Genomic DNA, 72,089 nt, shown 5'->3' with positions numbered 1-72,089 from the left:
GCAGATATCACTCTTGGATTACTACCTGGGATATTAGGTGCAAGGCTCTATTATTAGTTCGAATTCTGAGAGCATCAGCAAACAACTCGAGGTTGTGTGGAGCAACATGCTGTTTTAATGAGCGCCTGAGTGCAGACTGGCCCCAAGTGAGGGTGAGGCAGGGTTTTCTAGTCTCCTGTAAATGGGGTGTTCCAGTCTGACATAACTCTATGTGGGACCTAGAGGGCCTCTCTCCTGGTCTTCAGGGGGTACTTATCTTCTGGCCTGTCCTCTTCTGTCTTCTGCTCGCTTGCTAACTGATGCTGCAGGTGCAAGTGGTCTAGTACCTTGGGACTGGGACTGAGGAGGGAGGAGTTAACCACCCAAGTTTGCAGGCCCTGGGGAGAAGCTTTCATTATGGAGAGCAGGCTGGCTGATTCTTCTTTGTTAGACACAACTTGGTTTTGCAGTGCAGTGGGGTGCCTCAAGCCGAAGGCTTGACTCATAGTACATGTCAGACCCCACATGGCATTCCTGTGACTGCCAGGCCACTTTGAGGCTGAGAGAGACAGTTTTGTCAGGCCTCTGTCCTGCACATGTTTACAGATGCCTTCTCTGTGTTGGCAGATCTGGGGGTCCACCAGATAGGATCCCGTGAAGAGATCTCAAAGGTCTTTAGTCCAATGTGTTTATCAAATCATTTACGCAATCAAAGGTGAACAAAATATAAAGGTTTATTTCATGATAAGGTTGATGGTGCACCTGTGCTAGGCAGTGTTTTAGTTCCTTGAGACACCAAGGAGTTGAGACAATCCTTTGCCTTAGAATTTTGCACCTGTAAGTCCTGCTATCGAGAACTGTGTGCGTTAAAAATGTCTGATATGGTCAGGCGGATCTGCGCTGTCTGTAAGCTTAGGTAAGGGGAGGCTGGTGTCCAGCAAGTATCCAGTGCCCCCTCAACATCCCAGTTCTTCTCCACCAATCTTCCAATTCTAAGACTGATGCGGAGGCCTTCAGAGTGACCTAAGAGGGAAAGCAGTCAGTGTGCTCTGTGGCTAGCTTGTTTGGAAGTGTACATTGTAAATCCTCGGCCGACAAAATGTTGGAAACAAGTAGTGTTTCAGCTTGAGTTTCTCGTAAAGGGCTTGCAGTCGTATAAACCAGAGCGGGTATGCCACAGGGCAACATGAGGGTTCCTCTACCACCCTGTCTCCCAGGGGCCTAGGTGGGCATCTAACCAGAACAATGTGTGCAGCCTCACTGTGTGAAAGTCCAGTGCTTTGTGCTTGGGGTATCATCAGGGAAAGGCCCCTTACTTGGAAGGTTGCCGAGCTGCTGTGGAGGGAAGGAGGGGGAGTGTGGTACTGCTGGGTCTGCCTCTCGCTCTCTAATAGGAGGCACGAGATAGCCTTGGTCTTATGAAGACCTCGGGTGCCCCAGCTCACTTCAGCCCTGATCAGCCTGATGCAGATGCTGGGCCCTGGTTCTGGAGGTGAGAACACACCCTGGGCTTCCATTGCATGGCTGGCACAGTGGGCATTCGGGTGCCTATTTGGGGACTGTTATGGAGCCCTGTGCCCGATGCAGTGGTGCTCAGCTGGGAGCCAAGGGTCCCTGCTTTAGCTGGAGAATCTGGGCAGATGTAAAGGGTTAAGGTTAGGGGTAAGGGTAGGGGTTAAGTTTAGGGTTGGTGTTGAGGTTTGGGGGTTGGGGTCAAGAGTTAAGGGTTGGCTAAAGAGTAGGATGAAGGATTGGGGTAGGGGTAGGGTCAGGGTCACGGGGTTAGGGTTTAGGGTTAGAGGTTAAGGTGGGGGTAAAAGTGGGGGTGCAGGTGAGGGTAATAAGCAGATTACTAAAAGCAATTCTGCTTCTCTTCAACAACAACCTTCTTTAACTCATTTTGTCTCAACAAACTTATTTTTCCAGCAGAAGAATCCCAGGCTTCTTAAAGCACCCAGTGACTTTTCACACCTTAAATTTGTGAAATCCTGTTTTCTTCTGCTGTATGCATAGTGCAAACATAAAAGATGAGGTAAAGCCAGATGCATTCCTGAAGGGACCCAAGAAATTCCTCTTTCTCTCTCTGGAACAAAATGAGTTCTCTAGACCATCAGTACTAACCTTCAAAACCCAAACCTGTTTGTGAGATCTCCTTTAAAGCTACTGTAGACCCCAGTGTTTATATGATCTTAATTTAGTATTTCTATTAATATAAGGGAGAATGTTTCAGTCTGTCCATGCCACATGTGCCTCTGGCTTATTGCCCAGTTAATTGTCGCCTCAGGCTCAACTTTGGTTTCTGTCTCTAATTCTTGTCGGAATGAATAGAACTGATCTCAAAACATCTGCTTTTATTTTAGGGACTCGTGCTGCCATCTCCATTCCTCCCTCTTTTCTTGCAATCTGTGTGGAAGCTCTTTAATGTGAACATTTTGACCACCTTCACGCTCCCATGTCCACTGTCAGCACATTCAGACTTATCCAACCAAGGCTGGGTCATCTTAGGCCAGGGAGTTTTTAGGAATCTTTATTTTGCTGTGATATTTGGCACTCCTTTGACTCACTGTATCACCCCAGTGTTCTTTTCATTTTAGGAGCCCAAGAGGGCAGAGAAAGAAGTAGGGGAGCAATTAAACCCTCTGAGTCAGGAGAGTGTCCCATTGTGTAAAGCAACGTTGCAGAGCATCGTATGTAGGAATCTAGCAGATGAGCCACGTGGCTGCTGAGCACACGTGCCCGCTTGCTGTTGTGAGCTCAGATTCCCTCATCATTAGTCTTCTCTATCTCTGGAGGGAATTATAAGGGCCACTTATCAACCTGTTAGTCATAGAGAGTTAAAGGTGTTTCCCCAAAACACTGAGCACAGAATGAAAGGTGAGGAGTGTTAGCCACAGGTCAGAAGTGCAGGAAAGTCTCTCAATGTAGGTTGCTGGAGAAATGCAGGTCCCTTTTCTTTTGAAAGTCTCCCTAGAATGGGGTGAAGGACTCTGCCCATTCTAGGATGAATAATAGGTATATTAGACACCCTCGGATATTTATCCCAAGCCTTCATTTAGGGTTCTTAATGAGTTTGTTCAGCCATCACAGTCTCAGATGCTAAGTAGAACATTGGAATCTCTCCACAGTCCAAATTAGCACTGTCTTTTACCGTTGAGTTTCTCATTATTCTCACCTGATGTTCCTTATTATCCCACACTTACGCTAATTATTCTCACCAGACGTACCATACGTATCCTGCACTCATGCTAATAACACCTCATGATCACTGTTATCTTTGCAACAAGACTTGAATTTTACTCAGCCTCACATGTCTTTCACATGTCCAGATTCAGTCCTGACTCATTCTTCAGCCCTGCATCAGTCAGTGGGGGCTCGGTTAAACCACGGTGACAAACAACCTCCACATTTCAGTGGCTCTTCTTCCTCATTCATTTGCATCTCATCATGGGTCAGGTGAGAGTTCGCTCTGTGCTGTGTCGTCCTAACACAGGAATCGAGGCTGAAGGAGGTACCATCAGTAAGATCCCAATTGCTATAGAAAAGACAATAAGCCTCCTGGATAGAACTCTGTTTCTGTGAGATTTCTCCTGAAAAAGTCACATGTTATTTCTTCCCACCTCCAATGGCAAAAAAAAAAAGTCACGTGGCCATGCAAAAATGTAAGTAGGTGGGATTGAACAGTCAGAATGCATTCAGAAAAAATGAACTGAAAATATGTAGAGAACGTGCCAATGACTATTGCGAATGCCAGCATGCATTCCTGCCAACCCAGTGCTGTTACCCTCCACACTTCTTCTGTCTCACAAGTATTAGAACTTCTTATCTTAAGCCATAGCACTCAGGGGGTCTGCAGAATGCATAATGACATCTCCTTTAGGATGTCCTTAGAGAATTCAAGGAAAAGAAGTTAAATAATCCAGAAGTGCTTTGGGTACATCTGTTTAGCACTAGAGGGTAAGATTAGAGATAGATTGTAATGATAATAGGGTTAGGGTTAGGGTCAGGGCCAGGGTCAGGGCTGGAAGTATGGTTACAGGGTCATGGTCAGGGTCAAGATCAAAGTCAGGGTCAAAGGGTCAGAATGAGGTACCAGGTATTCACCAGGGTTTAGGGTCAGAGTCAAAGTCTAGGGACAAGGTTAGGGTTAGAACCAGACCTTTTCTCCTCAGGACCCACCCGAGGAGAGGCCATGGCTTTGGAGCATCTAGTAGCGTGTCCGCAGGGAAGACCAGAGTTTCGTTCTCCTCAAGTCTGACCTGGGGAGACCTGGCTGCAGGCTGTGTGAGGGAGGTGAGGCAGAAGCTTCCTGTCTGCTCCCGTGTGCAGAGGAAGGAACTCCGACCCTGGCTTTACTTCACACATTATATTCTACAAGTCTTGTTTCAGAAGCAGCCCTTGCTTGAGGCTTCGGCTGCTCATTGTCGTAGTGTGCCCTAACATATTGTAAGATTTGGGTTTGTTTCTGGAGTTTGATCTTCATATAGAGAAAGGGGAAACACTTAGAGCCACCATCAGGACAGCTGGGATGAAAGCTGGGGATGGGCAGGTGTCTTTCAAATCACCCCAAGCTTGAGGCTGGAGGAAACATGTCCACCCCCTGTAAACACTTTTATTCATGTTTTAATTGCTCATTTTTCCTACAGTTTTAAAGTAGTCAAAACTCTATTAACAAATGAAAAGTAAGCATGTTACAACTTGCAACATTATTTAAGTTTAAATATATTATTTGTACCTCATCAACATTTTTAATTTTGTGGAGAAAGTCTAAGGTTAATTGGCAGTATAGTTGTAATAGTAGATAGAATAGTGTCTGTTTTACAAACATTAACATCCGACGTTACATGTATGAACCCCGAAAATCTGAGACAGGTCTCAGATTTTTTAGGGAGTTTATTTTGCCAAGTTTGAGGATGCCCACACCCGTGATGTATCCTCAGGAGGTCCCAACAACATGTGCCCCAGGTGGTAGGAGCACAGCTTGCTTTTATACATTTTAGAGAGACAGGAGACACCAATCAATATGCGTAAGATGTACAGTCGTTTGGTTCAGTCAGGTGGAACAACTAGAAGTAGGGTGTGGGGCTGCCTCTAGGTCAGAAGCAGATAAAACAAAAGGTCCCGTTCTTTTGAATCCTTGATCAGCCTTCCACTGAATACAATTAAGTCTGGTTCAGTGAATCTGCATTTTTACATATAGGGTAGGGCAAAGCAATGGCGTGATCTTGGCCCACCACACCCTCCACCTCCCGGGTTCAAGCGATTGTCTTGCCTCAGCTTCCCTAGTAGCTGAGATTTCAGGCATGCACCACCATGCCTGGGTAATTTTTGTATTATTAGTAGAGATGGGCATCCACCATGCCCAGCCTACTATTGGCATATTTGCTGTGGTTGAGTATCTGTTCAGATATTTACCCAGTTTTAAAATCACGTATGTATTTTGTAAATATCTTCCCACGTCTGTCTTGTCTTTTTATTCTCTGAATACAGTTTTTCACAGTAGAATACTTAGATTATAAAGTCTGTTATCAATATTTTCATGAACTGGCATTTGATGTTGTGTGTTAAAACTCAACACCAATCCCAATGTCGCACAGATTTTCTTTTAGATTTTTTATAGTTTTGCATTTCAAATTACAGTCTCTGGACTATTTTGAGAAGGTTTTTGTTTTTCCTGTTTTCTGTATATATTCATTTCATTCTGCATGGCTTCCAAAGTCTTCCATTACCATGTTTGGGAAGGATATGGCTACAGTTGGCTTCATTTTGGTTTTAATTTCCAAAATTATTACATCGAATAAACTGAATATTGAATTTTATAGGTATTTCAGGACAGCAAGGCGCAGGCGCACGTCCGCCGAGAAACTGAGCAAGAGCGTCTGTGCTGAGCTCTGGTGCCACCAGAGGGCGCGCGAACCCACCCCTGACCAACTTCCCTCGGAGGTGCCAGAAGCAGCGAGGAGCTTAGACTTCCTGAGGGCAGCACGAGGGTCATGTCAGCTTGGTGTCGTTCATTGGTGAGCAAAAAGCTTCCTTTCCACGGCCCTGAGTGCAGAGAAGAGAGTCTTTAGAGTACTCAGCAAAGGAAGAAATTCATCTAGAAAAATGAAATCCTCAAATCCCATCGTTACGACTACACCCTGATGCCATTGTCAACATCCCAGACACAGTGGCTGCTGAGATGTGTTCTCGCAGTGGCCTTTAATATAATAATCACACCGTGCGCTTGACATTACTATGATGTCCATACTGTGCCCTAACACCAATGTAATATCCACACCATACCCTAACGCTAGGCTGAGGTCCACATCGTTGCTTCTAATACCAATGTAATAATATCCACACGGTGCCCTACCTAATGCTAATGTCATATCTGCACTGTTCTCCATCACCAATGTAATATCCACACCATACCCTAACGCTAGGCTGAGGTCCACATCGTTGCTTCTAATACCAATGTAAAAATATCCACACGGTGCCCTAATGCTAATGTCATATCTGCACTGTTCTCCATCACCAATGTAATATCCACACCATACCCTAACGCTAGGCTGACGTCCACACCGTTGTTTCCAATACCAATGTAATAATATCCACACGGTGCCCTAATGCTAATGTGATATCTGCACTGTTCTCCATCACCAATGTAATATCCACACCATACCCTAACGCTAGGCTGACATCCACACCGTTGTTTCCAATACCAATGTAATATTATCCACATGGTGCCCTAATGCTAATGTGATATCTGCACTGTTCTCCATCACCAATGTAATATCCACACCATACCCTAACGCTAGGCTGAATCCACACCGTTGCTTTTAATACCAATGTAATAATATCCACACGGTGCCCTACCTAATGCTAATGTGATATCTGCACTGTTCTCCATCACCAATATAATATCCACACCATACCTCAACGCTAGGCTGACGTCCACACCATTGTTTCCAATACCAATGTAAAAATATCCACACGGTGCCCTAATGCTAATGTGATATCTGCACTGTTCTCCATCACCAATGTAATATCCACACCATACCCTAATGCTAGGCTGACGTCCACACCATTGTTTCCAATACCAATGTAACATTATCCACACGGTGCCCTAATGCTAATGTGATATCTGCACTGTTCTCCATCACCAATGTAATATCCACACCATACCCTAACACTAGGCTGACGTCCACACCGTTGTTTCCAATACCAATGTAATATTATCCACATGGTGCCCTAATGCTAATGTGATATCTGCACTGTTCTCCATCACCAATATAATATGTACACCATGCCCTAACACTAATATCTACACTGTGCCATAACACTAATGTATCCACACAGTAGCCTCTAATACTAATAAATATAATAATATCTACTAAGTGGAGTCTGCTGACATTTAGGCTTTTATAAGCGTTCACAGCTTTGAATGAAGCGTAGCCTCTGTAGTGGATTTTGGTGATGTCTCTGCTTTTCTGGCATATGGTTGTTTTAAAAAGTAATTTACTTTTTAATAATGTCATACTTCTAGGAAGCTTCCAGTAGCAGTGCGAAATATAACCTGTTTCTTTTCTTAGAGTCCCGGCAGTTATTGCTGTACCAGATTTGCGGCACCCCACAAAATACTCCGGCATATTTTACCCAAATCACGGACACTCTCCAGGTAAGCACCACATAACCCCTAGATCAGGAAATCAGCACAGTTCCTACGTGATAATCAGTTCACAAGCTCATTTCACTTTTACCTCCTGCCCCACCTACGAGTATAATGTGTCTTTCATTCTGATCCGGTTTTCCTGACACTGTTCCCAAGACTTTCCTGCACATTTATGATCTTGACACATTTAAAGAGCATACAAGTTTTTGTTTGAACACCGGGTTTCAGGTCTTTGGGGTATGTACCTAGGAATGGAATCACTGAGGCATACGGTAAATCTATTTGTAATCATTTGAAGAAACTCCAAATCATTTGACACACGCTGCACCGTTTCATATTGTCACAGCCGTGTTTAGTAGTTCAAGTTTCTGCACATCTTTGTCAACACTTGTTTGTTTTTAGTGTAACTCTTCTAGTGTGAGTTAAGGGGTATCTCTTTCTGGTTTTAATTATCACTAATGATGCTGAGCATCTCTCAAGTGCTTGCTGGTGAAGTGTGTATTAAAATGCTTCATTAGTTTTTAGATTGGATTGTCTCTGTTGTTGAATTGTAAAAGTTATTTATATATTCTGGATAACAGACACCTATGAAGAGTCTACTGTGCAGATTTTTTTTTTGCATTCTGTGGGTTACAGGAACATAATAAGAGTTTATGTCTGGTCTCTGCCCCAGTGTCTTGAGACAGAATGCTAAGCCTTTGGAATGTGTGAAGTGATGTGTCTTTGTATGCTAACGAGATGACTAATGGCTGGGGGCACCTGGACAGCTTCAGTGGGGCTGGTTGCCAAAGGAACCAACCTTGTCATTAGAGGATTTGAAATTTCAGCCTCCCTCCCATCTCTGAAAGTTAGAGGTGGTGATGGTTGAGATGAATACCTAAAGGCCTGTTGGAGACATGCTAACACAGTGGTCCGCAAGCTTTTGGGCACCAGGGACTGGTTTTCTGGAAGGCAGTTTTTCTATGGCCTAGGGTGGGGTGCATGGATTTAGGGATTCAAAACATTACATTTATTGTACATTTATTATTATTACACTGTAGTATGTAATGAAATAATGATTTCAGATTGTCTTCCTGCAACTGGACAGTCCCATCTGGGGGTGATGGGAGACAGTGACAGATCATCAGACATTAGATTCTTATAAGGAGCATTCAGTCCAGATCTCTCGCATGCGCAGTTCACAACAGGGTTCATGCTTCTGTGAGAATCTAATGCCACTGATGATCTGTCAGGAGGCAGAGTTCAAGCGACGATGCATGTGATGGGGAGTGGCTATAAACACAGGTGACACAATGCTTGCCTGTCCTCCTCTCACCTCCTGCTGCATGGTCCAGTTTTTGAGAGGCTGCAGACTGGTACCAGTCTGTGAGCTGGGGTTTGGGGACTCCTGCTCTAGCAGACCAGGTCCTTGTCCTCATGCAGAAAGCCCAGATAATAAGCATGGCAACATTTTGGTCAAGCTAGAAAAAAGCATCATTGCAAGCCGGGCATGGTGACTCATGCCTGTCATCCCAGCACTTTGGGAGGCCGAGGTGGGTGGATCATGAGGTCAGGAGTTCAAGACCAGCCTGGCCAACGTGGTAAAACTCTGTGTCTACTAAAATACAAGTATTAGCCAGGTGTGATAGCGTTTTAATCCCAGCTATAATTCCAGCTACTCAGGAGGCTGAGGCAAGAGAATCACTTGAACCCGGGAGGCAGAGGTTGCAGTAAGCCAAGATTATGACACTGCACTCCAGCCTGGTCTACAGAGTGAGATTCCACCTCAGAAAAAAAAAAAGAAAGGAAAAAAGACAATAGCATCATTGCAAGCATTATTGCATGAAGAGACTCTCCAAACTCAAGTTACCTGGGCTTGCCCCTCCACCCCATTCTTTTGTCACCCCACAGACCAAGATACCCTCCCCCTTGTTGTACTGAAGAACCTGGGCAATCTGTGTACTTGAAAAACACTAACCTAGTGGTAAAAAGCCTAGCCGATGGCATTGGACTGCCCAGGTCCAAATCCCGGCCCCAGCACTGACTAGCTGGTTGATTCTACAAGTAGATTATCTCAGTCTCCGTGTTTCCATCTGCAAAATGGGCATATCAATCATCACAGCAGCTGATTGTGAGAATGGATTGAATGGATCTGGGCTGAGCCATGAGAGTTTTGATTTTAGAAAGTCTTTCAGGAGATTCTAACTATGTGTTAAGGATCAAGAACCACTAATCTAAGTACGCTTGTCACAGTGAAATAATTATTATTGATTATAATGGTTATAATTATTATAGTTATATAATTAAAAGTAAATATATAATATATATTCTAATAAGTATTTACAATTATTTGAGACGGAGTCTTGCTCTGTCTTCCAGGCTGGAGTGCAGTGGGTGGCACAATCTCGGCTCACTGCAACCTCCCAGGTTCAAGCAATTCTCCTGCCTTAGCCTCTAGAGTAGCTGTGATTACAGGCATCTGCCACCACACCTGGCTAATTTTCATACTTTTTGGTAGAGATGGAGTTTTGCCATGTTGGCTAGGCTGGTCTGAAACTCCTGACCTCAAGTGATCCACCTACCTTGGCTTCCCAAAGAACTATAATTACAGGCATGAGAAACTGCGACCGGCCACAGTGAAATTAATAACACCCCCTTCACTCTCTGGGAAGTCTGGGATTAGATGATAATTCATATCAGATGTTCATTAACTTTTTCATAAATGACCAGATTGTGCATATTTTAGGCTACTGGGCCAGTTTCTGTCACAACTTCTCAAAACAAGAAATATAGAAATGAATGGATTTAGCTGTGTTCCAATAAAACTTTATTGATAAGAGTAGGCAGTAGGCAGGATTTGGTCTCTGGGCCATGGTTTGCCTTCCCCTGGGTTATGAGCCATGGGACATGGAAAGAACAAGACACCTGCAGGGTCACACACAAGCCAGTGAGTAGCAGGACGGTTTGCTCAGTGGGACAGATTTCCTGCTGCACCTTCTGCCTCCAGCCTCTCCAATGCAGAGGCTGGCCAGGTCAGGGGGCTTCTTAAACTGGCCTCTTGTGCCCTGCAGCTACCAGGAATGATTGCATCATGATACATGGTGTTACCTTTCCCTGGTCCCAGGAAAGCCCTCCCTGCCTCTGCAGGTACAGAATGACACCCATGGAAACTAGCCTCATGTTTTTAGGGAGAAGCTGCATGGGGCTCCTGCCAACTTCCACCTGAGGAGTGATGCAGGTTTCCAGCCTGGGATGGGAGGGTGGGTTAGGTTGGGCTGGGGCTTTGCCAGGAAGGTTCCCAAGATGCGCCTGTACCTCCTGCAGGTGGAGACCTGTACAGCATAGACCTGTACCTCCTGCATATGGGAACCAGGGCTTCTGAATGTTTCCCATAAGGGAGAGACACCCCTCTGCTCCCAGGCTGGCCAAGACATTGCCAAGTTGGGGCTGGCTGAGGAGCTCCACGGTTCAGCCTCATCAGCTTTGCTCACTTTTGTGCCACATGTATCAGTCCCAGATCATTATCATCTACAGCCCCCAACTCCATGGCTTGGTCTTTGTGGCCAAAAATCTCAGCCAACCCTGAAACTCTGTAAGAAGGGAGAGAATATGTCCTGGGCAGTATTTGTTTTGGTTGTCATTCACTCACTTCATTGATGGAGAGCTTGCTTTGGGCCATGCTCTGTTCTAGGTACTGGGGACTGGGTGAAAGAAACAGACAAGGGCCCAGCTCTCTTGGGATGACGTGCTGATAGAGGTGAGGCCCAAACATGAAGTCAGGGCAGGGAGACAGAGCACGATGGCATGCCTAGTGAGGGAAGGCTTGGCATTCAAGCTGAGAGCATAAGGAAAGATAATGAGCCATGGAGGTGTCTGGCAGAAGAATTTTTTTTTTTGAAACAGTGTCTTCTCAGGGTCTCCTACAGGCAGCCTCACAGGACATTGGCCATTCTCATTTGGCTCAGAATAAATCTCTTCAAATATTTTACTGAGTTTGACTCTTTTCATTGACATACAAAAATGACTAGAACTAAGAGTGAAGGTACCAAGGCTGACGATACACACAACAGCTGTTTCTATAAACTTGTAATGAACAATTGGAAATTTACATTTAAATATCATTTATAAAGGCATCAAAAGATGGAACATTTTGAGAAATATTTAACAAATAAATATTTTTAAGATTTGTAAAAGGAAAACTAGAAAATATTGCTAAGTTTTAAAAGACTTAAACAGAGAAAAACCATGTTCATGAATCAGATGACTATATTTGTATGGTGTCTCTCTCCTTAAATTAATCTATTCTAAGCAATCCCAATCAAATCTCAGTAGGTATTCTGTAGTAATTCACATTAATTTTCAGCTGCTTCTAAAATTCATAGAAAATAGCCAAGAGGCTGAACAAAATTGGAAGGCTTCTCCCATCTGATTTCAAGACCTCCTCTAAAGGACGAGTCGCATTTGGCACTGCGGTATTGGCTTCAGACAGACATTCAGATCAAAGGGACAGAACAGAGCTCAGAAATAAGCCATAGGTCCCACAGGTATAGCACTGACCTCAGCTGGGACGCCAGTGCCTCATAAGAGCATGCATGTGTGTGTTTTGTTTTTGCTCCTGTGACATTTCCTTTATTTTCTCTAAGCCTGGAAATGAGAAACGCAATCATAATATCATTAATCTATAGCAGGAAGCTTCTTAGAATATCTTGTCTAAAGATGCAGAAATCTATATGGTTACTCATTCCCAAGTGTCTACAGAGCTCTGGGCATTCAGCCAGGTGCTTTGCATGCATCTTCTGTTGACTCCTTTCAACAATTTTATGAGCATGGTTCTGCAATCAGTTCTTTTACGGGAGTCCAGAGACCAGAGCAGCTCCTTCTCCATCACAACCAAACGTGTATCAGAGCTGAGAGCTGGTGTCAGGCCTGTGACCCCTCAGTAGCCCCACATGGACTCATTTCAATGATTGACAAGTTCAAAAAATCCCAGACAGGAGATCAGCTACTAGAATCTGGACAATCAACACCTCACCTGTGTGCTTCATTGAGATGTGAATAGCCTTGCAGTAAAGCTGTGCAGGAAGGCAGGGCTGGGCAAGTTTTCAGTGAAGAGAGAGAGGAGTGGGTTTTCTGGGGCAGACAGGGAGAACTCAAGTTATTTGGTGACTGAACCCCAGTAAGAATTGTTATCTATGGAGTTAAATGGGCAAGTTACAAACCACATAGTGTGTACTGGCTTTTATAAAGTAACTGCTGTTTTCTATAGCAACTTTTGCCACTGGAGAGTTATGGTCTAAAACATGCATGTACACACAGGCAGTAGCACCCACGTGTATGTGTATGCCTGCACATGCATGTACACACATGCACACAGGAGTGTGTAGCTCCAGGAGGGCAGTGCTCAGCCTTGCTTGTTCCCTCAGTGTCCTCCTGATGTAGACCCAGGGCTTGTCTGTCATGCGTGGGTCTCCAGCCTCAGGAGAGCAGATTGCAGGTGCACCAGTGAAGGAGGGGGAGTGATGGTGAGAGGGGCGAATGCCAGCCAGCAGAAGCGAGGCCCTCATGCCTGAGGCACTTGGTCAGGAGGACTGGACACAGGAGGAGCCTCTGGAGGGAGGGACCCTCCATCCCCATGGCCCAGCCGGGCTTCCAGGCTGCTCCTCTGCCTGGATCCTAGTGGCTCCTTAAGGAACGCTGCCTACTTTATACTAACCCAGGAAAAAATGGAAGCACTAAGACAGCAATAACGGTGTGTCTAATGCCATGGCATGAAATGTATTTCTTATAGTACTGCTTGCTTTTAACAGAAAAATGAAATGATGTCTAAAAATAAAGCTTTAGGGAGACACAAAAAGTTAATAGAAAAGATAAAGTTGACAACTGCAATCACAATGAAATGAGAAAAATAAATCCCATGAGAAATAACAATTGTACAGAAGGAGGATAGAATCAATCACAACCCTTTGCAGCCAAGGAGAGGATGTAAACAATCTATCATGGTTTCAGCTTAATTTTGTGTGACTACATAGTAAGTTTTACAGATTGTATTCCTTTATCAGATATTTTGTAGATCTGAGATTCAAACATCAAATAAAACAGATTAAATCCAATTATACCTTTTGAATAAAAATGTCTAACACTTATAAAAGTTAACTATATTTTGCATATGAGAAATCTGCAATATTAAAATGCTATTAGAGAACAATGGCTTGTCCAGGTGCCGCATCTCATGCCTGTAATCCCAGCACTTTGGGAGGCCAAGGCAGGAGGATCACTTGAGCCCAGATGTTTCAGACCAGCCTGGGCAACATGGTGAAATCCAGTCTCTGCTAAAAAAACAAAGACAAAAAATTATCCAGGCATGGTGGCATGCACCTGTATTTCCAACTACTCAGGAAGCTGAGGTGGGAGGATAATTTGATCCTGGGAAGTGGAGGCTGCAGTGAGCCATCATTGTGCCACTGCCCTCCAGCCTGGGTGACAGAGTGAGACCTTGTCTCCAAAAAATGCAAACAAAAAAACAAAACAATGGTTCCTTACTTTTTTGACCAAAAAAATACACTTACATACAAGGGATGAAAATGACCATTTCTTCATGTAATTAAATTAATTTGTGAAGTAATATTTTGGAAATTCTTAGTTCTTAAAAGGCCTCACATTTTCAAGAATAAGTAGGTGCCAATTTTTTGGAAAATGGAGAGTCAGCAGATGATTCTGAAAGTGAAAAAGGCCATTTTGGCTTCAAAATACATGCGGTCAGGGTTTTCTTCAAAACCTATAGTATTTTGTGAGCATGTTCCTGCCTATTTTTCTTATTATATCATAATTTTAATGCTGTACATTTAAAAACTTATTAAAGGACAATTCTGCATCTTATCATTGCAAAACATATGAAATGTCTCATTTGCAATTTGAGGCTGGACAGTGACACCTATGTGAACTGGCCATTTTTCTGAGGTCCAGAAGCAGCTCAGGGTTAGCCTGGGACGGCTCCTTCTGCTGCCGGGTCATTTCTGCCGAGATCTTCCCATCGGGAACTACAATGTCGCGCATCACTTCAAGAGACGTGGATAATCGCAAGGCATCTAAACCAACAGTGCCTGATTTTCTCATCTCAAGTTCTCACTTCTCAGAAAAGAACTTCTGTGAGCATATTATTACTTCTCAGACAGCACTTTAAAAACAAATGCATAAGTGATGTGGACAAACATGGAAGGTGTCTTTAAGTCCTCTGATGAGCAGATGCTGAGATGAAGTCAGGAGAGGAGAGAAAGCAAAGGTCAGGCTGAGGCCCAGGCTGGAGGTTGGACAAGGGAAGCCTCACATAACAGTGCAGACAGCAGGTGCACAGCAGGTGCAGAAGACAGCAGGTGTAGATGTGTCAGGTGCAGATGTAGCAGGTGTGGATGTGATGGGCCCCGAGGGAACCCAGGCTGGGGCCCCAGTGCAGGGAGCCCTGGGGAAGCCCTCCAGAGCCCCATTGCTGGCTGGCTGCTGGAAGAGTGTGGCCCTGTGGCAGGGGCTGCGGGCTCACTGGCCACCTTACGGCCAGCAAATACCTTTATGTTTAAATAGGTACAAAATGGGCATTGAAATAAGGAAATACATATTGGCTGTAAGTGCAAATCATTACAGCAAATGAGTCATTTATTTTTAGTGGTAAAATTTAAATTAATTTTAACTAAGATGTCTTCAGTAAAGGTCAATTATCTAGTATTTTTCAAAAACTGGTAACTAAATTTACTAATATAATTATGTTATTACTTCTTGTATTTGTATATATAAATGGACATTTGAAGTTCAGCTAAGTTAGAGCACTCTTTAAAGTTATTGACATCTCATATTCTCTTAGTATATGCAGTTTAATATAACAATGTTGCTTCAGGTATAATGTTTATTTTTATTTATTTATTTTTGAGATGGAGTTTCACTCTTGTTCCCAGGCTGGAGTGCAATGGCATAATCTCGGCTCACCGCAACCGCCGCCTCCTGGGTTCAGGCAATTCTCCTGCCTCAGCCTCCCGAGTAGCTGGGATTACAGGCATGCGCCACCATGCCCAGCTAATTTTTTGTATTTTTAGTAGAGACAGTGTTTCACCATGTTGATCAGGATGGTCTTGATCTCTTGACCTTGTGATCCACCTGCCTCGGCCTCCCAAAGTGCTGGGATTACAGGCATGAGCCACCATGCCCAGCCCCTAAAGTTTATTTAAACAGATGTTGCTTATTAATACAACTAGTCATATTTTTACCATATGACATAGTAGGAAGCAAAAAAGGGGTTCCTTTAGCATATAGTATCGCTTACGCTTTCATTTTTTTGAAAGCTATAAGAGGAATTTAGAAAAAAATTCTTTTGCAGGGTATGAATACATTTACATAATCTGTTTGTTTCAATGGTGATCATTTTTTACTTCAAATATTCAAGAAGATGGAGCCATCTCTCTGGCAATTAAATTGGTTATAAAACTAATAGACATTGGTTTAAGAGAGATCAAACTCAACTATTCTCAAAACAGAGAAAGATCCTATGGTTCTTAACTAATATTTACTACTTACACACTTCCAGATAGATGGTATTCTTTCTCATTATATGTTGTTTAGGGTAGATACTAAAATAGAATGCAGATATGAGTGATAAGAGTTCTGTTTACTATTTCTAACTCTTAAATCACTACCATTAAAATAGAGTAGTAGAAAATTTAGTAAAATATTATTTAACTATATATTTATAGCTACTAAATTTGTGTTGTTTCTTAAGAATCGGTGCTTAGACTCAAATTTATTTATAACACCTAAATTTAATTTTTAAACGATCTATTGCTATATAATAGCTGTGCATATTTTGTGGCTACATGTGGTATTTTGATAGCTGTATAGAAGGTGTAACGAAGCAATCAGGGTAACTGGAATATCCATCATCTCAAACATTTATCTTTTTGTGTTTGTGTGGAATATTAATATTACAATTCTTTTTTAGCTATTTTGAAATACACAATAATTATTGTTCGCTGTAATTTTCCTACAGTACTATTAAATACTGAAACTTATTCCTTCTGTATTTCTGTGTCCCTTAACCAACTTCTCTTCATCCCCCTCTTCCCTTCCCAGCCTCTGGTAACCACATTTCACTCTGTCCCCATAATATTTACTTTGTGAGTTCCTGTGTATGAGTGAGACTTTGTGATGCCTAAATTTAAATATTATGCTGAAAAGAAAATATTTGCATAGACTCCTCCAACTTATGCCGGTGCTCATGCAGGTATTTTCCCTTGAGGGATATTTATCAGCCATCACTCTTGCCTTGGCCCTTATCTTCCCTGAGAGCTAAATCCAGGTAAATGAACTGAAGTGAAAGAAGGGAGCGCAGTGTAATGGGCAAAATGGGGAATAATAGGCAGCAATGGAACCAAAATGAAAATGGTTCTGTGAACTGAGGAGGTGGAGGCTTTTGGCCTCCATCAGTGAGCTCAGATAAGTGAAAGCATCTTCTCTGGAGAGACTGGCAAGGGTGCTGGGTCAGTTTCTGCAGGGGAAGAGAAGGCAGAGACCACGATGGTGTGTTGCAGGGAGAGGTAGGGCCTTGTGAGCTCACAGTGGGGCACGGGCTGTTAACGGCAATATAGCCTTAGAGCTATGAGAGCAATACAGCAGTAAAGACTCATGAACATTGTTCCCTTCCTGTTTCCCCCCCTAAGCCCCAGAAATGTTAGGGGACAAGAAGGACAGAAAAGCCTCTGCTGCATATTTTCCAGGCACCAAACAGCATAAAAGGGCAGTATGATACTAAAAAATTTGGCTAATAAAACAAACTGACACAATTAAATGACTACTGAAAATAAACACTGGTTTCAAAAATTTATTGATGATCTAGGGTGAAGTTTTCATATTATGCACTGTCTTAATGTGGGACGATTCCCTTTCTTTTTGTTTATTTAATAAGTATTTGTTAAGCACCTGTATCCACTAGGCACTATTTTAGGTGCTGGTGCTTCAGTGGTAGACAGAGCCCCTGCACTCATACAGTTCTCACTTTATGGGCCAGGATGTGGACAGCAAATCAGTAAACAGACACAAATACATGACACAATTTCAAATGCCAGGTGTTTAAAGCATTCCGCCTGATTTTTCTGAAGGAGGGGGCAAATAACTTTCTGCTGGCTTAGATCTGTGCTGACTAGGACACAGATCTACACAGATCTTACAAACTATGATTTGTAAGAAACTATGGTTACTCAGAAATATACAGGACTATTTATATCTTTATTATACATATACAATCGATAAGGGCCCTGGGCATTTGATTTTTATTTTATTTCAGTGATAAAATGGGTCTAGTAATGTTAGTTGTCATAGTTAGTAGTGCTGATTTAATGTTAGTGAATTTACTTCACATTTAGCATAGGAAAAGTATGGATTTATTATTTGTAAATTAGAAACAGAATAAAACCTAATTAAATTACTTGTCCTGGTATAAGAATCAGCATATGCAAATTATTTTTGCATTTGCTGAAGTATAATGAAGTTCTTAACAAAATGAGAGGTATTAAAGGCCCTCGGCAATGGTTCTTAAACTTCACCATGTACTTAGGGATTACCCATGAACACTGATAAAAGGCAGATTGTAGGGCTCAGACATAGCACATTCTGATTCTTTTATGTGTTGACTATTGCCCAGGAATCTGGGTTTTCAATAAGCATCCTGAGTGATTCTAATAAAGATGGTCCTAGAACCCCACGGAGACCCACTCTCCTGTTGGATTATATCAGATATACATGAGTTGAGTTTTTTCTTTTATTTTTCAGTGACACTCAAGCAACTGCAGGGAACAATTTTAAGTACTCTCCAACATAAGTATCTAGGAACCAGTAGTGGAATATATTTTACACAAAAGTAATAGAGTAGTTTTATGCCATAAGACCAAAGTTCCTGGCTGCTGTCCTAGAATAATGTAGTATTGTTTAATTGATTAACAGGTGGACGCTAACCTAAAAAAGATAAATATGTATAGAATTAGAGAAATACTGTACAGAAGGATGGAGTCTAATGGTGCCTGGAATTTTTAAAATCATCAATCAGAGTAATAATTTTAAATGTGCCACAAAGTAATACCATAATCCAAATAAGTTATACATTCATTTGCTTAACTTTCATCCATAAAATCTTTATATAATTACTGCTTGCTCTTTTGAAATCCTTTCCTACCATGTAGTTTGTAAAAGCTCAAAATAGATCAAAACTAGCTGTTACCCTATTTACTTCTGTAAACACAAAACTCTGTTAAGGCTTTTAGGTGAAGTAAGCTTAAATATGGGCTATGTTCTGTCAGGTATGACTAAAATAAAAACTCAGCCTAAGGAAACTCCTTCTGTAGACATTATTGAAACTACAAAAAGTACAAAAGTTAGCTGGGCATTGTGGTGCACAGAGACTGTCTCTCCATGCTGCCTACTCTAGGTTGCAGTATGTTCCCAACACACATCTTTAATGGTTTAAAATGGGATTTCAATTTTTCCTTCAGTTTGTATGCTCTGCCAGCTGTATGCTTCTCTGCATGTTTCCAAAGTGAAGAAAATGAAAAAATTGTTTTTTCTAATACTGTATTAATAGAGAAATCTATATTTTTGGATTAATATTCTTTAATAAGAACCTAACTCAAAAGGTTGCTCTCTAATTGATTACAATTCCCACTGGAACACTTCCCCAGGTTGACTGAAGGTCCAGGTTTTTTTCTTATTCTTCCTTCCATCCTCTATTCAGTTTCAGTTGAGAATCCACCAAACTAAGATTACATCGACCACTCAATTTTAGGCTGAAAGGGACTGCATTGATTAGTTCAACTGCCTCCTTTTCAAAGAAACTAAAGCCCACTGACCGATTTTCCAAAGTGGGTGTATTCTTATCTGTGCTGTCCTATTGTTCAGGATCCCGGACTAGTCATAAAGCAAATGGTAGCTGATGGGAACTTCTGGAATGGGTTTAGGTGTGAGGAAGACAAAGGTCTAGTGGCAAGGTCAGCTCTGGAGGTAGGTTACTTGGATTCCAATCTACTTCGTTGTGTGTTCTTGGGCAAATTACATAACTTTTCTGTGCCTCAATTTATTTGAACGATGGTGTATAATAGTATCTATCTCACAGTGTAATTGTGAGGATTATTGAGCTATTCTACCAAAAGTATTAAAACCTGCGGTTAAACTCCCAGTAAACGATATTTTTACCCGAATCACAAACTGCCAAACCCTTAAGTCTTGAGCTCCCGAGGGGAATTAGGAACCCTCCTGTGGCATTCCTCTTCTAAACGTCTGCTGAACAAAAGTTGATGTTGCATTTTCAAAGAGCTGAAATAAATTACTTTTATAAAGTTTGGGGCAAATGAATTACACACATATATATATGACCCTCCCTCAACACCCAGGATGTATGCAGACACGCAGAATTCAAAAGTCTGAGGGTGACTGTGCTCATGGGGTGAAGGGATGCTTAGAAACCCCTCTTTGAGGAGGAAGGCAGGACGTTCAATAAGAGCGGGTGGCGACCAAAGAACTAAACTTTAAGGCAACAAAGGTGAGTCTGTCTCCCTGCGACCACAGGCATCCAACCCAGGAACACCTCGCTCCGCCTGGATGGCCCAGGTGCAGCTGGAGGGGGACTGAAAGGGTCAGACCACGGGATTGTTCTCAACTTTGGGCCTTTACACAATTCAGCTAGGTTTGGTTCACCGTCCCCTTCCTGCCAGGCCCAAGCTTGGTCCCCAATATCCCCAGCAATGCTTGGGACGTCCCTCACTTCGCTCCTTTTTTTGGGGGGGCCACTGCCCACCCCTAGGTTGCCTGCTGTCCCTCTTAGAGAGAGGTGGATGACCGTGACATTCCAGGGAAAACAAAGGGGGGGGGGTGAAGAAGCAACGAAGCCCTGCTAAAGTTTCACCCCGGAAAGGCATCCCACTCCGCCCGCGAGGTGCCCTCAGGCTACAGCCTTCGTGGGAGCCTCCTCCCTTCGCCCCGTCCCTTGGCACGGAGGAGGGGCGCTGTGTGGCCGGCGCTCTCTGATTGGCTGCCGCGTCAGGGTTCCACGCGGCGATTGTGCCGTGGGCGGCCGTCGGCCCCTGCGTGCGCAAAGTGGGGAACCGGCGTTGGGAGTTGCGGGAAGTCGGGGGGCGGGGGAACAGTCGCTCGCAGTGAGCGCGGGCGGCGCTGCGGGCTAAGTAGAGAGCAGTCCCTAGTCTAAGCCTTTCCGTCGCCCTCCGGCACCGCCAGTACCACGGACTCCACCCTGCCGCGGCCCCTCGGAGATGCGGTGCAGCTGCCACTCGACCAGGTGGGTTCAGGTACCGCGAGGCACCCAGGCGTCGGGCACGCGTCCTCTCCGCCCTTTGAGGCCGTGGTGCGGCCAGACCGTGGGCCTGGGAGAGGGCTGGGGACGGGGTCCCGCCGCTGCTGGAAGGGAGGGAAAGACAAGCCTGTCCCGGTGACCTCTCGCTCCCGCCGGCCTCCTCCCTGCCTCCGCGGCGTGCGCCCCAGACCCGCATCCGCCGCCCAGGGCCGGGGTGGTCCCGACGTCGGTGCCGGCGACAGCCCCACGGAGGGTCTTCATGTAGACTTAAGGGTGTGCGTGCTGGTCCCTGCCGTCTGCCGCAGCGGGGCTGGGACTCAGCCGTTGGGTGCCTTCGGGTGCACAGGCTGGGGTGTAGACTTAGCGGAAGGCTGTGCTCCGGGAGGCCGGCGTGGTGGTGCCTGCCCGGTGGTGGCTCTGAACGACCCCCGGAAAGGCTGAGGCTTGGGTCTAGGTGTGAACGGTGCATTAGAGATGGCGTCCAAGGGTGCCAGGGGCACAGAGAAGCTGAAGTGCTACCGCACTAAGGGGACAGTTTGCATTGGACTGTGGTTTAAGGGAGACAGAGGCAACAGTTTCGGGGAAGGCCGAGGTTATGAAGAAGAGCGAGAGGGAGTTACCCCCAGGATTCTAGCTGAGAAAGATGCAGCCTTGTAGATAGAAGCAGCCACCCTTACCTCCTGGCCCGACCCTCAGAAAAGCACTTGGCAGTGTTCCGGGAAGGGCGGCATTTAAATGAGGCCAATTGAGTTTGATGGTTAAAGGGCCTAAGGATTACTGAGAACACAACAATAATGTGACAGGAAAAGCAGCGCCATTTTTATTCAGCAAAGAAAGCTTGGAAGTATTTTGTTGGGAGAATTCAGCATAAGATTTTATTTTTTTTTTATTTTTATTTTTTAGACGGAGTTTCGCGCTTCTTACCCAGGCTGGAGTGCAATGGGGCGATCTCGGCTCACGGCAACCTCCGCCTCCTGGGTTCAGGCAATTCTCCTGCCTCAGTCTCCTGAGTAGTTGGGATTACAGGCACACGCCACCATGCCCAGCTAATTTTTTGTATTTTTAGTAGAGACAGGGTTTCACCATGTTGACCAGGTCTCGATCTCCTGACCTCGTGATCCACCCGCCTCGGCCTCCCAAAGTGCTGGGATTACAGGCTTGAGCCACCGCCCCGCCAGCATAAGATTTAAGGAAGTTGTTGACGCCGGGTGTGGGAGGTAGAATTAGGTGATTGCTGTAGCCCCAAGCTAAAGGTAGTTGACTTTGGAAATTTCGCTTACAATTGTTTGTACTTAACCTAGAAGTAAGTGTTTGCACTTTACAAGGGATACTGGTTCGCTGCCCTTAGCTGGAATGTGCTCATGTTGTTTAGTCTTAGCGGTTTTCATTTATAACACAGATCCTCTCTTATCCAGTCTGCTTTTCCTAGCAGCGAGATGGAAACCTGACATTAGGGTACAGGCTGCCTTGCGCTTTACTCTTTTAAATAAACTTATGTAGAACGAGTGTCAAATACAAAATAATTAAATAGAAAAAAATAAATAATTCTGCCTTCTGTTGAAATCTCTTATTGAGGTCATGCCCACCTATCTTTAACAGCACTTATAATGTGTATCCTGCGAATAAAGTATTGGTAGTGAAATTAATCGTGTATTTGAAGAAAATATTGTTCTCTGTTTATTAATAAATTGATCAGAATTTTGTGTTTTTCATCTTCTCAGCCCTGTGGAAAATCATCGCTGTTTTCCACCATGATGTGCAGTGTAGCATGTCACGCTCCTGATTTAAACAGGTTGCTGCCAGTGTATCAGCAAATGCAGGGTAGGTGTCTGTTAAAAAGACGTATTGCTGATGAGGAGCAAGGGAGATAGCCATATACATTTACATTTCTTTTAGGGATACCGGCATGTGTTCACAGTCTCTCTTTCTCTTCCCCCTTTCTTTCCTTTCTCCCCTCCCTCCCATGCCGAAATATTTTCGTTGTTATTCTAATAATACCTTTTTCATAGTAATGAACTCATTTAAACATCTCAGCAACCAGAGAAAATTCTTTTCAGTACTGAAATAATCAGGAGAATCATGGGAAGGAGACAGGACTTAAAACTTTTTGACATGTCTTTCTTTGTTTAGCTGAGTTTGTATCTTGGGACTACTATAAATTTGTACAGCCACGTGTAGCCCTAATTTGTGTATTACAGTTATGTGCTGCATAGTGCCAGTGAGGTCATCAGACCTCATATATGATTTTGGTCCCACGGATTATAAGGGAGCTCAAAACTTCCCATATCCTAGTGAAGCTGTAGTATTCATAATTTCTTAGTTGCTCATGTTTTTGTGGTGATGCTGGTGTAAACAAGTTTACTGTGCAGCCAGTCCCTGTAGAAGTGTAGCATATGCAGTTATGTACAGTACATAATACTTGATAATGTTATATACATTATTGCTTTGTGTATTTTCTACCCATCTTATCATTGTTTTAGTGTGTACTTCTGTTGATTTCAAAGAAAAGTTAACTATAGAACAGCCTGAGGCGGGTCTTTCAGGAAATTTTCCAGAAGAAGGCACTGTCATAATAGCAGGTGACAGCTACATGCGTGTTGTTGCCCCTGAAAACCTTTCAGTACAATGAGATTGGAGGTGGGAGACAGTGATGTGCATGATCTGGACCCTGTGTAGGCCTAGGCTAGTGGGTGTTTGTGTCTTAGTTTTTAAGAAAAAGTTTCAAAATTAAAAATAGAACAAAGCTTATAGAATTAGGATATAAGGAAAGAATGCTTTGTAAGGATGTACAATGTGTGTTTTAAGCTAAGTGCAATTATAGAAGAGTTTAAAATTTGTAAAATAAAAAAAGTTACAGTAAGCCAAGGTTAACGGAAGAAAGAAGAACTTTTCAGTGTAGCCTAAGTGTAAAGTCTTTATAAAGTCAATAGTGGTGTAGAGCAATGTCTTAGACCTTAACATTCGTTCACCACCCACTTCCCCACAACAACTTTTAGTCCCGCAGTCTCCATTCATGGGGAGTGCCCTATATAGGTATACCATTTTTTATCTTTTATGCTGTATTTTTACAGTACCTTTTCTATGTTTAGATACACACATACTATAGTATTCATTGCAGTAAGCTGCTATATAGGTGTGTAACCTAGGAGTAATAGACTGTACCATTTAGGTGCATGTGTAGTAGGCTAGACTGTCTAGGTTTGTGTAAGTCCACTGTGACATCCACAGTGAATTGCCTAATGATGCATTTTTAAGAATGTATCCCCATTATTAAGCAACATGTGAGTATATTTACAGTTGTTTTCTATTTGAGCTAATCTTGAGAATATTTGATTAATGCCACATAAGCCTTAACTTTTCATACTGATCATTGTTTCTTTGAAGCACCTAAGAATTGACTTGCTTGTTGATGAAGTTCTTAAAATAACTAGAAATTCATATTGTAAAATTGGATGAATAAAATCATTTAGCTTTCATTTTAAAATTGAGCATTTTAGAGAACATGGGACATTTTTATAATGTAAATAGTCCAGGTTGAGAAAAAGCTTAGGAATTCATTGTAATCAAATATTGTGTGTTGGGAGGAAAAAGGCAAATCAGGAAATAAAAAGTGCAAATATACAACGTAGAAGTATATTGATTTGGTGTGTGCAAATTAACAGTGTTTTGAAAAATTAGAAAATTATAGAAGTAGTTGTTTAATGTCAGATGAAGAAAAGGACTTTAGTATAACAAAAACAGTTAACTTTTTACTACAGTAAGTATAGAATTTATGAGATAGAAATTATTGGTCCATATGGAATGTAAGAACATGCCTGTGGGGCCAGGTAGCAGAAGGCAGGGAGTGTTTTGCAATAAGGCTGAGGCCAGGGAAGGAAAAGGAGCAAAAGATCTTGCCATTGACTCCTCCTGTGTTGTTTAATCATTACTGAGAATTCCAGAGTGACCTTGAGGTAGCCATAGTATTTGTTCAGGAGGCCTTAAATCTTAGTAGATCTATTATCAAGTGAGGTGACACCATGCTGTAAGATAGAAAGTATCTAGAATCTGAGGTTTGCCTTTGTAGGCCTTGCTTTCCAGATGATTTTATTTCTAGGGTAATGTTTAGTAGGTGATTTTGATTAAAGGAAAATATATAGAGAAGGTTTTGAGGAAGGAATTGGACTAAAGGAGAGCTGTGCCATGAAAAGAGCCAGATGTGTGATTTAGAAGACATCAGATATCATTGGGCATGTTTGTGTTCTTTGTTAGTTTCTGATGTGCTAATGTTCAGTTCATCTGTAACTTGAAAAGTAAGGTGGGCTGGGCTAGGTGGCTCACGCCTGTAATCCCAGCACTTTGGGTGGCTGGGGGAGGTGAATCACCTGAGGTCAGGAGTTTAAGATCAGCCTGACCAAAATGGTGAAACCCCGTCTTTACTAGAAATACAAAAATTAGCCGGGCATGGTGGTGCATGCCTGTAATTTCAGCTACTCAGGAGGCTGAGGCAGGAGAATTGCCTGAACCCAGGAGGCAGAGGTTGCAGTAAGCAGATTGCATTCCAGCCTGGGCAACAGGAGTGAAACTCTGTCTCGTGATGGGGAGGGTGGGGAAGTAAGGCAGAATGAATCAAGTATTTTGTAACGTTTTTGCTGTTCGTGAGCGGATTATTTTTTTTTAATAATGTAAATATGTTTGACATTTTTGCATTTTCAATTTCATTTGTGTTTACACTAGTGTATTATGTATGCTAACGGGGAACTGAATTTTTTTCATCTGATTTAGAAAGTAGTACATGTTTGTGGTATAAAATTTATAAAAGAAAAATGTATAACTATGAAAGTTTAAAAATCACTCATTTTTTTTCACTCCAGGGAAAAGTTCTGTTGATTTTTCTAGAATGTGTGTGTATATTGAAACAGAATTAGAGTCACACTGAATATAAACTTTTTCTAACACAGCCACCATATCATGAGGAATCTCGGGGCACATAAAGATGTCTCGTGTTGGTGCTTGAACCTACAGGCCCAGCTAAAGTCTCAGGTGACAGCCAGCATTCACCATCTGACATGTGAGTGAGTGAGCCTTTAGATAATACCAGTCACTGGCTACTGGCAAAGAGAAAAGGAATGAAGTGTCCATGCTGATACATGTCCGAATTGCAGATTCCAGAGCAAATGAAATGTTAGTGTTTTCAGCCACCAAATTCAAGCATGCTTTTTAGGTCATTAGAGTATCCATTTGACAATCATATATTTTAAAACAGTTGTAATGGATGTATAACATATATAGAGAAATGCATAGATCTTAAGTGTGCAGTTTAATCAATTTTGACTATGTGTACATGTATGTAACTCATACTGTGTAACCCTTGTAAAGCTGAACATGGTACACCAGAGTAAACAAGGTGTAAGTATTAGATGACGAGTAAAAGAGATTGGGAGGCCTTTGGTTTAAGAAAAATATAGGAAGCCATCGAATTTGTAGAAATATACTTTGTGTTTTAGAAGAGTTTTAAACTTATAGAAAGTTGTGGAAATAGTAGAGTTTTCAAATAACTTACATCCAGTTTTCATATTGTTAAACTGTTAACATTAGTGTGGTCATTTGTCACATTTAGTGAAGTAATATTGATACATTATTATTGACTAAATTCTACACATGATTGATTTATTTTTTTTTTGTTTTTGTTTTGAGACAGAGTTTCACTGTTGTTACCCAGGCTGGAGTGCAATGGCGCGATGTCGGCTCACCACAACCTCCACCTCCTGGGTTCAGGCAATTCTCCTGCCTCAGCCTCCTGAGTAGCTGGGATTACAGGCGTGTGCCACCATGCCCAGCTAATTTTTTGTATTTTTAATAGAGACGGGGTTTCACCATGTTGACCAGGATGGTCTCGATCTCTTGACCTTGTGATCCACCTGAAAGTGCTGGGATTACAGGCGTGAGCCACCGCGCCCAGTTTAAAATTTTTTTGTTGTTGTTGTTAATCAATGAGAGCATGTAACGTTGCTCAGGTCGGCCTTAAACTCATGGCCTCGCCTCCTCAAGCTCCAGGACAACTGGCCAGAGCCACCGTGGCCCCACATGATTGATTTCTTTAGTTTTTACTTAAGGTCTCTATCAGTTAGCTGCCATAACAAAATTCCATAGACTGAGTGGATTAAACAAAAGAAATTTGTTTTCACAGATCTGGAGGTGAAAAGTCTGAGATTGGGTGCCAGGATGGTTGGGTTCCAGTGAGGAGTCTCTTCCTCACTTGCACACAGCACAGTCCCCTTTCCTAGGTGTGTTCTCACCAGAAGAGAGAAAGAACAAGCTCTCTGTGTTCTCTTTATAAGAACACTAATCCCATCAGACAAGGGCCCTGCCCTCATGACTTCATCTAATGCTGATTACCTCCCAAACACCCTAGCTCCAGATACTATTACATTCGAGGTTAAAGCTTCAACATATGAGTATTCTGGGCAGGCCACAAACATTCAGTTTATAACAAGGTTCTTTTTGTGTTCCTGGATCTTATGCAGGTTACCATGCTACATTTAGTCTTTGTGTCTCCTTAGCTTCCTTTAGACTGTGGCAGTTTCTCAGACTTTCCTTTCTTTTTTTGTGACCTTGTCAGGTTTGAGGACTACTGGTCACATATTTTGTAGAATGTCTCTCAAGTGGGATTTATCACGTGTGTTTCTCATAATACATCTGGGTTTATGGATGCCTGGGAGGAAGACCGAAAAGATGAAGTGTCCTTTTCATCACAACATACGAAGGAAAGGGTGTGTACTTTAATGTGACTGATCACTCTTGATGTTGATTTGGTCACCTGACTGAGATAGTGAAGGAGGATAATTTCCCTGAACGTTTTGCTGGCGGGAACTGGGGTGTGGATGCTGGAAGCAGCACTTAGGCACTGGCAGGGGCAGACTCCACTCACTAGAACCCCCTGTGCTCAACCCATCGTGGGAGGGAACATGCAGGTAAGCGTGTGCAGGAGCTGGGGTGAGTGCTTTTGGGTGCTGGGAGGAGCAAAACTCTGTGCAGGCCCTGAGGCCCCAGAAGAAGTGTTACAATCAGTGCTCTTTTAGCTTCAGTGCCCATGGTCAGTTTAAGTGTTAACAGCTCAGTGGAAGGTAAGTGTGACAGCCTTTGACACCAGCCTGGAAGAGAAATGGCTGTTGGAATATGAGAAGGGGTGGATATGAATGATACTCCTTTCAACTGTGTTAAGTTTCAGATGCTGGCTAGCCTTTGAAGTAGAAATGTGAACATTGAAGATGTGAATCTGAAGTTCAGGGAATAGGGCAGGACTCAAGATTCTATTTGGACATTACACATTTTATCTTTAAAGAATTCCATTGTATTTTTCAGAGTAAGAATCTCATTTGATAAAATAAAGAGCCTATGGTACTTTGAGTAGAATGATGAGAAAAATTTTAATCAGAAATTTTTTTTTTCTGAAAGCATTGTGAATAAAAATAAGAGTAAAATATAGGTGATTTTCAGTCAGCCTCAGTGACCTGTCTATATCTGACCTGAGTCCCAGCTGATACAGCCAGTTGACAACAGAAAATTTAGAATTTGATTTGCATGTTTTAAAGCTATTGAGAAGAAGAATTAGACATTTTAATTTCTCCCCCCACCCCATAAGGAACCATGTGGGTATATTTTTGACCCTTACTGTTTTTTCTTCTTAGCGGGAAACCAGTCAGAAGTGGGAGGCCTTGCAACAAACTGTATACTGTGTAGCCACCAGCTGCTTCTTTCTTGAGGCAGAACACTGGCCCTCAGTGCCTCTTTCTGCTTCTTCTTGTTCAGACAACTGAGGACTGCCCCTGTCCTGTCTGACTCCTCCTGTTGTGGTGAGCAATATAGAAAGGCTGAGGGATTGATATTTTTTGTCTCCATATTTTAGAAAGATATTTGGTAGTTACATAAAGTACATCTAGTTTGTCCAGTACCACATATAACTTTAAATTGTTATACAGAAGTTGATCTTTTATTATTTAGCGAATATAATTTAAAGTTAATAATACTGAGAGAATTCATGATTCTTTCCTTTTGCCTTCCCTGTTCTTTAGTTCTTTATTTATTTTCACAGCTTTTGTACTGGCTCATCTTCCCTTTCCTGGGGAGTTGATTCTAAAAATTAGATTTGCAGGAGCTTATCCTTTTAGAGGATGATGCAAACCACTTGTACTTGAACTCAAGAAAAATTTTTTCTTAAGTTCCCTGTGTACCCTTTGCAGATCACATCCCAGAGAGGAGAGACTTCTGCAATATTGTGTTAACCATTTTCTTTCTTTCTTCAAGTGTTATCCACAAATGTATATATGTATGTGGTAATAAGCATGAAATTTGCCAACTTAAGCATCTTTCAGTGGGTAGTTCAGTAGTGATGAGTGTATTCACAACATTGAATACTAGATCTCCACATTTTCGTCTTACAGAAATGAAACTGTATATTAATTAATTAACTCTCTCTCTATTTCCCCCAGGCCAAGCAGCTGGCCTTTTGTTTCTATGGATTTGACTATTCTAGATACTTCATATAATTGGAAACTTACAGCATCTGTCTTTTTGTGAGTGGCATATCTGAGTTAGCATGTCTTCAGGGTTCATCGTGTTGTCACACATATGTTATATGACTCATAAAAGCCAGAATTTCTTTTCTTTTGAAAAGCTGAATAATGTTCCATTTATAAAGTTCTTAATCTTCATGTGGCTGAAGTTATAACATTCATATTTGCAGTGTTTTTATATCTAGTTTAGGAAATTCTTCTGTATCCTGAGATCATAAACATAGCCTCCTATATTTTTAAGAAATACTTTTTCTTTGTTTTAAAACAAGATTAAATTTACAGGAGGGTTATCAGCACAATTCAGATACATTTGCTTTTCCCTGAAACATTTGCTAATCAGTTGCTGACTTGACCTATTGCTTCCAAATATTTTAGTGGCATTTCCTAAAGACATTCTTCTGTGTAATATCAAAATGACCATCACAATTAGAAAATTAATACATTTCTATCATCACATCTTCAACTTTATTCAAGCTATGAATGTAAATACCAAGTCCAAATTCTAGAATAACAACACTCAGCCAGACACCAGTAGCCATGGCTGGTGTTGTTGGGGGGATCAGCTTTCACAGTCCTATCTGGCCCTTTTGACATGTGCATACCCCCAGCCCAGATGAAACATGGGATGGGGGCCCCCTGCTCTGTGCATAGCCCCTGCCCAGATGAAGCATGGGAGGGGGGGCCCTCTGCTCTGCATAGCCCCTGCTCAGATGAAGCATGGGAGGGGGCCCCCTGCTCTGTGCATACCTTCTGCCCAGATGAAGCATGGGAGAGGGGCCCCCTACTCTGTGCATAGCCCCTGCCCAGATGAAGCATGGGAATAGGGCTCCCTGCTCTGCCACCTGAGGGAAAAGTGTTCTATGCCAACTGTTTCATTTTTGCATTTGGTTTTTTTCTATATACTTCTGTGATTTAAGGGAAAGGACTTTGCAATATGACTAAATAAGAACTATGTCTGGCTTTCAGCTAAGACCATAGATTTCAAACACTGACTCCTAAATAAACACCCACAAACACACACACACACCTCACACACAGTTTACAACGTAATCTAATGCAATTTTTGAGTTGCTATATTGGAAAAAGCAGTGAGAAATTGGGAATGCAATTTCCAAAACAATGAGCATGGGGGAGTCCAAGGGATTTGAAGTCCCTCAAGTCACAAATTACTTATTTATTAACATGGGCAGAGATAAAGAAAAAAACTATTCCCTGGTATGATTCTCCTACATATTACTTTTCTGTTTGAGGCAAGGTATCAGCAAGTTAAGTATGCAATCTAGAACAGACCTGTTTCATCTTACCAGGCTTACTTTCCTCAGTACTTTGGGGCTACACATAGTAACAAATTGAAATAAAATTGTATGACACATGTCCCCATGAACTGCAGAACACAAACTGTACAAATCCATAGTTTACATTCTGTGGCTATAATATACTTACAAAATATGTATGCTTTTTAAAATTTATAAACAGATTTTAGAAAAGTATTTTCATAGAGTATTTCCTAAACTTTTTGTTTCAAATGGTTTCAAAAGGACATTTTCTTCTGTCCCCACTTCTTTGGTTAACATGTGTAATGAGTTGCATTTTTATTGTGTTGCTCTTTTCAGTGACATCACATAGAAGTAAGTACATAAGTAAATCATTGTTATTTGATGAATTCTATATAATAAAAACAAGCATGTATATGCTGATATTTTTATTTTCTAGCCGATTGTAAACTTTCCTCAACTATTTCACTCCAACAATCTAGAAGCTCAGCAAACAAATTCAGAAAGGGGAGTTGGTAGGGTGGATGACCCCAGACTAAGGGGTTAACCTAGTTCTATTTTGCAGTCAAGCGTCACTGTACATATGCTGCTAGCATATGACATAATTAGAAACAAAAAGCAGCCAGGCCAACCTCTAAAAAAAGTGTCTCAGATACATGCTAAAGAGACACCCAGCAAAATCATCTGCCCACTGTGTCATCCCTAGTCCCTGTCCCCCAGCCCGAGCACCAGGCCCTTCATTTCACTTTCTGCTTTTCCAGAAACAGCAATTTTCAAAGTCAGAACACTGAATTTTAATCCAGATCTTCCACCTGTTCTATGACTTGGCCTATTTTTCCAGTCTTTAGTTTTGCTGACTATTCAATGAGGATAAAAATAATAATGCTGAAAAGTTTTTGTAATAATCCATTTGTTCACTCAACAGATACTGAATTCTTACTGAGTACCAAGGACTGTTCCAGGTGCTGGAAATACAGCAATGAGGAAAAAACTAAGTTCTTTTGCTGCTGTTCCTTATTTTTCTAGAGAAGAGATCATAGTAACATAACATAATGTAATGTTGTACACGAAATGTAATAAGGTAGAGATAACCAATAGGAAGAAAAAGATAAAGCAGAGGGAAAGAATAGAGGTTGTCAAACAGGTGATTTTTAGAGAAGATGATTGTTCAAAGATAAAAGTGCATGTATGAGAAGAGAATGCCAGGAGCTCAGCTGTGAGCCTGATGCTGAGGAGGCTTGCTGCATGAAAAGTAATTATTCTATGTGTGGCTGACCATACTGTTAAAAGGAAAAGCCTCACTAAATTACAGGGACTTAGTTAGAAGGACTCAGACTTTTCACTGAAGCTTCAAAAAAGTCACACAATAAGGGCAAGTTCACTATTTTATAGCTATAGTTCAAATTCATAATAGAAAACACTAATACTAATTCTCAATTACAAAGATATAGAATTAACCTAAGTGCCCATCAAACAAAGAGTCATTAAAGAAAATGTGGTAACGTGGTACATATACACCATGGAGTACTCCTCAGCTACAAAAAAGAGTGTTATAATGTCGTTTGCAGCAACTTGAATGGAGCTGGAAGCCATTATTCTAAGTAAGGTAACTCAGGAATGGCAAACCAAGTATCATGTGTTCTCACTTGTAAGTAGGAACTAAGGTAAGAGGATGCAAAGGCATAAGAAAGATATAATGGACGTTAGGGACTCAGGGAGGAAGGCTGGAAGAGGATTGAGGGAAGGATAAAAGACCACAGATTGAGAACAGTGTACACTTCTTGGGTGATGGCTGCACTAAAATCTCAGAAATCACCACCAAAGAACTTATCCATGTGACCAGAACCACCTGTACAAACCATTTAGATTTAAATTTTTAAAAATCCTTCAAATCTAGAAAACAAACAAAAATGCTTGTGCTAGTTAAGACCAAAACCTTAAAACTAAGGACAAAACTGGAATACACTCACCTTAGAAAAGCTTTAAACAAACTTCCGCATAATGAAGGTGATGTGCCAGGAATTACAGGAATCCCACCCTATTTTTTTTTTTTTTTTTTTTGCCATAAAGATGTTTTATGAGGTCAAACTACACACTATAAAAGTCTCACCTTTTTTTTGCCCTAAGAGTATTAGGCAAAACTACACGGTATAAAAGTGCCTTAAAATGTATCGGGAGGAGATGTAAAGACTCAAAGAAGTACAGAGAAGTAACAAGAATCCTTGCAAGGTCATCTCAGGGTGTGCACCTGGGCTGGGCTGGGCAAGGACACCCCTCAGAGAATGAGAGCCACTGAGGAGCACTGTCAGAGAGGCCCCTTTTCCTGCTCCAAGAACAGCTTGGGGGAGTCTGGGGGACCTTTCCCACCTCTGCTGCTTCCAGGAGCCACTTCTTTCAAGATGAGGCACTGTCCTCCTTGCCAGTTCTCCTTTTCCCCCAATGGCCCATTGTCAAACACTCAGAAACAGAGAGGAGCATCACCTGTTTTCCCTGACACATCTGAGGCCAGTGGGTATGCCCAGGGAAACTGGGGTGGAACGTTTACATCTGCCCACCCCCAAGCTATGCTTGCTTTATCTTGTCTGTGTGATACGGGGGAGGGGAATTACCAAGAAGTCATCACATAGGCCATGGACAAGTTCTACAAGAGCCAGGTAGAAGAGCATTGTCCTGGCATGCTGCCCAGCACCCAGCTCACACACACATCTCTTATTTGACAGCTTCCCTGAAGCAGGCCTTGAAGCCCAGGCTCCCCAACAAGCCTCCAGAGGAGACTCTGCCGGGCTAGGGTCCTGGGCTAAAGGACCCATCCCCAAGGGTGTCACCCTGACCAGTCTCATCCTGACAATCTTGGATTGTTTTTGCCCTGTAGTTTTGGAGTGGGAGTCAGGCAGACAGGAGACAGTGCTCATTAGCCAACTTTCCAGAGAACATCAGCCCTCTAGACGGGGGCAGGTCAGACCTTCGCTAGGTCATTCTCACTGGTTGCCAGTTGAGGCAAACAGCACTTGTGAGCACCTGCCTCTTTCACCAGGTCCTGTTCAGAAATCCCATCTGTGCCTTTGGACCGACACTACCCCAAGCATGCAGGCCAGCAAACTTATCTATGGCCTTCACAACTGAATCCCCTTATTTATGGGGTTCACTGCATGTGAATATATGGTGGGCTCAATTCCTGCCTACTAACTCCTGCCAGATACCCATGCCCATCTCATTAAGAGACTGAGGCCATACAGACACACCCAGGCCATTATAGTATGGGGGTGGCTGGGGCCCTGCTTGTTTACCCTTTATTGCTGGTTCAGGGCCACCTGTCCAACCACATACCTACCCTGAGGTGATACACTGGGGACATTATACACCAGGGTCACTGACCAATTATAAAATTTCACAAATAGGCCCAGCTGGTCCCTGGAAGTTTGGTAAATAGGATAAACCGAGGCTTACCTTCAGAAACAGGTTTCCCACCAAGTAGCTGCCCAAGGCCCAGGCCAGCCCCAAGTTTGTGTGAAGCCTGTCTGCCATGTCTACAGCCCATGCCGACCCCTCCAGGAGCCACTGCTTGTTTCTGAAATGTGACAAGCCCAAGAAAGGTAGTACAGCCAGTCAGTACAGCGGCAGCCTTGCAGGACCACTATGCCCATCTGGAAGCAGTACTCAGGGGCCTATAGAAAGAAGTGGAGGTGAAACCAAGTGTCATAAAAATACTTTATTAGGCCAAACTACACACTATTAAAGTGCTTTAAAATGTAGCAGGAGGAGATGTAAAGAGTCAAAGAGGTACAAGGAAGTAACAATGGCTATCAAAATACACTAAAGAATCCACACTACTTCTCCCTTTACCTGGAAAAGGAAGCTTCTAGGCTACCTCCTCCTGAGCACACTCCTCAAACAACTCCTCCTTAGTTGTGGCATCTTGGTATTACTGATATTCTGACACCAGGTCATTAAGGTTGCTCTTGGCCTCGGTGAACTCCATCTCATCCTTGCCCTCACTCGTGTACCAGTGCAGGAAGGCCTTGTGCCTGAACATAGCTGTAAACTCTTCGGCATCGCGTTTGAAGAGCTCCTGGACCACTGTGTTGTTACCGATGAGGGCGGCTGACATTTTTAGTTCCTGGGGTGGGATGTCAAAGATGGCTCTTTTCACGTGGTGAGGGAGCCACTCAGCAAAGTAGCTGCTGTTCTTGTTCTGGATATTGAGCATTTGCTCATTCACTTCCCTCATGGACATGTGACCTCTGAAAATGGCAGCCACAGTTAGGTAGCGGTGGCCATCATATTCTTAGCATTGAACAGCTGCTGAGTGAGCTCAGCCACGGTCAGGGCCAGGTACTATGGCTGGTCAGTGAGGCAAAGCCAGGCATAAAGAAGTGCAGCCCAGGAAATGGAACCATATTTGCAGGCAGCTTTGGCTGGTTGGCATTCAGCTGGCCCGGGAATTGCAAGCACGTGGTGACCTCACTCATGGTAGCAGACACCAGGTGATTCAGGTAACCATAGGTGGGTGTGGTCAGTTTTAAGGTTCTGGAACAGATGTTATGGAGCGCTTCATTATCGATGCAGAGCGTCTCATCTGCATTTTTTTCAGCTGGCTGATGGAAAGTGTGGCATTGTAGGGCTCCACCATTCTGTCTGACACCCCGGGTGAGGGCAGGACACTGAATGTGTTTATGATCCCGTCTGGGTACTCCTCCCAAATTTCACCCATGAGAAGTGTACCCATCCCAGACCCAGTCCCCCCACCCAGGGAGTGGGTCAGCAAGAAACCATGTAGACAATCACAGCTCTCAGCCTCTCTTCTCACAACATCCATCACCGACTCCATCAGCTCCGCACCTTCCAATGTAGTACCCATTGGCCCAGTTGTTACTGGCCCCACACTGACCTGTAAGGTAGTACAGCCAGTCAGTCACTCGATGGCCAGGTAAATGGTGGTCACCACCACAATGCAAAAAGGGCCAAGTGTCACATGTGAGGTGAAAGCACCATTCACCCTGCATGTGGAGCAAATAAAACCCCCTTCCCCTAAGTTACAGGACAGCAGCCTTGCTTGTTAGAATCTAGATCAGGAGCCAATCCTGAGACAGCCAACAACAGACTAACTGCCGGTGGCTCCTGCCCATTCCCAGGCAATGGGAAGGCTGTAGTCATGGCCCCAAATCAGCTCTTTGCAGGAAGATTACATCAGCTTCTCAAGTTGAGGAGACAGCTGGGCCTTCCTCCCCCAAAGCCCACTTAGGAAAGGGAGACTGAGTGACTCAGAGGATGGGAGGGTGTTCAGGGGCCCCAGTTCCACAGTTCCCACAGAGATAACCTTGAGGACCTCATTGACTTTGAGCTGCCCTGGCTAGGGAGCCGCACCCCAGTCCTCATCCACAGCTCACCAAAGATCAAGTTGTCTGGCCTGAAGATCTGCCTGAAGGGCCCCGAGCTCATGGAGTCCATGGTGCCGGGCTCCAAATCCATGAGCACAGTATGAGCCACGTACCTGCCACCTGAAGGAAATGGGAAGGCATCCATTCCCACGAGAGCTATTGGGGCAAGACTGGAGTCTCACCACTGGCCTCGTTGTAGTACACATTGATGCACTCCAGCTGCAGGTCACTCTCCCCACAGTAGGTGCCAGTGGAGTTGATGCCATGTTCATCAGATATCACCTCCCAGAACTGCGAGAGATGCGAGGGGCCAGACAGGCCAGGGCTGAGTCACAGAGCTCGGGGAGTTGGAGTTGCTCCAGTCCCTCTCCCACTTCCACCCCCACCCTCAGGCCACTAAGTCCCTTGAGGTTCAACTTGGCAGTCTTGCCAGGCACCCAGCTCCACTTCATCCTGGGCAGGGAGCCCAGGGAGCCTATGGACCGCAATGCAGAGGCGCCACCACTTCCACTGCCAACATCTTCACCGGCCACCTCGCAGACCCTAGCTGTGCCCTTAGATTAGACCCCTAGCTGCCAACTTTTGCGCTGATATGGTTTTTGCAGTATCCAGTTTGGGTGAGCATGAACGCCCTTATGGCCAAGTCGGGACTATGGGCAGCAGAAGAAACGTGAAAAGGAGAAGCAGTCACACAAAGCTTCAGCCCGCAGTCTGCCAGTGCTTAGGTAGCCCTGCGCCCACCTCCTGCAGCCTTGGCTTGGGCTCTCAGAATAAGAAACAGCTTTACTTTTCCACAGGTGTACCCACCTGTGAATCCCTTGGGGTTTAACATCTATTGGAGAGTTCCGGAGGCCTTGCTCCGGTCCTTTCCATATTAGGGAAAGCTGATCAACCGGAGAACTTCCCGTGTCTTCAGTAAGGCCAAATCCCTAGCTGAGCTGAAACTGAATTTTCTTCCCGTGTGGGAGGGGAAGCCTTTTGTTTCCATATTCGCAGAGTGCCTTTCCACCTGTCCTAGATTGATGACATATTTTTGTGATTGATGAGATGAGTTCTTTCATCTCTTAGGAGATCTGTGCTTAGGAAAGGCTTTCTGTATGCCAACTCAACAGGACCTAATTATAAGTTTTCCTTTGGAGCAGCTCAAACCCATAGTAAGCTATGGGTGTTAGAGGTAGTCAGGCCTCTGATTTCATTAGAGACTTCTTTAGAGTATAATTAGTTCTTCCACATTTCCAGAGGGACTACAGTCTCCACACAGAGCGAAGGTGATATTTGATTCCTAAAGCTGAGGATAGGTGTTGGGATATGCCTGAAGTGAAAGATGGGTCATTGTCACTTTGCAGACTTTTAGATGACCCAAACTGAGGAATAATATCTTCTGGTGAACACTTTTCAGATAGCATGGGGAACACCTTGATCTAACTAGCTCTCATAATTTCCATGTGTCTTCGGAGGGACCCAGTTGGAGGTAATTGAATTGGGTGGGGGCTTCCCATGCTGTTCTTGTGACAGTGAATAAGCCTCATGAGATCTGATGATTTTACTTTAATTTTTTTTGCTTGTTTTTTGAGACATAGTCTTGCTCTGTTGCCCAGGCTGGAGTGCAGTGGCACGATGTCGGCTCACTGAAGCATCTGTCTCCTGGGCTCAAGTGATTTGTCTTTCTCAGCCACTTGGGTAGCTGGGATTACAGGTACCCACCAACATGCCTGGCTAATTTTCTTATTTTTAGTAGAGATGTGATTTCACCATATTGGTCAGGCTGGTCTCAAACTCCTGACTTCAGGTGATCCATCCAGCTTGGCATCCCAAAGTGCTGGGATTACTCCCCTTTTTAAAGTGGAGTTTTTCTACACAAGCTCTTTTGTCTGCTGCCATGTAAGAGATGTGATTTTGCTCCTCCTTTACCTTGTGCCATGATTGTGAGGCCTCCCCAGCCATGTGGAACTGTGAGTCAATTAAACCTCTTTTCTTTATAAATTACCCAGCCTCAGATATGTCTTTACTAGCAGCCTGAGAACAGACTAATACAACCTGTATGCTGGAAAGGCTGGAGGCACCTGTGTACTCTAGCAGATAAGTAGCTCGGTTTATGGTTTGGCAGACTTCAAGGGTTATGTCTGAAGTGTCTAGCCCTAAGGCCTGATTCTTTAATAAATGTTCTCCTATAATCCACTGTTGCCCTTTAGTTTCTAGGACCACCTTCCCTTGGTGTGGGGTCAAAAAACCTTTAGGTGCTGTCCTAGTGTTTGCTTATTAGCCTTGCCTACTAGAAAAGTTGTAGCAGCAACAGTGCTAAGACATCTAAGACACCCTGAGGCCACCTGGTCTATCTGCTCAGAAAAGTAGGCTGCTGGCCTTGGATTGTTCCCCATGATTTTTTTCATGTGGGGCTGTTAAATAAATTTCAACTTCTAATTATAATGATGGAGAGGTTCTTGCTGATGTTTTCTGATAATCAAGGTAAAAAAATACTAGGTTCCAAGACATCTCTTTTTTAAAGCGTCACTTGGACCAGTGGCAAATTAAACAAGCAATCAGCTAAAAGTCAGAAAAACATTGAGGAAAGTAAAAGCTAAATTGTTTGAGGTCTGCTTCCTGTGGTAGCCTCCAGGCTGCTACAAAACAGAGGCAGTGAGCAGAAAGGTGACAAGATGCAGAGCACTCAGGTGAGGGACACGGAGCACAAGGTAGGCAGCCCAAGAAGAGAAAGTGGCAAACATCTTGTTTAGCAAAATCCATTCTTCTCAATATACCCCAGGGCTTCTAACCCTGTGAGCTTGGCCTCTAATCTGAGTATGACACCTCAAGCCTTTTAACTTTTGTGGCTGAGTCTCTCACTCTAACATTATACTGTAGGGCCTCTCACTTAAGTGATAGTAGATAATCATTCTTACCCACTAGAATGGCTTTATGACTCTAAAAGATAGTCCACTTTGTCAATGTCAGCTGATTGATTCTGTATGGATTGTTTTCCTTGGAGTCGGGGTCTTACCTTTGTGTCTATTCATAATATTGCTGAAAGATGTTGCTGGAAAAGAGGGTCCTGATACAGACCACAAACATTCTTAGATTGTGTGCAAGAAAAAATCTGAGGTAAGTCAGAGAGCACAGTGAAAGAAGCAAGTTTATCAGCAATGACTCCAGCATGGAGGTGGGTATCCTCAGAAAACAAGAGCAGCAGTGCACTGTCTTTTGTTAGTCTCTCTACTCGGAAGCAACTATAAAGAGAAAGAGTTACAACTAAACTTGAAAATGCACACGTGCTCACTAAAGACAGGTGCTATTGGTTTTAACAATGGCCATTAAACCTTCGACCTAAGCTAGCTCATTAATACTATATTTAAGGAAAAATGCTGCACTCCTAGGACATTTATACATTTTTTCAGGCTTGGTGGAAGATGTCTTGTATGACCATACATATTCTGTAATTGGTGGTCAGCTATAAAATGTGGCTATTTTCTAGACCATAAGTATTAATCTTTTAGCTGTCTTGTGAGTACCTAGCTACTCACATTAAGATAGAGTATTCTAGTCATGTTTATTAAATTAGAGCTTGGTAACCATGAGTTCCTCTAACAAATCTAATCCTCAAGGAGAAAATGTATTTCTCAGGAATTTTGTGCATTGTTTGATGGAATTTGGTGTGTTTACCAAAATGGTATAAAACAGTGAAATTAGTTCTCAAAAGTTCCTCAGAATTATATATCAAGTAAACAAAATGATTATAGATAATATGCAAGTTGATATAGTTGATACTCAAAAGGAATTTTGTTTGAAACACAATGAGGCTTTTCTATTTTCATTTATTATTATTATTATTATTATTATTTTGGGATAAAGTCTTGCTCTGTTGCCTAGGTTGGATGCAGTGGCACCATCTTGGATCACTGCAACCTACGCCTCCCAGGTTCAAACAATTCTTCTGCCTCAGCCTCCTTAGTAGCTGGGATTACAGGCATGCAACACCACATCCAGATAATTTTTGTGTTTTTAGTAGAGATGGGGTTTCACTATGTTGGCCAGGATGGTCTCAAACCCCTGAACAAAAGTGATATGCCCACCTTGGCCTCCCAAATTGCTTAGATTACAGACATGAGCCACACATATGATTAGATTAATTACTTTTTTTTTTTGAGATAGAGTTTTGCTCTTGTTACCCAGGCTGGAGTGCAATGGCGTGATCTCAGCTCACCGCAACCTCTGCCTCCTGGGTTCAGGCAATCAATTCTCCTGCCTCAGCCTCCTGAGTGGCTGGGATTAGAGGCACGCACCACCATGCCCAGCTAATTTTTTGTATTTTTGGTAGAGACGGCTTTTCACCATGTTGACCAGGACGGTCTCCATCTCTTGACCTCGTGATCCACCCACCTCAGCCTCCGAAAGTGCTGGGATTACAGGTGTGAGCCACCACGCCAGGCCTAGATTAATTACAATTTAAACCAAATCAGATTCAACAAGGTAGTACCTCTTAGTTTCAAGATGTTTCCTCTCATTTTAAAATGTGGCATTCTTTAGTGCAAAGGAAAAATAGTGTTTACCTCCACAGTAAAAAACAAGGTTCCCCGCAGGGATTGGTTGACTGAGAGCTATGGCTCAGGATTAAAAATCTTTCTTTCTTCCACTTGTAAACCAAAAATAAATTCCTAAGACCCTATTGTTTAAATGGAACCTTCTTCTTGGATAAGGACATTTCAAAGTTAACTTGAAAAGTTAGTTCAGGCCATGGATCACACATACCTAATTATACTCTCCTCCCTTTTTTAAAAAAAATTTAATTTTTAAATTTATTTTTGTGGATACATAATTTGATTATATATTTTTGGGGGTACATGACATACTTGGATACAGGCATTCAATCAGTAATACATAATAAAGAATGGGGTATCCATCCCCTCATTCATTAATTGCTTGTGTTACAAACAATCCAATTATACTCTTAGTCATTATAAAATGTATAAATTATTTTTGACTATAATCACCCTGTTGTGCTGTCAAATATTGTTTTATTCATTTTTTCTAACAATTTTTTGTACCCATATAACATTCCCACTATCCCCCTCTTCCCCCACTGCCCTTCCCAGCCTCCAGTAGCCATCCTTATATGCTGTCTCTATGAGATAAATTGTTTAGAATTTTAGCACCCACAAATAAATAAGAACATATGACATTTGTCTTTCTGTGTCTGACTTATCTCACTTAACATAAAGACTTTCAGTTCCATTTATGTCATTGTAAATGACAGACTCTCATTCTCTCTTATAGCTGATAGTGTATATGTACCACATTTTCTCTATCCAGTCATCTCTTAGTACACATTTAGATTCTTTCCGAATCTTGGCTATCATAAACGCTGCCGTAGCAAACATGGGAGTACTGCTATGTCTTAGATTTGCCAATTTTATTTATTTTAGGTATATACTGAGCAGTGAGATTCCTGGATCATATTGTAGTTCTATTTTTAGTTATATCGGAAACATCCAAACTGTTTCCAACAACAGAGTATGGGGGTAAAATAATATCTCATTGTAAGTTTGATTTGCATTTCTATAATAATCAGTAATATGAAGCACCTTTTCATTTGTCTGTTTGCCATTTGTATGCCTTCTTTTCATAAATGTTTATTTAAATTTTTTGCTTACTCTTTAATTAGGTTATTACATTTTTTCCATAGAATGTTTTGAACTCTTAATATATTGTACTGTGTTAGTCTGCTTCTGCACTGCAATGAAAAAATACATGAGACTGGTAATTTATAAAGAAAATCAGTTTAATTGACGCACAGTTTCACACAGCTTGAGAGGCCTCAGGAAACTTACAATCATGGCAGATAGGGAAGCAGGCATCTCTTACATGGTAGTAGGAGAGAGAGCAGGTATGTAAAGCAAAGTGGGGAGATATCCTTACAGAAGCATCAGATGTAATGAGAACTCATTCACTATTACAAGAAAAGCATGGGGGAAGCACCCCCATAATTTAGTCACTTTCTACCAGGTCTCTCCCTCAACGATTGGTGAGTAAAATTTAATATGAGATTTGGGTGAAGACACAAATCCTAACCACATTATGTAGCTATTAATCCCTTTTCAGATGGCTAATTTACAAATATTTTCTCCCATTCTGTGGGTTTTCTCTTCACGTTGTTGATTGTTTCCTTCACTGTAAAAAAGCTCTCTAACTTGCTGTAATCCCATTTGTTTGTCTGTGCTTATGGGGCATTACTTAAGAAATTTTTGCTCAAACCAACGCCCTAGAGAGTTTCCCCAATGTTTTCTTGTAAAAGTTTGATAGTTTGGGATGTTAGGTTTAAGTCTGTAACTCATTTTAATTTGGTTTCTGTATGTGGCCAGAAATAGGGTTCTAGTTTCATTTTTCTGCCTATGACTTGCCAATTTTCTCAGCTTTATTTATTGAAGAAATGGTCTTTTTTTTAATTGTATGTTCTTGGCACTTTCATTGAAAATAAGTTTACTCTAGGTTTATGAGTTTGTTTCTGTGTTCTCTATTCTGATCCATATCTGTGTTTATGCTAGGGCCATGCTGTTTTAATTACTATAGCTTGGTAGTATAATTTGAAGCCAGGTAATGGGATTCCTCCTGTTTTGTTTTATATACTCAGCATAGCTTTGATTATTATAGTATTTTGTGATTCCATATAAATTTCAGACTTTTTTATCTATTTCTTTGAAGAATGTCATTATTATTTTAGTGGAGATGGCATAAAATCTATAGATCGCTTTGGATTGTGGGAATATTTTAAAAATACTGATTCTCCCAATCTGTGAACATAGAAATATTTTTCTATGTTTTGTGTCCTCTTTCCTTTCTTTTACCAGTGTTTTATAGTTTTAATTGTTGAGAACTTTTATTTCCTTGGTTAATTTTTACACATTTTGTTTTATTTGTGGCTATCGCAAATAGTATTATTTTTTAAAATTCTCTTTCAGTTTGTTCACTGTTGGCTTATAGAAATTCTACTGATTTGTATATATCAATTTTGTATTCTGCAAATTTAATTAACTTATTAGTGCTAATAGTCTTTTTAGTGGACATATTAGGCAATTCTTAGATTGCTATAAAGAAGTAATCTGAGACTGGGTAATTTATAAAGAAAAGAGGTTTAATTGGCTCATGGTTCTACAAGCTGTACAGAAAGCATCGCACTGGGTTCTGCTTCTGGAAAAGCCTCTGACAGCTGACACCCAAGGTAAAAGATAAATCTGGTGCTTGTACATCACATTGTAAATGCGAGGGTGTCTGTGGGGGGAAGTGCTACATACTTTTAAACAACCAGCTCTCATTAAAACTTACTATGTGAGGATAAGAAAATAATACCAAAATGTTCATGAAAATTCTGCCCTCATGATTGAATCACCTCCCCAGCAGGCCCACCACCAACATTGAGGATTACATTTCAATATGAGATTTTGGTGTGAAAACACACTCAAACGATATTAGTTTGCCCTTGGCCATTCCAAATCTTATATACTTCTCATATTTTATTTTCTTTTTCTTTGAAATTATTTATTATTCGCTTTTGCACATGCGTGCTGAGGACAGGGCAGGTCCAGCCTGGAGCCTACTCCCTACTGCAGCATTCCAGGCCCCCAGAGAGGGCCAAGGGGGCAGGGCGCATCTTTTCACGTTAAGTAAGGGGAGATTCCCTGAGTAAAAGACGTTTCCTCAAGTAGGACGTGTCCAGCCTCCAGGAGCGGTCCTGAGGGTGGGGGTTCTGTGCCTTCAGGCCAGAGCACTACTCCTGACTTCTGAGAAGCCACCTGGTGTGCGAGGCGTGGCTGTCTGAGGCTCCTGCAGCTCAGGCTGGGTTCCTTTCCAGGCCAAAGACTTCTCCAATTTGGTTTTAAAAAGCAATCTGTGACCTGGGCAGTCCACGGTCTCTTTGGAGGCTCGCTTCTTGCAGCAGCCGCGGCACAGGCTGAACACACATCTGTTGCCCTTTGGGTTACCACACTGGTCACACTTTGCATATTTTGGCTTCAGAGAGGAATCAAAGGTCTTGTGGGGGTTCCTCACCTGCTTCTTCTGCTTGTTCTTGGACAGGACTTTCGTGCCACACTCCTCCTCCTCCAGGACCCACTTGCTGCACCCACCTGCCTTCTCCTTTCTCCCCTCCCTGGGCCCCGGCCGGACGTAGGGCTGGCAGATCCAGTAGAAGGGCAAGTCGCTGGCGGCTTCGCTCCCTCCTGCCTGGATATCTCCTCCTGACACCGCATCTTCAGCTCCTGGCTCACTGCGGCAATGCCCTCCAGGGTCTTCATCTTGGCCAGCTCCTCTCGCAGCTGCTGATGCATGGTGCCAGAGCTTGAAGAGGTGGGCCTGGACGTAGGACAGTGGGCAGGGGTGCTTCCACACGATGTCCAGGTATTCCTTGGCCAGCTCCCACACGGCAGGGCTCCAGCCCTCAAACAGGGCAGAGTTGTGCAGGTTGCCTTCTGCGCTCATGACACCCTGTACACCCGTGTCCTGGATGCAGCGCTCCACATCTTGTAGGCTCTGGATGTTCCCATTGGCAAACACAGGGATGGCCACAGCTTTCCACACAAGCCTTAATGTGCTCCCAGGAGGCTGCACCTGACAGGGTCCCCTTCTGCTCCTTGGTGCGCCCATGAACGATCAGCAACTGGCAGCCGGCCTTCTCCAGCATCTGGGCATAGCTCACAGTCTTGTCAATCTCTGGGAAGACACGGATTTTGCACGTGACGGGAACAGAGACTTTCTCGTGGGCCAGCAAAATTATTCTTTAGAGCAGGTTTCACTCGTCCTGCAGGAAGGCGCCATAGTGACCTCTCTTGGCTATCATCTGTGGGCAACTGAGGTTAAGGTTGATGGCGTCACAGTAAACCTGAGCCAGGAGAGCCGCCTGAGCAAACACCTCCGGGTCATTGGCACAGAACTGCACGATGAGGGCCTGGTCCTCGGGACACACCTCACAGTACAGGTTCTCCTTCCGGTAATTGGCATCGCAGACGAAGACTTGGGCGTGCAGCATGGGCGTGTAGCAGAGCTGTGCCCCGTGGCGCCGGCTCAGCAGCCTCCAGGCCAGCTCGCTCTGGTCCACCATGGGGGCCACCACGTGGCGGGACCCCGAAGGGTGTGACTCCAGAACTCGAAGCCCTGCAGCTTTGGCATCCTTTCCAGGTGCTCGAGTATTCTGCCGTGTCCGTCGCGCACCTTTGGCTTTGAGGGCGCCGGCCGCCTGTGTCCCGGGCCTGTCCCGGGCCCGCCCCGCTCCGGCCTCGCTGATGCCCGGGGCCCCTGCCACGTTCGAGCCTCTGGAAACACCAGCACTGCGCTGGGGCCCGCAGCCGGGCTGCAGCCGGGCCCAGGGCTCTGCGCCACCACCGGCCCTTCTCATATTTTAAAATACAATCATGACTTTCCAATAATCCCCAAAGTCTTAGCTCATTTTAGCCTTGATTCAAAAGTCAAAAGTTTCATCTAAGGCAAAGCTAGTTTCTTCTTTCTATATGCCTGTTTAAAAAAAAAAATATTAGGTACTTCCAAGATACAAAAGAGGTATAGGTAAATACTCCTATTCTAAAAGGAAGAAATCAGCCAAAAGAAAGGGGCCACAGGACCCATGCAAGTATGAAACCCAGAAGGGCAGTTATTAAATTATAAGAATCCAAAATAATTATTTTTGACTCTCTGTCCCATTTCCTGGACATATTAATGCCTTGGGAAAGTCTGACCTTGTGGCTCTGCATGGTTCAGCCCCTACAGTTGCTCTCGTGGGCTGGTATTATTTGCCTCTGACTTTTCCAGGTGCAAAGCTTGAGCTGTAGCTAAATCTACCATTCTGGGGTCTGGAGGACAATGATCCTCTCCTCATAGATCTACTAGGCCATGCCCCAGTAGGGCGCCTGCATGGGGACTGTAATCCCACATTTCTTCTCTGCATTGTTTTAATAGAAATTCTCCATGAGGGCTCCACCACTGCAGCATGTTTCTACCTGAACTCCCAGGCTTTTGCATAATTTTTTGAAATAAAGGTGGAGGCTTTCAAGTCTCAACTTTTGCATTTTGTCATAGGCTTAACAGCACATGGAAGCTACCAAGGCTTATGACTTACACCCTCTGAAGAAGTGACTGGAGTTGTAACTGGGCCAATCTGAGATACTCCTGGAGCTGGAGCGGTGGCCAGGATGCAGAAAGCCATGTTCCAAGGCCTCCCAAGAGAGTATGGTCCTCAGCCTGATCCCAGAAACTATTGTCTTCTTTTAGACCTCAGGGCCTGTGATGGAGGGCTGCCTCTTAGATTTCTAAAATGCCTTCAAGTCCTGCTTCTCATTGCCTTGGCTATTAATACTTGTTTTTTTTAAGTTATGCAGATATCTCTAACATTGGTTGCTCCACAGCCTACTTGAATTTCTTTCTTATAAAAGCTCTTTATTTTTCTCCCACATGGTTAGCCTGCAAAGTTTTCAAAATTTTACACCATGCTTCTTTTGTTTATAGAAGTTACAACTTATTTTTTTGGCTCCAGCATGTAAGTATAAGTTGTTAGAAGCATCCAGGCCATATCTCGAATGCTTTGCTTCTTAGACATTTCTTCTAACAGAAATCCTAAATTGTCACACTCTCAAATTCAAATGTTTATATATCTCTAGGGCATGCACTTGGCTGAGACATAACATGCATGACCTTTGCTTTGGTCCCTGTAATTTCCTAATTTTCATGTGAGACCTCCTCAGTCCGGCCTTCACTGTCCAGATTACTATCAGCATTTTGGTCACAGCCATTCAACCAGTCTTTAAGAAAATATCAACGTTCCCTCATTTTTCTGTCTTCTTCTGAGTTCTACAAACTCTTCCAATCTCTGCCTGTGTACCCAATTACGAAGCTTATTCCACATTTTTAGGTATCCTTACAACAATTTTCCCTTTTTGGTGCCAATTTTTTGTATTAAGCCATTTTTGCATTATTATGAATGCCTGAGACTGGGTAACTTATTTTTAAAAAGGAAGTTTAACTGGCTCATGATTCTACAGGCTGTACAGAAGACATAGCCCTGGCATATGCTTCTGGGGAGGCCTCTGGAAGTTTACAATCATGGCAGAAGATGAAGCAGAATCTTGCACATCATAGGACAAAAAGCAGGAGCAAAAAACAAAGGAGTAAGTTGTTAAACACTTTTAAATAACCAGATCTTATGGGAACTCACTCACTATCATGAGGATAGTACCAAATGGGATGGTGCTAAGCCATTCATGAGTAATCTACCCTGATGGTTAAATCACCTTTCACCAGGCCCACTTCCAACATTGAGAATTACATTTCAATATGATATTTGGGAGGTTTAAATGTATATTTAAACCCTATCAGAGGAGTCTTTATTTTGTTCCAAATATAAGATTATATCATCAGCAAAAAGAAAATAGTTTGAATTCTTTTCCAGTTGGAATGCCCTTTATTGCTTTCACTTATCTGATCGCTCCAGCTAGTACTTTCAGAATTATGTTGAATAACTGTGGTAAAAGTGGACATTCTTGTCATCTTCCAGATTTCAGAAGAAAGCTTCTAGTTTTCCCTCACTCAGTATGATACTAGCTGTGTGTCTGTCATATGTGACTTTTATTATGTTAAAGTATGTTCATTCCATACCCAGTTTTCAAAGGGTTTTTTATTATAAAAGAATATTAAATTTTGGCTGGGCTCAGTGGCTCACACCTGCAATCCCAACACATTGGGAGGCTGAGATGGGTGATCACAAGGTAAAGAGATGGAGAGTGTTCTGGCCAACATGATCAAACCCTGTCTCTACTAAAAATACAGAAAAAATAGCTGAGCGTGGTGGTGCACATTTGTAGTCCCCACTACTCAGAAGGCTGAGGAAGGATAATCCCTTGAACCTGGAGGCAGAGGTTGCAGTGAACCAAGCTCATGCCATTGCACTCCAGCCTGGTGACAGAGTGAGACTCTGTTTAACAAAAAAATATTAAATTTTATCATATAATTTTTTAGCATAATTGAAATGATCACATGGATGTTGTCCTTTATTCAGTTTATATGATATATCACATTGATTTTGATGTTGAACCATCTTTACATCCTTGGAATAAATCCCACTTGATCATTATGAGTTACCTGTTTATGTATTCTTTCATTCAGTTTGCTAGGTATTTTGGACATTTTTGCATCAATATTCTCAGATATGGGCCTGAAGTTTGCTTTTTCAATGTTTCTTTGTCTGGTTTTGATATTGGGTAATACTGGCCTCAAAGAATGAGTTTGGAAATGTCCCCCTCTTCTCTAATTTCAGTCTGGTCCTATAGCCTTTTATATTCAGGTTTTAATTTCCTTCTTTTTTTATTGCATTTTATGTTTTGGGGTACATGTGCAGAACATGCAAGATAGTTGCATAGGTACACACATGGCAGTGTGTTTTGCTGCCTTCCTCCCCTTCACCCACATTTGGCATTTCTCCCCAGGCTATCCCTCCCCAGCTCCCCCCCCTGCTGTCCCTCCCTTATTCCCCCCAATAGACCCCAGTTTGTAGTACTCCCTTCCCTGTGTCCATGTGTTCTCATTTTTCATCACCCGCCTATGAGTGAGAATATGCGGTATTTTATTTTCTGTTCTTGTGTCAGTTTGCTGAGAATAATGTTCTCCAGATTCATCCATGTCCCTACAAACGACACAAACTCATCATTTTTGATTGCTGCATAATATTCCATGGTGTATATGTGCCACATTTTCCCAATCCAGTCTATCATCGATGGGCATTTGGGTTGGTTCTAGGTCTTTGCTATCGTAAACAGTGCTGCAATGAACTTTCGTGTGCATGTGTCCTTATAGTAGAACGATTTATAGTCCTTTGGATATATACCCAGTAATGGGATTGCTGGGTCAAATGGAATTTCTATTTCTAGGTCCTTGAGGAATCACCACACTGTCTTCCACAATGGTTGAACTAATTTACACTCCCACCAGCAGTGTAAAATTGTTCCTATTTCTCCGCAACCTCTCCAGCATCTGTTGTCTCCAGATTTTTTAATGATCGCCATTCTAACTGGCGTGAGATGGTATCTCAATGTGGTTTTGATTTGCATCTCTCTAATGACCAGTGATGATGAGCATTTTTCATACGTTTGTTGGCCTCATGTATGTCTTCTTTTGTAAAGTGTCTATTCATATCCTTTGCCCATTTTTGAATGGGCTAGTTTTTTTTCCCTGTAAATCTGTTTGAGTTCTTTGTAAATTCTGGATATCAGCCCTTTGTCAGATGGGTAAACTGTAAAAACTTTTTCCCATTCTGTTGGTTGCCGATTCACTCTAGTGACTGTTTCTTTTGCCATCCAGAAGCTGTGGAGTTTGATTAGGTCCCATTTGTCTATTTTGGCTTTTGTTGCCAATGCTTTTGGTGTTTTCTTCATGAAGTCCTTGCCTACTCCTATGTCCTGAATGGTTTTGCCTAGATTTCCTTCTAGGGTTTTTATGGTGCCAGGTCTTATGTTTAGGTCTTTAATCCATCTGGAGTTAACTTTAGTGTAAGGTGTCAGGAAGGGGTCCAGTTTCTGCTTTCTGCACATGACTAACCAGTTTTCCCAACACCATTTATTAAATAGGGAATCCTTTTCCCATTGCTTGTTTTTGTCAGGTTTATCAAAGATTGTATGGTAGTAGATATGTTGTGTTGCCTCCGATGCCTCTGTTCTGTTCCATTGGTCTATATCTCTGTTTTGGTACCAGTACCATGCTGTTTTGATTACTGTAGCCTTGTAGTGTGATGCCCCCCGCTGTGTTCTTTTTGCTTAGAATTGACTTGGCTATGCAGGCTCTCTTTTGGTTCCATATGAAGTTCATGGTGGTTTTTTTCCAGTTCTGTGAAGAAAGTCAATGGTAGCTTGATGGGGATAGCATTGATTCTGTAAATTACTTTGGGCAGTAGAGCCATTTTCATGATAATAATTCTTCCTAATCATGAACATGGAATGTTTCTCCATCTGTTTGTGTCCTCTCTTATTTCATTGAGCAGTGGCTTGTAGCTTTCCTTGAAGAGGTCCCTTACGTTATTTGTAAGTTGTATTCCTAGGTATTTTATTCTTTTTGTAGCAATTGTGAATGGCAGTTCGTTCTTGATTTGGCTCTGTTTAAGTCTGTTATTGGTGTATAGGAATGCTTGTGATTTTTTCACATTGATTTTATATCCTGAGACTTTGCTGAAGTTGCTTATCAGATTCAGGAGTTTTTGGGCTGAGGTGATGGGGTCTTCTAGGTATACTATCATGTTGTCTGCAAATAGAGACAATTTGGCTTCCACCTTTCCTATTTGAATACCCTTTATTTCTTCTTCTTGCCTGATTGCTCTGGCTAGAAATTCCAGTCCTATATTGATTAGGAGTGGTGAGAGAGGGCATTCTTGTCTAGTGCCAGATTTCAAAGGGAATGCTTCCAGTTTTTGCCCCTTCAGTATGATATTGGCTGTTGATTTGTCATAAATAGCTTTTATTACTTTGAGATACATTCCATCGATACTGAGTTTATTGAGGGTTTTTAGCATAAAGGGCTGTTGAATTTTGTCAAATGCCTTCTCTGCATCAATTGAGATAATCATGTGGTTATTGTTTTTGGTTCTGTTTATGTGATGAATTACGTTTATAGACTTGCGTATGTTGAACCAGCCTTGCATCCCCAGGATAAATCCTACTTGATCATGATGGATAAGTTTTTTGATGTGTTGTTGCAATCGGCTTGCCAGTATTTTATTGAAGATTTTTGCATCTATGTTCATCATGGGTATTGGCCTGAAGTTTTCTTTTCTTGTTGGGTCTCTGCCAGGTTTTGGAAACAAAATGATGTTGGTCTCATAAAATGATTTGGGAAGGATTCTGTCTTTTTGGATTATTTGGAATAGTTTCAGAAGGAATGGTATCAGCTCCTCTTTGTGTGTCTGGTAGAATTTGGCTGTGAACCCATCTGGATCTGGGCTTTTTTTGTGTGGTAGGCTCTTAATTGCTGCCTCGACTTCAGACCTTGCTATTGGTCTATTCATAGTTTCAGCTTCCTGCTGGTTTAGGCTTGGGAGGACACAGGTGTCCAGGAATTTATCCATTTCTTGCAGGTTTACTAGTTTATGTGCATAGAGTTGTTTGTAGTATTCTCTGATGATGATTTGAATTTCTGTGGAATCTTTGGTGATTTCCCCTGTATTATTTTTTATTGCATCTATTTGGTTGTTTTCTCTTTGCTTTTTTATCAGTCTGGCTAGTGGTCTGTCTATTTTGTTGATCTTTTCAAAAAACCAGCTTTTGGATCTATTGATTTTTGAAGGGATTTTCCTGTCTCTATCTCCTTCACTTCTGCTCTGATCTTAGTTATTTCTGGTCTTCTGCTAGGTTTTGAATTTTTTTGATCTTGCTTCTCCAGCTTTTTCAATTTTGATGATAGAGTGTCAATTTTGGATCTCTCCACTCTTCTCATATGGGCATTTACTGCTATATATTTTCCTCTGGAGACTGCTTTAAATGTGTCCCAGAGATTCTGGCATGTTGTGTCTTTGTTCTCATTGGTTTTGAAGAAATTCTTTATTTCTGCCTTCATTTCATTGTTTATCCAGTCAACATTCAAGAGCCAGTTGTTCGGTTTCCATGAAGCTGTGCAGTTCTGAGTTAGTTTCTGAATTCTGAGTTCTAACTTGATTGCACTGTGGTCTGAGAGACTGTTTGTTATGATTTCCATTGTTTTGCATTTGCTGAGGAGTGATTTACTTCCAATTATGTGGTCAGTTTTAGAGTAGGTGTGATGTGGTGCTGAGAAGAATGTATATTCTGTGGATTTGGATTTGGGGTGGAGAGTTCTGTAAATGTCTATCAAGTTTGCTTGTTCCAGGTCTGAGTTCAAGCCCTGGATATTCTTGTTAATTTTCTGCCTGGTTGATTTGTCTAATATTGACAGTGGAGTTTTTTTTTTTTTTTTAATTTTTTATTGCATTTTGGGTTTTGGGGTACATGAGCAGAACATGCAAGACAGTTGCGTAAGTACACACATGGCAGTGTGTTTTGCTTCCTTTCTCCCCTTCACCCACATTTGGCATTTCTTTCCAGGCTATTCCTCCCCATCTCCCCCTCCCACTGGCCCTCCCCTTTTCCCCCCAATAGCCCCCAGTGTTTAGTACTCCCCTCCCTGTGTCCATGTGTTCTCATTTTTCATCACCCACCTATGAGTGAGAATATGCAGTGTTTTATTTTCTGTTCTTGTGTAAGTTTGCTGAGGATGACATTCTCCAGATTCATCCATGTCGCTACAAACGACACAAACTCATCATTTCTGATTGCTGCATAATATTCCATGGTGTATATGTGCCACATTTTTCCAATCCAGTCTATTATCAATGGGCATTTGGGTTGATTCCAGGTCTTTGCTATTGTAAACAGTGCTGCAATGAACATTCGTGTACATGTGTCCTTATAGTAGAACGATTTATAGTCCTTTGGATATATACCCAGTAATGGGGTTGCTGGGTCAAATGGAATTTCTATTTTTAGGTCCTTGAGGAATCGCCACACCGTCTTCCACAATGGTTGGACGAATTTACACACCCACCAACAGTGTAAAAGTGTTCCTTTTTCTCCACATCCTCTCCAGCATCTGTTGTCTCCAGATTTTTTAATGATCGCCATTCTAACTGGCATGAGATGGTATCTCAATGTGGTTTTGATTTGCGTCTCTCTGATGACCAGTGATGATGAGCATTTTTTTATATGATTGTTGGCCTCATATATGTCTTCTTTCGTAAAGTGTCTGTTCATATCCTTTGCCCACTTTTGAATGGGCTTGTTTGTTTTTTTTTTTTTGTAAATCTGTTTGAGTTCTTTGTAAATTCTGGATATCAGCCCTTTGTCAGATGGGTAAACTGCAAAAATTTTTTCCCATTCTGTTGGTTGCCGATTCACTCTAGTGACTGTTTCTTTTGCCGTGCAGAAGCTGTGGAGTTTGATTAGGTCCCATTTGTCTATTTTGGCTTTTGTTGCCAATGCTTTTGGTGTTTTGTTCATGAAGTCCTTGCCTACTCCTATGTCCTGGATAGTTTTGCCTAGGTTTCCTTCTAGGGTTTTTATCGTGCCAGGTCTTGTGTTTAAGTCTTTAATCCATCTGGAGTTAATTTTAGTGTAAGGTGTCAGGAAGGGGTCCTGTTTCTGCTTTCTGCACATGGCTAGCCAGTTTTTCCAACACCATTTGTTAAATAGGGAATCCTTTTCCCATTGCTTGTTTTTGTCAGGTTTATCAAAGATTGTATAGTTGTAGATATGTTGTGTTGCCTCCAGTGGGTCTCTGCCGGGTTTTGGTATCAGGATGATGTTGGTCTCATAAAATGATTTGGGAAGGATTCCCTCTTTTTGGATTATTTGGAATAGTTTCAGAAGGGATGGTACCAGCTCCTCTTTGTGTGTCTGGTAGAATTCGGCTGTGAACCCGTCTGGACCTGGGCTTTTTTTGTGTGGTAGGCTCTTAATTGCTGCCTCAATATCTGACCTTGTTATTGGTCTATTCATAGTTCCAGCCTCCTGCTGGTTTAGGCTTGGGAGGACACAGGAGTCCAGGAATTTATCCATTTCTTCCAGGTTTACTAGTTTATGTGCATAGAGTTGTTTGTAATATTCTCTGATGATGATTTGAATTTCTGTGGAATCTTTGGTGATTTCCCCTGTATTATTTTTTATTGCATCTATTTGGTTGTTCCCTCTTTTCTTTTTAATCAATCTGGCTAGTGGACAGTGGAGTGTTAAAGTCTCCCACTATTATTGTGTGGGAATCTAAGTCTCTTTGTAGGTCGTTAAGAACTTGCTTTATATATCTGGGTGCTCCTGTATTGGGTCCATATATATTTTGGATGGTTAGCTCTTCTTGTATCAATCATTTTACTATTATGTAATGACCTTCTTTGTCTCTTTTGATCTTTGTTGCTTTAAAATGTATTTTATCAGAGATGAGAATTACAACTCCTGCTTTTTTTTTTTTTTTTTTGCTCTCCATTTGCTTGGTAAATCTTCCTCCATTCCTTTATTTTGAGCCTTTGTGTATCCTTGCATGTGAGATAGGTTTCCTGGATACAGCACAGTGATGGGTTTTGGTTTTTTATCCAATTTGCCAGTCTGTGTCTTTTGATTGGTACATTTAGCCCATTTATATTTAGGGTTAATATTGTTATGTGTGAATTTGATACTGCCATTTTGATGCTAGCTGGCTGTTTTGCTCATTAGTTGATGCAGATTCTTCATTTTGTTGATGCTCTTTAACATTTGGTATGTTTTTGAAGTGGCTGGTACTGGTTGTTCCTTTCTATGTGTAGTGCCTCTTTCAGGAGCTCTTGTAAAGCAGGCATGGTGGTGACAAAATCACTGAGTGCTTGCTTGTTGGCAAAGGATTTTATTTTTCCTTCACTTATGAAGCTCAGTTTGGCTGGATATGAAATTCTAGGTTGAAAGTTCTTTTCTTTAAAGATGTTGACTATTGGCCCCCACTCTCTTCTGGCTTGTATCATTTCTGCTGAGAGATCTGCTGTGAGTCTGATGGGCTTCCCTTTGTGGGTGACTTGACCTTTCTCTCTGGCTGCCCTTAGTATTCTCTCTTTCATTTCAATCCTGGTGAATCTGGTGATTATGTGCCTTTTGGTTGTTCTTCTGGAACATTTTTGTGGTGTTCTCTGTATTTCCTGGACTTGAATATTGGCCTGTCTTTCTAGGTTGGGGAAATTTTTCTGTATAATGTCCTGAAGAGTATTTTCCAGCTTGGATTCATTCTGTTCGGCACATTCTGGTACACCTTTCAAACGTAGGTTAGGTCTCTTCACATAGTTTCACATTTCTTGGAGACTTTGTTCATTCCTTTTTGCGTTTTTTTCTTTAGTCTTGGTTTCTCGTTTTATTTCATTGAGTTGATCTTCGACTTCTGATATTCTTTCTTCTGCTTGGTCAATTTTGAATTTTTTCTCTGTGTTGTATTGCATTTCTTTGAATTACCTCAAGCAACTATTTTTGATTTTCTGTATGAAAGGCGACATATCTCTTTTATTCAAGGATTTGTCCCTGGTGCCTTATTTAGCTTGTTTGGTGGTGTCTTGTGGTTTTGATACTTGTAGATGTTTGTCTGGATCTGGGCATTGAAGAGTTCAGTCTTTATTGTAGTCTTCACAGTCTGGGCTTGTTTGTGTTTATTATTTTTGGGAAAACTTTCCAGGTATTTAAAGAGACCTACACCCCAAATCTAATAACTCACTAATTTATGCAAACAAATAGAGGTATTGCCTTGGTGGTCTTGGATTAACATCAAGAAAAATTATCTTGATTTATCAAGTAGGGACTCTTGACCTCTTCCCTTACTGTCTCTCAAACAAGCAGAGTCTCTTCTTCTGTTCTGAGGCATGTGGAGCTAGGATTGGGTAACATAAGCACCCCTGTGACTATCCCCACTGGGACTGTCCTGGTTCACACCTGAAGTAGGCATGGAACTTGGTCTTACTTAAGGCCCACTGTAACCCCTACTTGGCCACCACATAAATTTATTCAAAGTCCTAGGGCTCTATTACTAATAGCGGGCAAAGCCAGCCAGGTTTTTGTCTCTACCTCCAGGGTGGCAAATTATCCTAGCCATGAGTAAGTCCATAGACACTATCTGGGAGCTAGAGATTCAAGTATAAATCTTTAATATTTACCTGTTCTTCTATTTTACTGTAGCTAACCTGGCACTTAGGCCATAAGACAAAAAGTTTTCTACTTTCCCTTCCTCATCTGCAGAAAGAGGAGCCTCTTCTGTGGCTGCCAAAACCACTGGCCCATGGAGGAGGTTCTGCCAGATCATCATCAATTTCTCACTTCGAGCCCAAGGACTCTTCAGTAAGCTTGTGACACATTCTGCAATGACTGGGACTCAACCTTTGGCCCAGGATGTGTGCAGAAATGCTGACCAAGACCCTAGGCCCAGACTAAGAAACTAAGATTCTGCTTGGTGCTCTACCCCACCATGGCTGAGCTTGTATATGAGGTGCAATACAGAGCTTTCTTTACTTTTCCCCCTGCTTTCCTCAAACAGAAGTATCTCACCATAGCTACCACAGCTGGAAATATGCTGGCTCACACCTGAAGTTAGTACTTCTCAAAGACCAATGCCTAAGGTGTATGACCTGGGTGTTGCTGTTTTTAATTCTGAGTACAGAGGTGCTTTGGTCAGCAGGCAATGAATTCTGCCAGATCTTTACTGACATGGCAGCATTGAGTTTAATGTGAAGTCCTCCAGTCACTGTGCTCTCCCTCTCCCAAGGTCACAGGTTTCTCTGTGTTACATGGCTGCTTCTGGGTGGGGGTCGGGGAGTGGTGTTGTGAGCACTCCCTTAGCTGCTCTGGCTGGTGTCTCAGTAAGCCACATTCTCCCACCCCGACCCCCACATTCCACTGGTCCTAAGCCCAGCTTGGTAGCATGATTTGCCTAATAATTGATGTCCTGTGGGCTAGATGGCTCCTTAAGTTCTCTTAGGGTTCAGTGGCACTTGAACTCGTGATGGCAAGTCTTGTGAAGACTCAAGTTCCCAACATTGAGGTGGGAGAATTTCCTTTTGCTAGGGCCAATCCTAATGTTTACTTCATTGTCAGATGTCAGCTGATTACAGCCTGGTTCTGCTTTTCACTGTGACAGGGAAGTACTGAGTTTATTCCAAGGCCTCACAATCTGTGCTCTCCCTCTCCCAAACATACAATCTCTGCACCATGGGGCCACTACTGATGGTTGAAAAAGGGGTGGCATCGGTGCTTTTAGACTCATTTGTTTTGTCTTCTCCAATGTCTCTTTCAGTGATATGAAGTTAATACTAGGTACTGTGATTGCTCACCTAATTTTTGGTCACTTTGACAGTGCTTCCTGCATGTAGTGAGTTGAAAAAATTTGTGTTTTTGTATGGGGAATGAGTGGTGTAGGATTCTTTTCTGCCTTTTAACGCTGTCCCTGCCTTGAACTTTTAGATTATGCAGTTTGTTACCTGGATATATTGTGTGATGCTCTGATATGTGAAATAGTATTGATCCCATCACCACGTTAGTGACCATATATTATGGGATATGACTGATCCCATCACCAAGGTACTGAGCATAGCACCAGTAGTTTCTCACCTCTGCCCTCCTCCTTTCCTTCTTCAGCTAGTAATCCTCAGTGTCTATTGTTGACATCTTTATATTCATGAATACACTATGTTTAGAACCAACTCATAGGCAAGAGCATGTGGTATTTGATTTTCTGTTCCTGTGTTTATTTCCTTAGGATAATAACCTCCAGATGCATTGATGTTGCTGCACAGTATTTCATGGTGTATATGTAGCTGATATTTCTATTCAATTCATTGATTTACACACAAGTTAATTCCATGCATTCCCTATTGTGAATAGTAATATGAACATATAAGTGCATGTGGGTTTTCTTTTTTTGTAGAAATTTAAATTTTCTTTTGGATATATACCCAGTAATGGAATTGCTCTTGGAATAATACTTCTGTTTTAAATTCTTTGAAAATTTTCCAAAGTGCTTTGCACAGTGCCTGAGAATGACAGTGGCAACTGATTTGATTCAGATATCACTAATTCTAATATGAGCTGTATTAGAGGATCATCGCAGAGTGAATTGCTGCTGTATCCACAAGAAAATAAGTATAAAACTCTCAGGATAGCACCTAATTTTTGTATTTTTAGTAGAGATGGGGTTTCATCATTTTAGCCAGGCTGGTCTCAAATTCCTGACCTCAAGTGATCCACCTGCCTTGGCCTCCCAAAGTGCTGGAATTACAGATGTGAGCCACAGGACCCAGCCAGCCCTATTTCTTTAAGCCTACACATTTTGCCCTTGTTGAAAGTATTTGAACATACAATTATCAAGCTTTTTTTGTTTATGTATGCTTAAATCTTGTATAAGCTTAAATATTTTTTCCAATCTAAGCTTTTTTATCTCCTTTCTTATATATTTGTATAACTTTAGGTGGCTATCTTCATTGAAAATTTGTTCTCAAAAGCCTTGAAATAGAACATAGTTCTGGCAGCAACTTGAAAGTCATTTGAGGAGAAGGGGAGATTTATAATGATGATTCAAATGAAGCAAACTAAAAATTAATGAAGCAAGACAGAGGAAAAAGCAACATTTACCTGAGCACAATCCAAAAGAATAAAATTTCAAATGTAACTAGAAAAAAGTATGCTGAAGATCACATTACAGAAATAATTATTAATACTCAAAATAGCTCTAAAGCCCCGCTCACTTTTTGAATGCTGGAAATTAACCAAGAGGGGCCTGTAACTCTAAGATGGTTCCTTCAGTAATGACCATTTTCTTTTATAAGACGTGAGTATTCTCTACCTTCTAAGAGACCAGCATTGCTCATCAATGCTGAGCAATGGAAAGTGAAGGTGTTCAGTTTTGGTAAGTTCTTAGTGAAATCCCTGACCTTTTTCTTCATATTCTGGACTCCCAATGTGACTGATGAAAGTTACAACATGCTCTGCAGGGGGAAATGCTTTAGCGTGTATTACTACATTATAATCTTATCTTTGTAGAGCCAGAAGCATTTTGAAAGTCACATTGTGACATTGCTTAAATATAGTTTGTTTTTACCAAAGCATAGGACATTGTATCATCTTTTATTAATTAGTTGAGTCAAAATTACTGCTAATTACTTAGTGGTTTCATGATTTATCTTAGTGTTAAAACCTTCTTTATTTCAGAACAATTTCACCTCTCAGTTTTCGTTTTTGCAGTGTGTCACTGCCTGCCAGCTGCTAATCTGCTAATACCCAGTGGATCATGTGTCCTGTGAAGGGACTGAAGGAGATATTAGTGGCAAATTATGTTGATGATTCATATTTTGAATAAATAGAACATTAAGTTTGTATACATTTTGAAAATAGTATTTTAATATTCAACTGTGTCATAGTCATTATAATTGGATATATGTTGAATTTATATGTATATTAAGTTGTTACATGTTTATGTTCTTTAGCATTCTAACTTGCAACTGTATATCTGTAAAGACTTTTTCTTTTTCTTTTTTTTCAAGAAGATCAAATTGACTAATTGAGCCATCTGATTGATGTCAAGTTGGGTGGCCCAGGCTCTGTGTAGGGGTAAGGTTGAAGCAGAAAGAACAGTGGAGGGGAAAGGGTGCCAGACAGGCCGACCCACTATCATGCCCACAGAGAAATCCTCTTTCTCCAGGGCTTGGGGAGCAGCCAGATTCCATGAGTTAAATGCAGATCTGAACCATACCAAGCTGGGATTGCGGTACACACTTTCCTCTTCTGAAGAGTAGCTAGGGATTCTAACTTGGTGAGAGGGAGACTGTGGCAGATCCAGACTAGAAAAGGACTAATCACCTGAAAAAGACTGCCATCAAAGGACTTGGTGAGTGCTGGGTGCTGTGGCCCAAGCCTGTAATCCCAGCATTTTGGGAGGCTGAGTTGGGTGGATCACCTGAGGCCAGGAGTTTGAGTCCAGCCTGGGCAACATAACAGAATCCTGTCTATACTAAAAATACAAAAATTAGGCATGCTATGCTTCTGTAATCCCAGCTACTTGGGAGGCTGAGGTAGGAGAATCGTTTTAACTGGGGAGACAGAGGTTGAAGTGAGCTGAGATCATACCACTGCATTCCAGTCTGGGAGACAGAGTGAACCTGTGTCTCAGAAAAAGAAAAAGAAAATATCCTTGGCAGAGTGGCTGGCCTGACAATGCCTTCCCTTGGGTTTCTCCTGGGTAGGGTTTTGTCATGAGGAGGCACTTTTTTCTCCCTGTTCATGGCCTGAATCCAAGAAATTTGTTTTTCTGGGGGTTGGGTGGCGTACAGAACTGGAAACCTTCTTTAGGTGATTTTTTGTTGTTGTTGTTTGATTTTTTTTTTTTTTTTTTTTTTAAGATGAAATCTCATTGTGTCACCTAGGCTGGAGTGAAGTGGCTCAATCTCAGCTCACTGCAATCTCCTCCCTTCTGGTTTCAAGCGATTCCCATGTCTCTGCCTCTTAAGTAGCTGAGATTACATGCATGTGCTACTGCACTGGCTAATTTTTGTATTTTTTATAGAGATGGGTTTTCAAGCTCCTGACCTCAAGTGATCTGCCCATTTTGGCCTCCCAAAGTGCTGGGATTACAGGCATGAGCCACCATACCCAGCCCCTTCAGGTGGGTTTTGAGGCTTCACTACAACACTAATTTTCTGTTGCTGCTGCAACAAATTACTGCACACTTAGTGGCCTGAGACACAACAGATGTCTGCCCTTACAGTTCTGAAGGCCAGAATTCTAAAGTCAGTCTTACTGAGTCAAGGGGGGAGCAGGGCCAATGCCTTCTGAGGTTCTGCAGGAGAATCCCTTTCCTGGCCCTGGAGATGGCCTGCAATCCTCAGTTTGTGCTGCCCTTCTTGAATGAGTTCAGTTTCCTGCTTCCATTACTACACCTCCCACCACTCTCCATCACCTGCTCAGCCCTTATAAGAATCCGAGTGAGTACACCAACTTAGCTGGGACAGGCTGGGATAATCTTCCCAGCCAAAGATTGTTAACTTTGTTAGGGCAAAGCCCCTTTTGTCATACCAGGTCATATTCACTGGTTCTTGCGATTAGGATATGGGTACCTTAAGGGGTTACTATCAGCCTACTACAGCAAGGCTGCAAAACTATTACACCCTTTTGGTGTTTTAATGATTGAGAGAAAAAGGGTTGGGATTTTTTTGGGGGCTAGGTTCCTCTTAATCGTGTATCTTTAAAGTCTGGGGTCCATCTTAACCTTGTTTCTTTTCTTTTTTTTTTTCTTTCTTTCTCTCTCTCTTTTTTTTTTTTTTTTTTTTTTTTTTTACTTTTTTGATATGGAGCGTTGCTCTGTTGCCCAGGCTGGCAGCGGCAAGGTCTCGGCTCACTGCCACCTGGGCTCAGGCAATTCTCCTGCCTCAGCCTCCTGAGTAGCTGAGACTACAGGTGCCTGCCACCACACCTGACTAAGTTTTGTATTCTTAGTAGAGAAGGGGGTGGAGCGTGGTGGTGGGGGTATGGGGGTTTCCAGTCTGTTTCCCTGAGCCCAAAGCGATCTGGCTGCCTCTGCTCCCAAAGTGCTGGGATTACAGTCCTGCACCACTGCACCTGGCTGCTGTAAAGTCTTATTTCCACACAGCTGAGACATGTTTTCGGAAGTTTGCTAAAGGGCCCCTGGAGACCTCCTCATTGTGGTTTTCCTGTTGTTGTGTTTAATTTGATTGATCTTTTCTGCTTTCCAGAAATTAAAAGGCTAACATGAGGTACTAAACTTTAAAACTTCTCTTTTCATTTATTTATTTATTTTTTGAGATGGAGTCTCACTTTGTTACCCAGGCTGGAGGGCAGTGGCATGACCTAGGCTCACTGCAAATTTCGCCTCCTGGGTTCAAGTGATTCTCTCGCCTCAGCATCCCAAGTAGCTGGGATTACCGAAGCACACCACTACACCTGGCTGTTTTATATTTTTGGTAGAGATAAGGTTCCATTATGTTGGCCAGACTGATCTCAAGTGATCCACTTGCCTCAATCTCCCAAAGTGCTGGGATTACAGGTGTGCACCACTGCACCTGCCCTAAAACTTCTCTTGTATTCTCCCATTAAACTTATTCTAAGAACCACCAAAACAGAAACTTTTTTTGAAAGCAGTAAAATGGTATGGATGGTTAGAATGTAAAATACAGGAAATAAGTCATTATATTTTAGTGCTGCTCTGACATAGGGATATATTATTGAGAATCAACTTTTGCTCAGTTTTCAGAGAATAAAATAATTCTTTCACTGATCTAGGAAAAGTTGAAGAGCTGTTTGAAAGAAAATGTAGTATGTCTAAATTGGGAAAGTCCAGTAATACTTTGTTCATGAGCATTTACACCATGCAGTTACCGTTCACCATGGGAGAACTGTGGACAAGCCCAGGGCCGCTAGTCAATTGTGCCACTTTTATACATTTTTCCTTGTAAGGTGCTTTGTAGTGTCTGTCTAAATATTAGAAAAATTATTTGTTTCTACATTACTGCAATGCTAAGGAAATGTATTTCTTTAATCTGTTTTGTTGCATGCGGTATTTGGTGGGGTGGGGTGTGGTGGCTCATGCCTGTAATTCCAGCATTTTTAGGGGCTGAGATAGGCAGATCACCTGAGTTCGGGAGTTTGAGACCAGCCTGACCAACATGGAGAAACCTTGCCTCTACTAAAACTACAAAATTAGCCGGGTGTGGTGGTGCATGCCTGTAATCTTAGCTACTCCAGCGGCTGAGGCAGGAGAATCACTTCAACCCAGGAGGTGACGGTTGTAGTGAGCTGAGATCCTGCCATTTCACTCCAACCTGGGCAACAAGAGCAAAACTCTTTCTCAAAAAAAAAAAAAAAAAAAAGGTATTTACCAAGATGCCCCTGTTGTCTCTACTTTTAACTTGATGCATCGCTGAGTTGATGTTAGAGTTCAAATTCTTCTTTACCCTTACAATATTCTGACCTGAAGCTACCTTTATGTCATAATGAAAGAAGTTAGCAATTTGTTATTGTCATCTATCTGTTGGCATATATCAAATGTTCACCTAAAAATAGCAACAACCAGTAGAAACATTATGATTTTGCTGTTTCTATTTGGATGACTATTTACTTTGCAACATTACTGGCAAGCTATAAAATTGTATAGTATGCTGAACTTTAACTAAATTGCTTTAAGTGAACATTTAAACATGATAAACTATATTGAAGTTATTTATGTTAATATAATTGAACATTTTTTCTTCAACATGAATAATATAATGTACCTCTCAATAAAAATGAAAACCTAGAATTAGAGTAAATTTGCTAATAAGTTCAATAACTTTTCCACAATATTTTTAGTTATGTGCTTAAGTTTCTCTTAGTGTTTCTTACACTTTATAATAGTTTAAGCCTTTTTTTCTGGTTTTCGTAGTTTCTTGTTTGTTTGTTTTGAGACAGAGTTCAGCTCTGTCACCAGGCTGCAGTGCAGTGGCTCAGTGTCGGCTCACTGCAACCTCCACCTCCCAGGATCAAGTGACTCTCCTGCCTCAGCTTCCTGAGTAGCTGGGACCACAGGTGTGTGCCACCACACCCAGGTAATTTTTGGAATTTTAGCAGAGACAGGGTTTCACCATGTCAGCCAGGATGGTCTTGATTTCTTGACCTTGATTTCTTGCCTTGGCCCCCAAAAGTGCTGGGATTACAGGCATGAACCTGGACTTTGTTGGTTCATTTTAAAGGAAAAATAACCCTCATAATATGTGCTACCAGGAAGCATAAACAGTGAAGATTTCTTTACATATTTATTGCGAAGGCCTGGATCTTAGGAATTCAATTGAATGTTTTTTTAAACAAATTATTTTCTTAATCTTATCTGAAAGCATAGGCTTTGGGGACACAGCGGGGCCACATCTCTTATCCTATCTGAGCCTTAGTATCATCCTCTTCTGTGGTCTTGAGAATTAAGACCTACCTTAAAGATCTGATAAGGTAGTAAAGTGCTTCACATAATGCCTGGCATAAAAATACATAATAAATGCTTCCTCCTCTTGTCTTTGTTTGTTTTTTCAGACAGAATTTTGCTCTGTCACCCAAGCTGGAGTGTAGGAAAATGAACTCGGCTCACTGCAACTTCTGTCTCCTAGGTTCAATCAGTTCTGCCACCTCAGCCTCTCAAGAAGCTGGGATTATAGGCATGCACTACCACACACAGCTAATTTTTGTGTTTTTAGTAGAGACAGGGTTTCACTATGTTGGCCAGGCTTGTCTTGAACTCCTGACCTCAAGTGATTTACCTGCCTCAGTCTGCCAAAGTGCTGGGATTACAGATATGAGCCACCACAGTCAGCATATGTTTTTATTATGTTATTAAATTAGTACTATTGTGAGTAAAAATAACTAGCTAGTACTGTTTTATAAATTGGCTAAGATAGTCTTATAAATGTCAGTGTTTTTATAAGGTGAAACAGATTATGTTGTGGGGCTTTTGTTTTGATGGTGATTTATTAGATTATTTTGTTTAAAGACAATAATGTTCAGTTACTGTGAAACTATAAAAATAGTATTCACATTTTGTAATTCTAAAGCAGCCTTAAAGGTGACTGCTTTAAGGAAAGATACTTTTGTTTTGATATGTAAGTGTGATATTCAAGTTTAGTGTACAGCAGAGGACATTAAACCTGAGTCAGCGCTAATGTGCACTTGAAACTTCAGTACAAATACCAATGTGTAGCAAATAGACTTTAACATATAATGATTGCCAAAAAATGGAGCTGTTCTGATGGGAGACCATTGGTTATGCTTGAGTTTAATACTCTCCATGCTCTTGAATTTTATTTTTCTTTGTTACCTAGGCTGGAGTGCAGTGGCACAATCTTAGTTCACTGCAACCTCTGCCTCTCAGATTCAGGCCATCCTCCCTAGGGACTGGAGGTGAGTGCCACCACACCTGGCTAATTTTTGTATTTTGAGTAGAGATGGGGTCTCCAGCTTCAGACCTAAAGTAATCCACCTGCCTCAGCCTCCAAAATTTCTGAGGTTACAGGTGTGAGCCACCATGTCTGGCTAGCTCTTGACTTTTGGTAGCTGTTGTATTATTTTAATCTTTAGTAAATAAATGCTATCTGAAATGTATAGTTTGGAAAAATCTTCTGCTTCTGTTATTTAAAAAATATATGTTTTTTTAAGTCCAATAATGTTACACTGATGTTTGTTTTAAAATTATTACCTCTTCTATTTAGTACTGCATGTATTAAATAATATTAGCTAGTATGTGTTTTTGGCTTTATGTGGTTCAGATTTCTATAAAAAGTTTAGTAGTTTCTATATTGCCTTAAAGTCATGAAGCATTTTTATTTTTCCCTTCCTTCCTTTTTTCTTTCTTCCTTCCTTTCTTCTTTTTTCTCTCTCTCTTTCTTTCTTTGAACTGGAATTTCTCTCTTGTTGCCCATGCACTAGCATGGTCTCAGCTCACTGCTTAGAAGGTGATTCACTCAGAGAAGGTGAACCCACTGTTAGTAAAATATGTCTAGTACCAGATGCTTTTTGATTTCCTAATGACCTATCAAACTGCAGGTCTTTTGGCTTTGTCATATATTCAGTTTCACATTTATTCATTTAAGAATTGAAGACTTTTTATATCCCCATTATGTACCAAGCACTGGGTGGGACACTAAGTAACAGAGACGAACAAGCCCTCTTCCCAGGATTTCACAGTGGATGTTAGAATTTAGTGCCACTTAGCTTCATTTGATTCTGCAGTAGTTCCAAGATTTTCCAAGATCATCCTGTCTTCAAATGTCCTGTTGATTCAACTTCAGAAGCGGTCTCTCTTCACAGCTTACTGCTGCCACTCTGCCATTATCTCTTACCTGGATTATCTCGGTAGTCTTCTAACTGGCTTTTTTGTTTCCATGTTTGCCTCCTTCAGTCTACTCTCCTTCTCTTTCTTTTTTTTCAGATGGAGTCTTGCTTTGTCACCAAGTCTGGAGTGCAATGCTATGATCCAGGCTCACTGTAACTTCTGCCTCTTGAGTTCCAGCAACTCTCCTGCCTCAACTTTCCTAGTAGCTGGAATTACAGGCATGAGCCACCATGCCTGGCTAATTTTTTGTATTTTTAGTAGAGACAGGGTTTCATCATGTTGGCCAGGCTGGTCTTGAACTGTTGTTCTCAAGTGATCCACCTGCCTTGGCCTCCCAAAGTGTTGGGATTACAGGAGTGAGCCACCGTGCCTGGCCACTCTACCCTCAATACAACAGCTAGTACAATCCTTTCACAGTGGAATCAAGATCATAATTATGTCTCTGTTCAGACTCTTCGGTGGCTTTGTTTTGTACATGACCTGGCCCCTGCTACCTGTCTCACTGTTCTTCCTGCTACTCTCCTGCTCTTACTCCTCTTTATAAACACTGAGCTCATGTTGTTTCCTTTAGCATGCTAGACAGGCTTGATCCTGTCCTGTCTCTGGGCCTTGCTGTTTCCTCTGCCTGGAACATTCTTCCCCTACTCTCTGCATGGTTCACTCTCTCACTGCTTTGGATTGTGGTTCAAAAGTCACTTTATCAAGGGCCTCCAGGCGACACTGAGACTTTGCTCACTACCTGTGGAGCTCTGTCCTGCAGACCTTGTCTGAGCAACGGATGAATGAAATACTCTCTTACTTATGGAATACAGTGCAAGAGTTGGGCTAAGGGGTCCTCAGCTGCTTTTAAAGGGTGATTGAAGCTAATTGACTACAACTCCTTGTTTCTTCTTGCATTTATTCAGTATAGATTTAATAACAGGTTTTAAGTCAACATGGTTGTGAATAATTAACATGGATAATAGAGTGGATTTACTAATCATATAAACCTTTGGTTCTGAGGCCCAGAATAAACACCATTAACTAGTAATTCTTTTTCAACCTCCCCCGGGAGGGCCATCTAGCACAAAGTTTATATGAGTAAACAGAGTAGAGACAAAGGTATGTGGGGTAAACAGATTTAACTGGGGAAGCTTTTATTATCTTAATTTCCACCTTGTGACTTAAAGCTCTAAGGTAAGAACTGGCTGTCTTCAACCCGGCTCATTAAAACATTTTGGCTTTCCAAAAAGGTTTGATACTATAATCTGTAACTTCCCTAATATCTCCCTTAATATTTTGACAGCCACCATGAGTGAATCCCAACACTGCTCTGCATAAAATATATCCTTAATTTATATTTTCTATTTGATGTCTGACTCCCCCTTGTCCTTCACTAAAATGTAAACTCCATAAGGGAAGGGATTTTGTCTGTTTTGTTTTGTTGTATCCCTAAATACCTAGAAGGTGCTTAGTAAATACTTGTTGGTTGAATCAATAAATCAGCCTATTATTGAATCAGTCAATGTCTTCTGTAGAAGGGACTTCTCCTACCAGTGGTGCGTATCTGTATGATAGCTGGCATAGGGAGGGATGTGGTCAGAATGGCTCTGTCTGTGTGGACTAGTTTTGCTTAGCATAATCCCAGCAGGCTCCTATTGGGGCTAAGCCACAATTTCAGTCATATTAGTATCATTCTTTAATCATAAAGCCAGAGGATGTTAAGATTGGAATTGATCTGGGAGACTATTCGGTCTACCTTTCTCGTGATTTGTATGAGAATAACAGAGCCTAGAGAAAGTAAGTTAATTACTCACAATTGTAAAGCTGTAGAGGTCTACCTGAAATTAGGCTTCTGACATCAGATTCTGTTGTCTTTCCTACATGTGTTCCCCCCTGGCTGAGACAGTTCGTGGGCTTTCAGATTTGACAATTTTCTCACCAGTCTCTAAACAGGAGCTTTTATCTGCACATTATAGGTTAGCTAGATAAATCATGACCCTAAAATGTGTGGGAAAATCCCAAAGGTTGACCACTGTGAATGGGAACTACCCCAGATGTGTCAGGAGCACCACCGGCATGCTCACTTCTTCACTGGCTGGAGCTGGGTAAGATGGAAAGGAAACCCAAATCAAGACACTTTGCTGCTTCAGTTCTTTTATTGCATGTCAAAGTCCAATGTGTCTCCATTTAAACTCAGATTTTTTGATGAATGGTCATACCAGCTGCAGGCCCTTTGGGTAGAAGTTTTGATATCACTAATTGTTCATTTTCTAGATGGACTTCCATACTTCAGGCATTTGTGTGTAGCTGGTCAATTGTGAAGTTCTCAGAGTGGTGTAGAACCCTCTCTTTTTGGGACAGTTGGTTCTACTTGTGCAGCATGTCCTGAACCTGGCCTATCTCTATCTTCTTTCTAAAGGTGTGAGTTCTTTTGTTAGGCAGCATAAAGTGAGAGAGGACTCCTAAAGAGGAAGAAAAACTCCTCCAATATTTTCTGAAACATGTTTGTAACCTGACCAAGATGTAATTGGAATAGCATAAAAAGACTGAAATTTATTTAATTTCTTGCCATCTGGCTTGTGATATATAGTGCCTTCAATCGACTTTAGAAGTAGCTTTGATCATAGGTCAAGAGGTGAGATGTGTGTGTGTGTGTGTGTGTGTGATATATATATATATATATATATAGAGAGAGAGAGAGAGAGAGAGAAAGAAAGAGAGAGATGAAGTTTTGCTCTATTTCCCAGTCTGAAGTGTAGTGGTGCAATCTCAGATCACTGCAACCTTGGTTTTTCAGGTTCAAGTGATTCTCCTGCCTCACCTCCCAAGTAGCTGGGATCACAGGCATGCACCATCACATCCAGCTAATTTATGTATTTTTAGTAGAGACTGGGTTTCATCAAGTTGGTCAGGCTGGTCTCAAACTCCTGACATCATGTGACGCACCCACCTTGGCTCCCAAAGTGCTGGGATTATAGGTGTGAGCCACCACACCTGGTCGGATAATTGAATTTCTTATTATATCTGGGTTTCTGCAGAATTTTAGTGACCGAAGAAAGCACACTAGTGTTAACTTTGTTTTTCTTTATGAAAAAATTAATTTCCTTTTAAATAATTACTTGTCAGTCATGGGAAGAAAAAGTCCGAGTTTTTGTCCACAATGATAGGAATTATTGTTACATTACAGGATGACTCTGTGACTGCCTTTAGGAAAAATCCCTAGTCATATCTTGACCATTTTACTAGCTGTGAGACCGCCATTGTACTGGTTACTGTAACATTTCTTGGTTTTCTTTCTAGACCTCAACTAGTTGCTACTGTCCTCCTGGAATGTCTAGTAAAATAAACACTAAAGGTAAGAGATTACATGTACTTCTTATTATATTTCACTGCATTAAGACATTATTTATCAGCATTCCTGAAATCATACAGAATCATTGCCCAATGTCTTTGTGAAACTTGCAGTTAGTTTCTTGGCTTTTTAAGGTATTTTATTTAATGGACCTTTTTACCCTTTTTCTTTCTTTCTTTCTTTTTTTTAATTTACTAAAAATGTCACATGTGCAATTCCACTTCATTTATGTTTCCAAGGTTTTGTGGAGCCCCTTTTGGAGGATTACACTACAAGTTTAATTCTGCAGGTTTCTTTGAAAATCGCCAAACTGTATGAGTCTTATACTCTGCTCTTATAAAGCATCTTCCTCTGTATTTTTTCTATAATATACTAAAGTAATTCTGTGCTTATTTTACAGCTTTGCAGTCCCCTAAAAGACCATGAAGCCCTGAGAATAATGTACAAATTCCTGAAATTGAGAGTTAAGGTAACAGGGAAGAAGACACATGGCCTGTTCTTGAACATGGGATGTGAACTCTGTAACATAGACTGTCTCTCATAAGGCTTTTTTCAGCTCAAAGAGCAAGGCTCAGACAGCTTGCTCTTGTGCCTAACAGAGAGCCTTCTGTCTGAAGATTGGAGAAAGAGCTCCAGTGAGATTTACTGTGAGGTACTGGTTCAAGTAACTGTGAAAACTGTAAAGCTCCACAGCCTTGCATCTGTAGGGTGAAGATCCAGGAAAGCCCATGGCTTCGTCCAAAGGCCTGAGAGCCAGAAAGTCAAGGGCAAGAGAAAACTGGTGTTCCAGCCCCATTTTCGGCCAGAGAGGGAATTCAATCTTCCTCCACCTGTTGCTCTCTTCTGGCCTGCAGAACATTGGACGAGGCCAGCCCATGATCATCACTCAGTCCACTGATTCAAACGCTCATCTCCTCCAGAAACATCCTGTAGACACACCCAGAAATTATGCTTTAACAGCCACCTGAGCCTCTCATGGCCCAGTGAAGTCGACACATAAAATTATCACATAAGAACAAATTTTCAAATTCAGGTTGTTTTTGAATGCCTAAGTATGATGTTCTAAAAAGCCTGTACCTATGAGGTATTAGAATGAATACATCCTTGTTTAATTTCCATAATAGAATATGTAAAGTAATATTTTATTTGTCTTTAATATTAATATACCTATTATGTTCTATCATTTTATAATAGTTTGTGGTTTCAATTCAGTCCAACCTAATGTAACTATAAAAAGTATATTGAAAAGTTACAGGAAAGGAAAACTAAGACATGTGCAGTTTTGACTTGAAAGAGTTTACAAATTAGGAAGAAATACAAGTGCACAGAAGGCCTTGATATAGACAATTCTTGTCAGAGTATTCTAAAAAAGGTCTTTCCAAAATAGCTCTGATTATGAAAAATGTCCAAGGTCTCCACATTGTCTGCAAGAGAAGACCTAACCCCATAGACTTTCCTACAGAGACATTTGCCATCAGAATTCATTTTCCCTCTTCATCTTCTGTTTCCTCCTAACTTGCATTCAGGACCCTTTAGCTTTTAGTCATACACACCCACTCAGATTTCTCAAAAATCATGTTCTCCCATGTGTCCTTGTGTGTTTAATGTGATTTCTTTACCCTAGGATTCTTGCTTTCTTTTCTACCCTGAGCATTCATCAAAACTTATTTAAATGTCAACTCCCTGCTCAGCATCCCCCACTTCTCCAGGCAGGGTTTGTGTTTTCCTCTCTGGCACTTCATGGACAAACTGTGTGTACCTATTACAGATTTTCAATACAAAATTACAATGATTCATGTACTCTTCTGCTTTGCTTGACTGAGAAATCCTCGGGCCCGGCCTCTCTACTTACCTGAAGTTCCCTGAGGAGCCTGGGTGTACCCTAAAGATGCGAGGTGGGAGAGTGGGCTGAGCACACAGGTGAAGGGGCCTCAAAAGTAACCTTATTTCTTTCTCTTTGATATTACAAGTAATATTTCTCCCTAAGATGTTACAAATAATATCACAAAGTGTTCAAACATACTCTACATCGGCTACGACATTAGGAGTAATATCTCTTTAAAACATACAACCACACCCACGCAACGTCGGTATTAGGCGACATATCTATTTAAAGTATACACCCAGAGCAAGCCGCCACCAGAGGGTGAGTTATATCCCTCCAGCCTCCCGTGGATATTATGAACCCTCTGGCTAAGGGGCCGTACCCACAACCCCGTCAGAGGGAGAGTAATATTCCTCCAGCCCCCCTGGATATTATGAACCCGCTGGCTAGGGGGCTGTACACACAGCCCCCACCGGAGGGCGAGTAATATCACCGTGGCCCCCATTGTATACTACAAACCCTCTGGCTAGGGGACTGTGTCCACAGCCCCCACAACAGGGCGAGTAGCAGCACCCGGCCCCCTCCCCCGGCTGCTACAAATTGGCTATTTAGAAAAATTGGAGTAATATGATATGGGGAACCATATCATAGGGAGAAGAAGATAACGTTAATTTGGTTTTCTTTTATATTGGGTACAATAACACTAGTTCTAGTTACACCTCTGCAATATTGACCAAAATATTATCCTCGCCCCTATACACATTAGAATTGAAATCACAGGGGGATTTCACTCCTTGCAATGTTTAATTCGATATAATTATTTTTTCTGTGGACATTAGTTACCATATAAGAGAGTGATGTACACCTTTTGCCATATTGAGAGTATTACCATATGGACAGTAAACATCATCCTCTCCTTCCCTGGATATTAAGAACAATATCACAGTACAGGTGTACAGCCTCAGCCACATTGTAAGTAATATCATCTCTCATTCCCTAGATATAAGAAACTATCACTGGGGGTTTGTGCACTTCCTGAGATATTTGGAGTAATATCCTCTCCGTTTTTGGATATTAGCAACAATACTACAGTGGTGGTGTACACTTCCTGCGATATTCAGTGTATAATCATTCCCTCTCCCAGGATATTAGGAACTATATCACAGAAGCGTTTCAATATCGCCACCTGTGATATTGGAAAAATGACAGAGTGTACACTTGCCTTCACAATGAGAGTAATATCTACTTGAAACATGATAAATAATATAACAAAATGTACAGACATGGGTGTATACCCACTTTGATATTAGGAGTAATTTTCATGTAATATACTAAAAATAATATCCCAGAATATACTCGTGAAGTGTACATTTATTGGGATACAACAAAAAATGTATATAACATCTAC

At 41.9% G+C, this 72,089-nt stretch overlaps 1 long non-coding RNA gene and 1 pseudogene across 14 annotated transcripts; one reads left to right on the top strand and one right to left on the bottom strand.

The window, feature by feature from the left end:
• The first annotated feature begins 20,744 nt into the window (after positions 1 to 20,744).
• LOC144579762 (uncharacterized) lies at positions 20,745 to 70,637 on the top strand. 14 transcript variants are annotated; one of them, XR_013528115.1, is made up of 9 exons: positions 20,745 to 20,927; positions 22,664 to 22,763; positions 25,883 to 25,992; positions 27,544 to 27,694; positions 47,165 to 47,290; positions 58,131 to 58,568; positions 64,513 to 64,591; positions 68,805 to 68,859; positions 69,257 to 70,637. It is a non-coding gene; the product is annotated as an uncharacterized LOC144579762 (long non-coding RNA). The 14 variants fall into 14 exon arrangements; XR_013528121.1 differs by lacking the exon at positions 22,664 to 22,763; XR_013528114.1 differs by lacking the exon at positions 27,544 to 27,694.
• LOC100408654 (tRNA-dihydrouridine(16/17) synthase [NAD(P)(+)]-like pseudogene) lies at positions 43,884 to 45,302 on the bottom strand (annotated as a pseudogene).
• Positions 70,638 to 72,089: the final 1,452 nt, after the last annotated feature.

Source organism: Callithrix jacchus, chromosome 2 (assembly GCF_049354715.1).
Source record: "Callithrix jacchus isolate 240 chromosome 2, calJac240_pri, whole genome shotgun sequence".
NCBI classification, from domain to species: domain Eukaryota; kingdom Metazoa; phylum Chordata; class Mammalia; order Primates; family Cebidae; genus Callithrix; species Callithrix jacchus.
Note: the sequence above shows the minus strand (reverse complement) of the source record. Positions and strands in the feature narration are given on the sequence as shown.